Genomic DNA, 61573 nt, shown 5'->3' on the forward strand with positions numbered 1-61573 from the left:
TTGTTGCTCTCTCAACAACAGAATCAGAGTATATAGCTCTCACTGCAGCTGTACAGGAGAGTTTTTGGATTCAGGGAGTGATTTCTGACTTTGGTTTTGACCAAAAGACAATGGTGATTCATTGTGACAGCAGCTCAGCTATGTGCTTGGCTAAACATCCGGGTTTTCATGAAAGGAGCAAGCACATAGACATAAAGTTGCATTTCATTAGAGATGAGATTGAAAAGGGGAGAGTGAAGGTGATTAAGATTAACACCTTGCACAATCCGGCTGACATGCTAACAAAGTCTCTAGGTAGAGACAAGTTTGATCATTGCAAGAAATGGATCAATGTTTGTGCAAGAACTGAGATGAGCCCTCAGGTGGAGAATTGTAATAATGGAGTGCTCATTTCAGTTGGAAGAAGCTCGGCTAGAAAGGAGTTCGGTAAGCTCGGCTTACCGAGCTGGAACTAGCCTGGTACTAGCCGAGAAGAAGAAGAAGAAGAAGGCAGAAGTCGGTAAGCTCAGCGGTAAGGAAGCTCGGTATGGAAGCTCGGTATGGAAGCTCGGTATGGAAGCTCGGCGTTGAGCTGGAATGAGCCGAGAAGGAAGAGCTCGGTTGTAAGCCGAGAAGGAAGAGCTCGGTTGTAAGCCGAGAATGAGTTCGGTCTTGAACCGAGGAAGGAGTTCGGACTTGAACCGAGAAGGTAGAAGCAACCTAGCCGAACTAGCCGTTGGAGCAGCAGTTAGTTAGCTGAGATATAGCGGTTATTCTTCTTGCTTTCTTGATTCTTCTTGTAGTTGGTTAGTAGCAGTTGCTACGTGATTATAGAGCTTTAAATAGCTCACCATGTATGTAGTTTAGAATAGAGTTTAATCAATAAAGAGTTTTCCAGTTTTCTCTCCAAGATTATCATCTTCAATACTCAAAGTGTGAGTGTGTGTGTTTCCTGCATTGTGTGATCTCATACAACAGTGAGTGTGTGTGTGATCTTATTGAGTGTGTGAAAGCCTTGTGTACGTAAATCCCAACAGAAATCATCCCTTAACGGAGGGAGTATTGGTTAGTACTTAGTAGATTGGGTCGTGAGTCGTGACAGGTCTTACATTTACTAGCGATCGTCTTAGAAATGTTGAAAATTAGCTAAATACTATTGAAATAAAAAGTTAATACTCCGATGAGATAGACTTAGTATATGAAGTGAAGTACCCCACCCACGTTTTTGTTTACCAAATGAAGTGAAAGTTGAAAAGTAGAAGAAACGGGTAAGAGTGAAAATATGTTGTAATAAAAATCCGATTATTATGTTGAATTGTCCCATTTTGAGCTCCTAAATTTTCTCCACGATTTCTTTTAATTTATTGCTATTTGGTAGCTAGGGTTTTCCATAATTCTGGTGTCACCGTCTATCTGCTAAACAAATTATTCCAAACCCAAATCTTTTGCTGATCTATCTCAGGTACTTCCTCTATTTTCACGCACTTTGATGTGTGCTGAGTTTTCCCTAAATCATGCATTCTTTTTGTAGCTTTATGCTTCTGCATTCCGCATAAGCAATCCAAGTTTTTCGAGTTTTTGAGAATTCTTCTTATTTGTGCGTGTGAGGGGAGAGAAAGGAACTCGATTTTTGTTTAATTTGCTGTCCGTGCATTTTTTTCAGCTTGCTCGATCTCATTAACTTTTGTTTTGCTTGCATTTACGAAGTGGTGAGCTGTTTTTGTTTTTGTGTTGATTTCTCAATCATCTTAATTTACATCGGGGAGAATTGAGTTTAAAAATTTCGATGTGTGAGGTTGATTTGGTTGTAATAAGACTGAGCTTTTAGAATGTGATACCGGAAAGTTGGGATTTTTATTTACTTAGTTTTTTTTGTATTAGCTGGGAACATATTTTTGCAGAATTGCTGGGAAAAATGAGGTCTTCATGGGCAGATGCTGTTGAGAACTCAGCTGGTGGATCTTTGGACAATGCTGGGACAAGTGGTGGGAATGAACGACCATCTGCTGCAGCTAGGTCTGCTTATGTTCCACCACACCTTAGGAACAGACCTCCAGCGTCCGAGCCACCTGCTCCATCTGTTGGTGGGCCGCAGTCTTTTAACGATAGGCCTGGTTCTGGTGGACCCACTAGTGGATCCCGGTGGGGTGGTAGCAGGACTGAGTATGGAAGACAAGGGTATGGTGGTGGGGGTCGTGGAAGTGGGGGTTGGGGAGGGAGAGGGGGTTGGGGTGGCAGGGATAGGGAGGTCAATCCCTTTGGTAATGATGATGCGGATGCTGACGCAGATCCTGCTTTTAATGAGCAGGAGAATTCTGGCATTAACTTTGATGCCTATGAGGATATCCCTGTTGAGACGAGTGGGGGTAACGTGCCGCCACCTGTGAATACATTTGCGGAGATTGATTTGGGGGATGCACTTAATTTGAACATTCGCAGGTGTAAATACGTTAAACCAACTCCTGTTCAGCGACATGCAATACCCATTTCGCTAGCTGGACGGGATTTAATGGCTTGTGCTCAGACAGGGTCTGGCAAGACAGCTGCTTTTTGCTTCCCAATTATATCTGGTATTATTAAGGGAAACTTCCCCCAGAGACCACGTGGAGTTCGTACTGTTTTTCCTCTTGCTCTTATCCTCTCACCTACAAGAGAACTCTCGGTGCAGGTTGGCATCTTTATTGAAATATTGTTGTTTTTGTGTTTGTTACTTTTATATATATTCTTTGAACTTCTAGATGAGAAGGAATGTTGATGGCTGTGTTGCATTTAAACTGCAGATACACGAGGAAGCTAGAAAGTTTTCATATCAAACGGGTGTTAGAGTAGTTGTTGCTTATGGTGGAGCACCAATAAATCAGCAGGTTTGTAAATATAATTTCTTATTGTTGATTAAAACGTTTCCTTTCTTTCCCAGGGAAAAAAGTTGCATGTTGTGAATGCATGATAGGTTAATAATTCATGTCACGTGCTTACTTAAAAAAAATTAATTTCACATGCTAGGATGAAATATGGGAACATATAGATTGCTCGAGTGATTTTGTGGTTTGCCTTTTTCTTGAGCTTCATGATGTGATTTTACTTGTGCAATTATACTACGAATTAACAAATTTTGAAGTAAGACACATTTCAACTATCTTCATCCGCACACACATGTGTGCACCCATTTTCATTTTGTCTTATTAGGCTGGTGATTCATTCATTCATTTGAGACCATCCCCATATTTAACCACTGTCAACCATTTTTCTTAAAACAAAGTCATCAAAAAGACAGAGTGAGCCACCAGACTCTGACCTTTGCTCTGAGATTTTTCTTGCCAGCCAATTAAGATTTGAGGCATAACAAAGATCCCTAAATCAAAGCGTGGACCGTTTAAATTTTCACATGAGCACACTCTTTCATGATTTTGTTTTAGGCTTATAAATGACAGTCTACTACACTGACCAAAATCTAGCCTCGTTTAATTTTTGTCGGATTTGGTTCCAAAATCTATATATGAGGGGGATGCGTTGTGCAGCATGCATGTATTGCTGTCTTATTATACATAAAACACAGAGTACTATATATTCCATTTCGGCTATCCCTTAAATAAAAATCTATAAACTCATGAAAATATATGACATGCCACGGTGTATAAGAGAAACTTGTATATGTATTTCACGTTCTCCCTGGGACACTTGCATCCAACTTTTGTTATACTCATGATTTAAGATGTACAAAAAATTGCTGATTTGTTTTGGGTTCAAATGTTCTCTAGATGTTGTAAAGATTTGTCCCTTATAATTTAGTAAAACGCGAGGTTTCCTTTCATGGTAGATGTCCTATTACTTGCTCTCAGCTTCAATATCTTTGCTACAATTGTTACAACATAAAGGTGACCCAAAGTAATTCATTTGTCTAGCTACGTGAACTTGAGAGGGGAGTAGACATTCTGGTTGCAACTCCTGGGAGATTGGTTGATTTGCTCGAGAGAGCCAAAGTTTCTTTACAAATGATAAGATACTTGGCTCTTGACGAGGCAGACAGAATGCTGGATATGGGTTTCGAGCCTCAGATCAGAAAGATAGTGGAGCAGATGGATATGCCACCACCTGGTGAAAGACAAACAATGCTATTTAGTGCAACCTTTCCAAAAGAGATCCAGGTCAAAGTCGTAACTCGTAAACCAATCTTATATTGTGTAGTGTTCACTTGATTCTTGCTACTTTCCACCTAATTGTCTATGAAATTATCTGCAAAGCACAAGCATTAAAGATTTGATTTTTTTTTAATAAAAAGAATCACAAGCTAGGAAATTCTTGACGCCAATTGGTTATCCAGTAACAGATTTCGAATTTACCATTGATTCTTGCAACAAGGATCCATGTCGAATTCTGTTTCTGACTTGGTCAATGATAAGTGATGAAAAAAGAGACCTTGAGCATCATTTTGGGCTTATGTACCAAGTGCATATATAACAATTTATTTGATAGGCTACTAATTTGTGAATGGCGACTATGACATTGGGTTTTCTTCCAATTACATGTGATATTCTCAAATTTCTTCTTAATGTTTGGAATGCAGAGAATGGCATCAGATTTCCTTTCAAATTACATATTTTTGGCAGTTGGAAGGGTTGGTTCTAGTACAGACTTAATTGTTCAGCGAGTTGAATATGTTCATGAGAATGATAAGAGAAGCCATTTGATGGATCTTATTCATGCACAAAGAGCAAATGGAGTTCAAGGGAAGGTATGCTTTTCTAGTGAATAGTGAATACATAGTATAATATTTACTCCTTTTAGATCTTTTGTTTTTTTAATTCTACATCTGATCAAAGTATTACATTGTTAATGTAGATTATCAACAAGAAGAGTTTTAAGTGCAAATTGGAAAACTTATTTTGGCCCTTAAATATTCAATTTTTTGAAGTAGGGGTTATGCATACAGATGGAGTCCTAAACTTCATTTGTACTCTCATCTTTTACTTTTATTTGTTGAATTAGGTTCAGGCGCACTGATTTGTATAAATTATAGGCTATAACCAGGTGATTTAGACTACAGTCTACAAGTTAATAAAAGAACCATTGGCCAAAAATAGGACTAATTTTCCTATGCAAGTTGCTAATATTCAAATCAATGAAGACACGGATGGCTGTGTGTCATTGGCTGGAATCAAATCTCTAAAATCTCATTATTTGCATACACATGGTTTACCTAGTATACACTAGATAATTCTACCTTCAAAATTCCCACAAATGTATGGACCGTACAACACAACACTAGAACATGAATGAATTAGATTTTGTGACCCCCAAATTTCATCATGAACATGTTGCAAATGGGACATGCGATGCATTGTTTCGAGTCTAGGCGACTGCGGATGATATATCTTAGTAAGTGTGCTCTTCCCCATGTCCATAACAAGAAATTACCTAAAGTTATATGGTAACACTGCCAATACTAAGTATGCAACTTTCAACTTTCCCCATAAATAGCTGCAGTTCCATATCTGGTATGCCACTGCATTTGGTTACTAAGGATCTTCATATTTTCCCCATGATATACCAGCATATATTCGTAAATCACTTTTTTACTAAAATCCTCTGTTGATAATAACATTTCTGTTTCCTGGTGTTTGACAGCACGCTCTTACTTTAGTATTTGTGGAGACAAAAAAAGGTGCTGATTCTTTGGAACACTGGTTATGTATGAACGGATTTCCTGCTACTACAATTCATGGAGATAGAACGCAACAGGTCAGAAAATAATGTAGTTTAGAATACTCATTACATCTCTTTCTATCGTGGTTTTTTACTTCTGAGTTCATGGGAATAGTTTGATTATACTTGACTTGATATTTTGAAAATTCTGTATATCTACTTGGCAGTGATCGAGCTGATTTCTTTTGCCTTCCTTTGGAGATTCTGATGGACCTAGTCCATTTTCTGTGCAATTAGTCATTAGATTTTTAATCACCAACTTTTTATGTTATTCACTACTTTGTGGCTGCGAGATTTTTGTGAGGTGATTCTCAGTGTTCTGTTTTAAAATTTTCACTGCAAGCAACTAAGATATACCGCACCTTAACTCAACATGATGTTATGAAGTTGGAGAAGGCACACCTTGATGTATAGTGTCGTGGACTTCGAAAGCTGCTATATCTGATACCAGAAACCTAACTATATCCAGTGTTCACAATTTTCATTGAGCACATGTACTTTGCTCTTCTATGTTGTATGTTCTTAGCTCTTAGCCCCGAGAGTCACTTCAGCAGTTCAGCTACAACTGCAGCTGGATCCTCAGATATTCACTATTTCTCTCTCTCCACCATACCAACCCATTTGTTTCACTACATTGTTTAATTTGTGATTTCAGGAGCGAGAGACGGCATTAAGATCATTCAAGAGCGGAAATACGCCAATACTAGTCGCAACTGATGTGGCAGCTCGCGGTCTTGATATCCCGCATGTTGCGCATGTTATCAACTTCGACCTTCCTAATGACATTGATGACTATGTTCACCGCATCGGGCGTACAGGTCGTGCTGGCAAATCAGGACTGGCGACAGCATTCTTCAATGAGAACAACATGTCATTGGCAAAATCGCTAGCTGAGTTGATGAAGGAAGCGAATCAGGAGGTGCCCGATTGGTTGACTCGGTTTGCAGGCCGGGCTTCATTTGGAAACAAAGGTAGACGCGGAGGTGGGCGCTTTGGAGGTCGTGATTTTAGAAGAGATTCTTCTTACAATAGAGGCAACAACAGCGGCGACTACCATGAAGGAGGAGGCAGTGGCTATGGTGGCGGTGGCTATGGCGGAGGATACCCCAGTGCCTGGGATTAGTGCTTTTAACTGTATGCTTAAATATTATGATGATGAAAGAGTACATATGTTTCTGAGTCAAATTTGATGATTATGATATGATTCCTCAATGATAAACAAAAATCACTCTTTTTGACCTTATTTGCCTTTTCATAACTACTGACTTGTGTAATCCATATTGGGATTACGGCAGAGATTTTATATGCCGAGTTCGAGTACATACTTGTTCACTGTTTAAATGCAAATGTTGGTGGGAGTTGAATCTGTATTGATGTATCTTGTTTCTTGCTTGTATAAGCAAGATTTGATCTTTTTTTTACTGAATTCATAAATTCTTGAAGATCTTAATCACTCTGTTATACAAGTGAAGGCAAATCCTTCTCGTGGTTCTTCACCAACCAATAGGTTGGAGGATCGTCTAACCTAGTTAGATTAAAGCTATATACTCCCTTCGTTACTTGTTAATTTAGTAACTTCTTTTTTAACACTCTTTGAAAAAATGAAAATGGAGAAAATGTCAAATAAGAAAGACAATAATTTTACTTTTTCTCCATTTTAACCACTACTATTTATTACTCTCATTTTCGTAAGATGGAGTGCAATAAAGAAGTGATTCAATTAACAAGGAATGATCGGAGTACATATACTCTTTAAGGCATTTCATTTTTGACAAACATATAATGCCAATGGCACAAACACATCTTCATCTAAAAAACATCAATGTGCCAGGAATCGGTAACATACACTAGTACTACTCGGGAAAAGACATTGGAACAAGCAAATAAAAACAATCAATGTATAATGTAATAAAAAAACCCTAAAATTTTGCAGGGAAGGATTATTGTTTACACAGCACTCAAAACTCAAACCTCCATCACCCACTCAGGTTTCCTTGTATCACAAAACCACAACAAATTAAAAAATAGGAAACTTTATGCCATTACTGGCAGCAAACAAATTGTATTCTTCTATGGACTCTTTTGTATTGCAGGAATGAGGACTCTTTTCCGACAAATCACACCCTTGTCCTCCTTCCAAAGTGACAGCTTCCCCAGGTTTGAATCCTACAGGGCCACCAAAATGGAAGAGAGAGAAATCATCATTCCCCTTCTCACACTTGCTATCCTCTGCAACTGTTGAATCTGTACTGTGATCCTTTGAACTGACTACATTAGCTGCACTGGGGAAGAGAGGCATATGAACATGAGTGATCAGTGGTGGAGGGAGATGCTGTAAGCCCCCATACTGCATCAACTGTGCATTTGTCTTCAATTCATATCCGAACCCATTGGCATATAAGTAATGGTTGGGGTAGTGAAAGGACGTAAATCCATTAGTAGGACCGGCTGGCCATGAAACCGGAGCTTGATGGTAATAAGCCATTGTTGTGGCCTGATAGGTGAGATACTGTATGCTCTGATTCTGCATCATAGTGGGAAGCACACTTTGAGACTGAATATCTATACCTGCATTTGCTTTCACATTCTCACAATATGTGGCTGCTTCTGCAGGCAAACTGCTCAATGAAGCTAGTTCCTGGCTGTTTGCTCTTGTTGTCATTCGATCATCCACAACTTTGTGACACTCGCAAAAACTACTTTCAAGACAATGCAACATATCTCTTCCCTCAGAGGTTTGGCTAGACTCTTTTGAATCTGATGTGGACGTTGATTCCAGATTTTGGCAGTTTGAGGAGTCACCTTCACTTAGGCATGAAGAGCAGCTGTCAGAGTTGGAAGATCTGCTTAGCAATGACCCTACTGTCCTGAGTGGAGTTTTAGCCATGAAACTTAATTCGCCATCCTCTGCTTCTTCCACCTTTATGTAATTCTCTGCCTTTTCAATTGAACGATATCCATTATCCCTGTCTCTGCAAGTACCATTTCCAGACTTTGCCAAGTCCCCCAGTTCATTGTCCTCGCTATTAGTTTCGATTGAAAAAATTGTTGATTCACCAGAAATAGCAGTACCAGATGATTCAGGAACTCGATCAGACTCAGTAGTTTCAACTTTGGGCTTAAAGGCAACATCAGTTCCTGAGTTGCTTTGAGCACGTTTTTTTTGTGAATTGGAAGGTTCCCAGACTTTCTTTCTAACAGGTAAGTTACCACAGTTGGCGTTGGACTTAACTCGCCCATTAAACTCACGTGCACACTCAGCTTGAGTGCAGTCCTCTCGATAATATGATTTTGAAATATCAAATGATGACTCCAAGTTCTTCACATATTTAGGCTCTCCAGTTGATCTTAACATATGTGACTCATGCCTTGCTCGATAGTCGTTAGGATGGTTACAACTACAATCTTGGTAATCGCATCTGCCACCTTCTCTGTTATTGGTACACTGATGTTTTTCACTCAACTTTGGACCATTTCTTGGGTTGAACTTTGCAGCATTCGTTCTTAACGGCTTATTGAAGCAATGATTGGTCCTTGTAGATTCAAAGCGATTAGCATGAAATCTTGATTCATACTTGCCAGTAGTGACTTCACTCTCTGATATTGCTGCACCCTTTCTCCTATCGGACCACTTTGAGGTGAAATCCTGCTCGATATCTTTATGTAACCTAGGTGTCCTGCGAGAATACCTATAGTGATTATAAGGAAAAGAGTTGTTTAAATCTCTGGTGTTGCCTGATTCCTCTTCCAAAATGTCTTCATGGCGATTTTCCATATTTGGAGAACTGTAACCCATCAAAAATTGGCCATCTTGAATATCTTGGGACAAAGGACTGGGTTGGGGGGTATCTGCCCCTGTTTCCATCTCACAATCATCGGTGCTCCCACTATTAACACTCTCATCAGCGCAAAATTCTGCCTCATCTCGAGTATCAAGAACCACAGCATTTGTATTCGATTCAGTACATCTGTTTTCTTTCTCCCTTAACCTTTCTTTCCTGCGCAGCTTTTTTCCCCTTTCTTTTGTTCTCCTACGCTCCCTGCGCTCTTCATCTTCACGCTTCTCCTTTTCTTCTTCTTCAAGTAGTTTCATCTGTAAATACAGATTTGAATGGGAAAAGTGAGAGTCAGTCCAAGTTCAGGAAAAAATAGTATTGAAGTAGATTGATAGCTGCCCCTGACTAAATATTACACATGAAAGCACCTGTTTTTCTAATGTGATGATTTCTTTGCACGCCACATGCACGCGTTCTTCCAGCAATTTCAAAGCAAGACAGACAAAAATACTGCGTGCATTTTGTCGGGCAGTTCCCTCCCTAAAAGCCTTCTCAACCTGCAGGAACATCTGTCAAGTTAAGAAACTTCATAGTGCTAATAAGTAATAACAAACCTATTCACTAAAAAAAATCAAACTTTCGTGTTCCCTAACAATACAACTTGGGACTTGTGCAAGTTAAGGTAGTTCCCTAAGATTTCAAATGATCATTCGTGTTGGAAACCAGAAATAATTCCTAACTACATGTAAATTTCAAAACATAAATTTGAAGGAATGAGATATAAACATAATAAACATGCCTGTTCCTTGAAGATGACAATTGCAGCATCTAGGAGAAATTCTCGAGCAAGTTCAGGACTCTTTGCATGTTTCTGGGGACGAGAGCACTCGCCATCAAACTCATTTCCATCTGTATCCATGGATTCATCATCCTGAAAATAACATAGGTATTAATCATAATATCAGGGATTAAATAGGCTTAATAGAAAAGGACTAATTATGGAGAAGAAAACATAAAGCAAATTCTTCTTTTCAACAAGCTTACCTCTTCTTCCTCGGCATCCTCTGCATGCTCAAGGAATCTTCTGATATCTTCCTCTATTATAATTGTTACATATCCATCACCAACAGCTAGTTTGCAATGAACACATAGTTGCCCTCGCAATGCATGAGCTTTCACACACAGTTCATTGTATCGCCCATCCATTTTCCAAGCCCTCAGAGTTATGTAGCAAGCACCCAGACCACTTAGATCAAGACCATTCACTTGATCCCTTACATTCAGCCCAACATTTTTAAAATCCAAGATGTCAGATTTTCCTTCACCAGTTCCAACAGCCCATTCAAAGTGTTGATACGTTCCACAAGCATCTAAAAATGTTTGATGCCAATCAACTCGAACTGTATCATGAGAAACCTGAGAAATTGAAGTACAAGATGCATCATTATTCCAGTAATATTGTGTTAGAGGAAGTCTCCTGAATTCTAGAACATTATCTTTAGTTATTACTCCCTCCGTCTGCAATTAAATGGCTCAATTTGCCATTTTCGTCAGTCTGTGAAAATTTTTCTCATTTACTTGAAATTTTTTCTCATTTACTTTTTACTACTTCTCATAATGGACCCACATTCCACTAACTTTATCCCACTCACATTTTATTCCTACCTCCGTCTCAAAATAGGAGTCACATTTGACGTGTGCACAGGTTTTAAGAAATGTAAGGAATAGTGGGTTGGAAAAGTTAGTGGAATATGAGGCCCACTTTCTTTTATATTGGTTTTATAATAAAATGTGAGTGAAGAGAGTTAGTGGAATGTGAGACCTACTTACTATTTATGGTAAAAGTGAAATGTGACTCTTATTTAGGGGTGGGTCGATACGATATATCGTATCGAAAACGTTGTATCGTATATCGTATCGAAATATCGATATGAAAGAATTTCATATCGTTATCGTATCGAAAGTTTCGATATATCGAATTTCGATATATCGAACTTTCGATATGGAGGATATCTATATCGTTATCGTATCGATATTTCGATATATCGTACCGAAATTCGATATATCGAAAATATCGATATATATCGTATATTCGATATAAAACGATATATCGCGATATAAGGAAATTCATATCGTTATCGTATCGAAAACTTACGATACGGTATCGTTTCGTATCGAAAATTACGATATATCGAAAATCCGATAATTTTTCAATATTTTTCAATACGATACGAGCGATATATCATTTTTTCGATATTTTTCTCCAGCCCTACTCTTATTATGGGAAGGAAATGGAAAAATGTGACTATTATTGTGGGACGGAGCTAGTATAAAACTAATATTCCCTCCAACCTAAAAAAATAGACTAATTTTACCTTTTTAGGCCGTCCCCCAAAATTAGACCAAGTTTAAATATGAAAAGTTTTCAACAAATAATAATCATACACAGAGCCTTGTTTATCGGTATTTGTTTAGAGATAGATTTTATTTGATTTATGAATCTTTATTAAGTTAGGAGCCTTATTCAAAGTAGGAGTCTGTTATTAGTTATAGTAAATAACTTCTCAATGGAAGGTAGTTTAGCCGTAGGGCCTCGAAGGAGGATTATCTTTGTTTTTTTTCCTAAGTTTATGCTCTGTTAGTTCTCGTTTAGTGTCTGACTGCCTATTCTCTATCAATTAATGCAGTGACTCCTGCCTTGAGGACAAGGCTGTTTCAACAACAGAGTAAGTGTAAGAGGACTTTTAGTTATTATTTATCAGTTGTTGATAAGTCTTGTTTATCGGTAATGACTAATGAATTAGAGATAGATATTATAGAGTTAGAGTTGATTTAGGAGTCTTTATTTAGTCAGGAGCCTTAATCAAAGTATGAGTTTGCTGTAGTTATATAAAGAGCTCGTCAGTGGAAGTGTTATATGTCTTGGAAAATAGTTTAGGACAGTAGTAGCGTAGGACCTCGTTAGAGGATTCTTTGATTCAGATTTATATTTTAGTTTGTTCCTTAATTCCTTTGGTTCGATGTTTCTGTTCTTCCGCTTCTTCTCCAGCTGGCTGTTTCATTCATTTTTGCTCAAATGCATTCATCCACCGCCTTATCTCTATCATATTGTAGGACCAGGATATCATATTTCCAAAAGAATGACTAGATAATCCAGATTGTGCACCTCGCATTGGAAGATGGAATCAGCTACACAAAACCAGCTGGTACAGCGAGGATCCTTTCTCATACGCTTCAGCTCTTTCAGCTCCTTAAATTCGCATATCACATTTCTTCGACAATCTCTACAAAACCTTTTGCTGTCAAACCTGCAAACAAGGGATTTAGAAGTTTCTTTGCATTGAACTCAAATTGGATTGTCCTTGAACGAACATCGAATAAGAACTTCATTGACCTATTTCAAAGGATTTAACTCATAAGTTGCACAAACTTTTCAAGTATAAGGTAGATTGTACTATGTTTTAATGCTAAATTATATACATATCACATTAATTTGTTGTAAAAGTACAACAAATTCACTATTCCCTGTAATTCTGAAGATGACTACGGCAAATTTTAATCATGAGACAACTTTTTGATAGAAATGAAACTTCTTAACACCAATTTTTATATATAGGCTGAATCATATCAAGTAGCAATGATTTAGGAAATTTACTTCAGTAGTGTGATGATAGTACAATGCCTTGCTAAGTGGAAACCCAAACTAACTTCCAGTACTATAAGTTTGATAATGAAAAAGGTTGGAGCTAGGATATTTGCTGTCAAGCATCACATCTCCAACTAATATTTTGGTTGGAGTGTTGGACATTGAGTTGGATAAAATAAGACTACATCTTATACGAGAATCTGTACCATACCTTTAATTTAGGCTGATCATATGACACCCTAAGTTGATCTTTAAATTATTCTTTGAATGTTCTGGACTACCAAAAAGAATGGGTTAGCCTAGCTCTAAAGATCTTTATATTGTGCTAAGTGTAGCCAATTCATGAAGATCAATATATATTTATGAATAACCATTATAACATTTCTACTCCAGAAGCTGTATGCCACATCCTTGTCCAATGGAGACAAAGTATTAAATGGGAAACTGAAAACTAGAATAACACAATGTTTAGCAGAAAAAATTACTCCATCTGTCCGCCATAAGCGAGGCGGTTCTTTAGGGCACAAGATTTAGAAAGTAATGTTTAAGAAGTTAAGTGGAGAGAGAATAAAGTAAGAGAGAGAATAAAATAGAGAAGTGAAGAAAGAACAAAGTAAGAGAGAAGAAAAATATTATTTTTTGCCAAAAAAGGAAACGAATCAGTTTAGATGGGACGTCCCTAAAAGGAATACGAATCGCTTTTGATGGGATAGAGGAAACATATAATTACAGCATGAACACAGATTGGTGTCTTTACATTTGTTTGAACCTGTTAAAGTCATTGAAGGGGCAGTGAGTGGTGAACTAACAAGGAAAAAGAGGGAGGCACACCTATACATGAGTCTTTCAAGAAAGTCCTCTTCTTTCATCCTTAGAAGAGATTGCTGAGTCTCCTCTCCCAGGGCTGACCAAAAGTCGACCAATGTCACTACTGATAACCTAGCAGTGTGAAGAGCACAAGTTTCTCTTGTTCCATGCCCTCTACCATATCCTGTCATTCCTTGGCTTATCCATCTCCGGAAACCTCCTCCGCATGCATCAGGATAGAGCAAATTACGTTCTCTTTCCCTTGCACGTGCACTATCAAATACCTGATTCATATTAAAGGGAGTTAACCTAAGGTTTGCACAAAAGAAGACAAAACTACGTAGAGTTGACACTTACATTTTGGAGACCCTTCAAAGACTTTGAGTGAAGGTAACAGTCCAACAGCGTCAAAGTACCTTCCCTGGCAGTGGTTAATCCACCCCACGGATGTATAGACGGATCTATCATGTTATCTTGGCACTCATTGTCAATACACAAGTTGCCACAGTTCTGATTGTTTGTGGCTCGCCCATTGTAATGGCGCGTTACATCTTGCTGCAGAGACTTTCCATACATAACAATCTGTAAAGAAACTTCAAGAAGCAACCCGTTGCATCTAGGGCAGTACATGTTTTTACGAGCATGCTCAAATATTGTCTGTTTGTCAATCCTCATAAGTTTATGCCGAGCTTGTGTTGACAGCGCAGACCAAAACTGTATGAAACATAGAAAAAGAGAGGAAGAAGCTCAGATGACTGCGACATAAAATCTCATCTAAGGGCTTAAGAATAAGATGAGACACGAATGAAACAAGGAAATATCTGGCCTAAATGAAATATAGAAGGCTATACACGTGGAATTTGAGCATGAGAAATATAACCTAAATGGCATTACTTGAAAGAGCGCATGATCAAGCAACATACTAGGTCATTTGCATTAGTCACAATGCAACAAATGCATAAAAAAACACTATCAAACTTTTTTAAGTTTCAAGTTACCCACCAAAATCAGTACAACACAGTGGTATCAAGTAAGCATAAGCTCAACAACTTCTTTTCCCCCAAAAATAATTCAAACATAGAACAAAAGCAAGGAAAATTTGGAATTTACATCCATATAGCATTGTCAGCGTCACTCAATTTTCAACTTCTAGTATTCCAATTCAACCCTACAACCTTCCAAACAAATATATAAACCGAACTCACCCCATTCCATCAACAAAAACTGTCAAACACACACTACACCTTAATTCTTATCAAACTGACATGTAAATTAGCTGATAACATACTTTTTGCAGCTGATTGTAGCTAATATCATCACGATGCTGGGACCAGAATCCATTGGCGGAGACCGACGATCCATTAAAGGAGTGACCATTCCCTACCACTGAATTGTGATAAGCAGTCGGATTAGAATCGCCGCAAACATTAATCTTCTGCGCTATCCCGGGCATTCTGTCTCCTAATCTCGATTCCTTGTCCAAAAAGTCCTCCTCTCCCGGAGCCAGATCCCCTCCAAGCATCCAGATCAATTGACAAAAGCATAAATTACAGCGGCCGTAGAGACCGATACGCAAATGAAGTCTGTATCAGTAGAGAAGCTATGTAAACGACGTATCCATACACAATTAACGCATCTCTGTCTTCCTGATTGAGAAATGCAATGAAATTGATTATCAGACGATGAATTTCAATCGACCGAGATTGAGAATTAGGAAATTATTGAGCGGAGAGGGGTTTTCGGTGACGAGATTTGGTAATGTGTAATGTAGATTCGAAGAGGGTAGGAAGAACGAGAAAATTCGATGGTCTAGACAAACTTACCTATGGTGAGTCAGGTGACCTTAAGGTCACGGGTTCAAACCATCGCTGAAAAATTATTGACCTTAATCGTAAGTCCGATCGAGTAAAATTAGTCGAATTCCGCCAAAGATGGGTCGGTACACTTGTGGTTAAATAAAAAAAAATTGTGAAACATATTTTCACTTTATAAATTTGTCAATTTTTTTTCTCATGCTACGTCGACATTTTATCCTTGAAGGGGTTGGCAGCGGAAGCGTGCACGATATCCGATCACATAAATTTGATCTATTTAACAGATTATTTAGACAAATTCTATTCGCGTAATTATCACATGTATCATGCTCATAACTTGAATTAAAACATGCTTTAGCATATAAAATCCCTAAAACATACTCACTACAGAATTAGCCAATTTACCTCGTTGATTCAATCAAGAATCGATGATGGCTTGCTCCGTCTCCACGTGAAGATCTTCAGTGCTCGACCTCTGATCTTCTGACTGGTGTCCCGGACTGTATACTGATATTTGTGTGGGCAAATCTCACCAGAATACTAGGACTCGAATAATGAAGACAGAACTCAGCTCACGGAGGGAGCAATTTTCGAATGCTCTCTCTTTCTAGAGGGGGACGAAAATTCTAGCAATAATAATTATGTTTTCTTTCTCCTTTATTCTCCTATTTATATTAAGTCACATATTGGGCCCAATCAGGGATCTAAGGAAGAATTTGGACATGGTCTCACCCAATTAGCTTTTTACTAATTAAATTAAACCCACAATTTAATATAAGCTTATATTGGAATATTACAAGCAGCCACTACAGAAGTAATATTGCACTGCCTTTCCAAATCCGAAATTACAAGTATTCCGGGTTTCCTTTTATTTGTTTAATTCATTTATCGCGTTTAAGATAGAAACATCCATTAATTAATTAATGTCTACTATGGACTTAATTAATGAACATATTTTATTCTCCAAGAGTGGACTTAGCAAGAAACTCTTATTTATTATTCATAGAGTAATTAAACTCCAACTAGTTAGGTTCTGAATAATAAAACCTTGTTTCGAGCTCCTCTTGTGGATGTTATCAAACGAGACTCTCTTCGCGCACGATTCAACATAATAGCAATCCTAGCACCGCTAGATAATGATCACCACTACCCAATATACCTGGATCGTTGGGTGACGAAAAACTCGCACATTTGGTAAGTCAAAGTAGTAGATACTCAATATCGTATGCTCAATGCTAACGTACATTGATTAAGAAATTAATTATCAAGACCTCGTCTTTCAGTAGATAGCATAAAGACTCGTCTTGTTGTTAGATCCATTCAGTGCTATACCACACCAACGTCATCATATTTCAATAAGGCTTAGAAATAATCGGACTGACATTGCAACCTTTCACGATAGGTAGTCTAGGTCTATCTGGGTTGTGAAATTCTTATTTTTTTTTTTGTTCAGAACTGACCGCGTACCTTAAATTGAGCGCAACCCACAACCGGTCTACTAGAACAAAGATTTAGACTTATACATTTAAATATGCAATAAACATCCATTAAATGTAAAACATAACAACATTATGACAAAAATAATCTGTTGCATTCATTGGAAAATAATTATTAGAGTTTTACAGTATTCAATCACTCGAAAGGTGATTTCTAGTATACAAACCCTAACAATCTCCCACTTATACTCAAAACAGCTTTCGAGTATACAAAACAGTGTGCACACGTCAAATTTCTCCCACTTATACTGAATGCGAGTTGAGGTCTTGAATGAGTCGAACTCCCATCCCTTCAACGTGGCCCTCGAACGGTTTTACCGCCAATGCCTTTGTAAAAGGATCTGCCAGGTTGTTCTCTGATGCAATCTTGACCACTTGTATGTCTCCTCTCTGCACTATATCCCTTATGATATGATACTTCTGCTCTATGTGTTTGCTCGCTTTGTAAGCTCTCGGTTCCTTCGAATTTGCCACAGCACCAGAATTGTCATAATAAACCGTGATGCTCTTGGGCAGATTCGTAACCACGCCTAAATCCATAAGGAAGTTCTTGAACCATACTGCCTCCTTTGCAGCCTCCGAAGCGGCCACATACTCGGCTTCCATGGTCGAGTCCGTGATGCATTTCTGCTTCACACTCTTCCAAATTACGGCTTCACCTCCTAAGGTGAACACATATCCTGAAGTAGATTTTCTCGAGTCCTGATCAGCTTGAAAGTCTGAGTCAGTATATCCCAAAGGACAAAGCTGGACTGCATTGTAAACTAGAGCATAGTCCTTAGTCCGTTTAAGGTACTTGAGTATGTTCTTTACGGAAGTCCAGTGTCCTTAGCCCGGATTCGACTGATATCTTGCCACCATGCCAACAGCAAAGCAAATATCAGGCCTCGTACAAAGCATAGCATACATGAGACTTCCAACCGCTGAAGCATATGGAATCCTTCTCATTGCTTGTATCTCAGACGGCGTTTTGGGGCACATCTCTTGAGATAGATGGATGCCATGTCTAAAAGGTAAGAAACCTTTCTTGGCGTCCTGCATGCTAAAGCGACTAAGTACTGTTTCGATGTAAGGTTCTTGAGATAAACACAACATCTTCTTTTCTCGATTCCTAAGAACCTTGATCCTGAGGATGTGTCCCGCGTCTCCCATATCCTTCATCTCGAACTGGTTTGACAACCATGTTCGTACTGATGACAACATCTTTTTATTGTTTCCAATTAGAAGAATGTCATCTACATATAAAACTAAGAACACTATATTCCCCTTTTCAACCTTCTTGTACACACAACTTTCACTTGGGCATTTTTCGATTCCAAACTTGCGAACAGTTTGATCGAAACATTGGTTCCTTGATCTTGATGCTTGCTTAAGGCCATAAATGGCCTTCTTAAGCTTCCAAACCATGTGTTCCTTGCCCTTTATGGCATAACCTTCGGGTTGTTCCATGTAGATGGTCTCCTCAAGACCGCCGTTTAGAAACACAGTCTTAACGTCCATCTGCCATACATTCCAATCCATATAAGCTGCTATAGACAATAGTATCCGGATCGATTTGAGCATGACCACTGGGGAGAAAGTCTCGTCGTAATCGACACCTTCCTTTTGGGTATACCCCTTAGCCACTAGTCTTGCCTTGAAGACTTTAACTCGTCCATCGGCTCCACGTTTACGTTTATATATCCACTTGCTCCCAATGACAGTACAACCTTCGGGTAGGACGGACAAATCGTAGACGTCTTTGTTTATCATAGATTGTAGTTCTGAATCCATTGCTTTCACCTATTCGCAATGATCGACATCTGCTTGCGCTTCCGCAAAGTTCCAGGGATCTAATACATTGCTGTCTGAGGAGTGATCCATAGATTCCCCCAAACCAATGTATCTTTCGGGCTCATGTGAGACCCTCCCACTGCGGCGCAGCACTACAATTCTTGGAATAGAAGTTGAAGTTTTTGGAATTGTTTGTACACTTGGTACTCGTTCTTGGTTAATGGAATTTGTGACAGAAGTTAGCTCATCAAGAGCCATTTCACTGCTGGGTTTATGATTCATTACATAGTCTTCCTCTAAGAATGTGGCGTGAGTGCTCACAATAACTTTCTTATTTCGAAGACTAAAGAATTCATAAGCTTTCGTTCCTCTGGGGTACCCTATAAACAAACATACCTCCGTCCTTGATCCTAGCTTAGTTGGATCTTTTTCCAATACATGAGCAGGGCAACCCCAAATCTTGAGATGTGTTAGATTGGGCTTGCGCCCAGTCCACAACTCATAAGGAGTAGTAGGTACGGATTTTGAAGGTAAATTGTCTAAAATATGGCTTGCAGAAAGCAATGCATGTCCCCAAAACGAAGTAGGTAGCCGTGCATAACTCATCATCGATCGGACCATGTTCAATAAGGTCATGTTCCTTCTTTCAGGCACGCCGTTCTGCTGGGGCGTGCCCGGCGCAGTCAGTTGGGATTCAATTCTCGACTCCGACAAGTAGTCCAAAAACTCAGCACTGAGGTACTCGCCTCCACGATCAGATCGTAGGCTTTTGATACTCTTACCATGATACTTCTCCACAAGAGTCTTAAAGTCCTTGAACTTATCAAAAAACTCTGACTTGCGGCGCATCAAATAGACGTATCCAATTTTTGAGAAGTCATTAATAAATGTGATGAAGTATCGAAAACCACCTCTTGCCTCATTAGACATTGGACCACATACATCGGAATGAACGAGCTCAAGTACTTCCTTGGCCCTATTGCCCTTAGCCTGAAAATGCCTCTTGATCATCTTACCTTCTAAGCATTACTCACACTTATGAAAAGGTTCCTCCTCTAGATCTTTAATAAGATCTTGTTGAACAAGAGAATGGATCCTCCTTTCATTGGCATGACCAAGTCTAAAGTGCCATAAGTATGTTTCGTTCATTGAACTTGAAGGTTCCTTTCGTTTCTTTGAAATTTACGATGTTGTATTGAGGTCTGATTTGCGATTATTAAACTGTGTAGATGTGATTGTGTACAGATTGTTTTCCATGATACCACGACAGATATAAGAACCATCTTTCTTAATAACGCAATTGTCATTAAAAGAAATCGAATATCCATCAAAAACTAATTTAGAAACTGAAATTAAATTTCTTCTACAAGAAGGTATCAACAAAACATTCTTCAAAATAAAAAATCTATCACTACTAAAACGCAAATAAATATCTCCCACTGCTACGGTCGCCACTTTTGTAGCGTCGCCTAGCTGGACCTCGATCTCACGATCACGTAGCCGTCTTGTCACCTGCATTAAGTCAGGATCAAAACAAATATGATCAGTGGCTCTAGTGTGAATAACCCAAGTGCAAGTAGACTTCGAAGCCAAACATGACTCGACTACTAAAGCTTGGTGCATACATGTAGCCTTGCCCTTTTTAGGACAATCTGGCTTCCAATGCCCCTTCTCTCCGCACTTGAAACACTTCCCCGTGGGCTTCTTGTTTGCCCTCTTCTTTTTCTTTCCCTTAGCTATCTTGGCCGGTCCTGAGTTCGGTGCCTGCCTTTTTCCTGCGCTAGGCTTGAAGCCAGAGGAACGAGGCGCCGAAGTCATCATGGCCGCCTTAGCCTGGACCATAAGGTCCTCTGCCGATTGAAGTTCAGTCAACAGCTCAGCCAAGGTGTAGTTCCTTTTGTTCATCTCGAAGTTGAGCTTGAACTGCTGGAAGCTAGGGGGAAGACTTTGAAGGATAATAGTCACCTGGGACTTTGAAAATATCATTTTAGGTCCGTGAACTTTGAGTTAGTATCATTTGAGGTACTTTTTACTATTTCCAAGTTTTTTTGGACGAAAATACCCTCAATACCTTAAAGTGTATATATTTTTAATAAATTTATCATATACTCATAATTTTTTATAAATATTTTTACAATATATTTTTGACAATTTTTCTAAATATAATTTGACCTTAAATATTATCACTTAATTTTGTGACATGCCAGTAAAATTGCTTCTTCAATTTTTTATATTAATTTTTTTAAATTGAATAAAGAACTTTTCTTTAATAATAAAAAATTGAATAAAGATCTTTTCTTGCATGTCACAAAATTAAATGATAATATTGAAGGTCAAATTATATTTAGAAAATTTGTCAAAAATATATTGTAAAGATATTTATAAAAAGATCTTTATTCAATTTTTTATTATTAAAGAAAGTTCTTTATTCAATTTTTTTAAAAAGTTAATATAAAAAATTAAAGAAGCAATTTTACTTGCATGTCACAAAAGTAAGTGATAATATTTAGAAAATTTATCAAAAATATATTGTAAAGATATTTATAAAAAAATATGAGTATATGATAAATTTATTAAAAATATATACATTTTAAGGTATTGAGGGTATTTTCGTCCAAAAAAACTTGGAAATAGTAAAAAGTACCTCAAATGATACTAACTCAAAGTTCACGGACCTAAAATGATATTTTCAAAGTTCACGGACCTAAAATGATACTTTGGCAAAGTTCGTGCACAAAAAATGATGTTCCCTCTTTATATTAAGTCACATATTGGACCCAGTCAGGGATCTAAGGAAGAATTTGGACATGGTCTCACCCAATTAGCTTTTTACTAATTAAATTGAACCCACAATTTAATATAAGCTTATATTGGAATATTACAAGCAGCCACTACAAAAGTAATATTGCACTGCCTTTCCAAATCCGAAATTACAAGTATTCCGGGTTTCCTTTTATTTGTTTAATTCATTTCCCGCGCTTAAGATAGAAACATCCATTAACTAATTTATGTCTGCTATGGACTTAATTAATTAACATATTTTTTTCTCTAAGATGGGACTTAGCAAGAAACTCTTATTTATTATTCATAGAGTAATTAAACTCCAACTAGCTAGGTTCCGAATAATAAAACCTTGTTTCGAGCTCCTCTTGTGGATGTTATCAAACGAGACTCTCCTCGTGCACGATTCAACATAATAGCAATCCTAGCACCGCTAGATAATGATCACCACTACCCAATATACCTGGATCGTTGGGTGACGAAAAACCCGCACATTTGGTAAGTCAAAGTAGAAGATACTCAATATCGTATGCTCAATGCTAACGTACATTGATTAAGAAATTAATTATCAAGACCTCGTCTTTCAGTAGATAGCATAAAGACTCGTCTTGTTGTTAGATCCATTCAGTGCTATACCACACCAACGTCATCATATTTCAATAAGGCTTAGAAATAATCGGACTGACATTGCAACCTTTCACGATAGGTAGTCTAGGTCTATCTGGATTGTGAAATTCTTATTTTTTTTTGTTCAGAACTGACCGCGTACCTTAAATTGAGCGCAGCCCACAACCGGTCTACTAGAACAAAGACTTAGACTTATGTTATGTTCGCTTATACATTTAAATATGCAATAAACATCCATTAAATGTAAAACATAACAACATTATGACAAAAATAATCTGTTGCATTCATTGGAAAATAATTATTAGAGTTTTACAGTATTCAATCACTCGAAAGGTGATTTCTAGTATACAAACCCTAACAATCCTCCAACCTAAACATATGCAATAGCGCCCTAATGCAACTATCTCATTTTTCACGTCACCACTATTTTTTTATTTCTTGTAATTTTTGTTACGTTATCAAAATACCGAAAAAATACAACGAGAAATAAACTTAAAAAAGTACATATACACTTCAATGGTTACATGCCCAAATTTCTTCAATCATATCGCGTTGGAGGCAATCCTGGACTTCTTCCCTCGGGTAGTAACAAATGCACGAAGAATCGCATTGTAGTCGTGAGGTAAACCTCGATGTTGGGGCTCGTGAGCCACACTAGAGCTTGGTCAAGTGTTTTCATCACCCCAATCGGCGACTTCTCCCTCTCATCCTCAGCCATCACAATTTATGTCGACAATGTCTTGATGATCTCCAAAATCCTCTAGAAATCCTTTCAACCATATGACTTCCTTGACAACTCCTGTCATCGCCATGCACTTTGCCTCTGTAATGAAAAGAGCTGGGAGTGAGCAAAACAAACCGAAAACCAAATATTCGATTTGAACCAAACCAAAATATAAAATTCAGTTCGATTTTCTTTTTCAGTTTTTCGGTTCGGTTCGATTTAAACTTTTGGCTAATTTTGGTACGGATCGGGAAAAAAAATCCGAAAATCCAAAAAAACGAATTTCTTTTTAATATTATACTTCCTCCGTCCCGGCTAAGATGATACATTTCTAAGTCGGCATTAGATTTTAGAGTATCCCTGCATCCATGCTCTTGCCAAAGAGCATGTATGTGGGCCCGGACCCACTTTTATTTATTTTTTACTCCATGCTCTTACGCAAGAGCACAATACCCACATCCATGCTCTTTCGCAAGAGCATGCTTAAGGGTCCCACATTTCTATTATTCAATTTAAATAAAAAACATTTCCACAGTATTAAAATGCATTAAAAATACCTGAACTACTATTACAAATAACAAAAATAAAATAAAAATAAAAATAAAAATTACATAATTAAAATCCTAATTTTTTTTAAAGGAGGATCAACGATGGTTCCCCATATACCCCCGAAGTGACTCGGACCCCCGGCCTAACGGTCGGAGGTGAAGTGTAAGTATTAAACGGAGAGAGAAAAAAAGTTGAATATTTTAATTGGAAAGGAAAAAATAGTTGAATGTATTAATTGGAGAAAGAAAGTTTCTAAAAATATAAATGTGTCAACTTATTTGGGACAAACTAAAAAGAACAGTGTTTTATCTTAGCTAAGACAGAGGATGTATTACACCTAAAAATAAACTTTATTTGTGTTGATTTATATTAACAAATGTAATAACATTTAGATTTATAAAGACATTAATTGTTTGTATATGTGAATTGGTTGATATGATATATTTTTTGTGTTAATTATTGAAAATTAATTTTTGAATTTTTGAATTTTTTGGATATATTTATGAGATTTCATTTTTTTCGGTTCAGTTAGGTTTATATAGTTCGGATTTTGAATCAGTTTTTCAAATAATTCGGCATGCTCTTTATTTTCACAAAATTTCTATTTTTTGGTTAGGTTCGGTTTGAGCAACGAAAATGATTTGTTTTTAATATGCCGAGTTCGAGTACATACTTATTCACTACTTAAATGCACGTGTTGGTAGTTATTGCTGAATTTCAATATGTATTGGTGGGGGAGTGTTATATTGCTAACTCAATATTTAATTGCTAACTACAATTAAATAATAGTCATTAGATATTCAAATCAAGGGCCTAGATCATCAGCCTTGGAATGTCAATAAGATCAATAAAAACGTATTAAGGTCAATTTACAACAAATTAGTTGTAACTAACTTTTGAAAAATATATCTAAACTTTAAATGATTATAACTATCTCAATTTAAATTATTTTTTCACACAACATCTATCAAATTAAAGATAATTTAATAAGGATTCCAACGAAATCTCAATTGCATATGTTTCGAGAACAAAATCTGAATTTTTTTTAATGAATTTTCGTATTTTTTGTCAAGCAGATAATGTCAATATAACTACCAAAATACGTCAACTTAATACATGTAAATCTCAATATGAAACTGTATTGACATATTCAAAACATTGGTGTTTATATATTCAATTTATTGTGTTGACATTTTGATCTGAAACCCTAAATTTATAGTTTTTAACATTAAAAAAATAAAAAACTAATTTACATGTGGCAATTTATAGACCATTAGATCTTTCAAATCCCATGATGTTAAATTAGATGTAGTTAGCAATTAAGGGGTGAGTTAGCAATTGATCACACCAATATCTATTGGTGTATCTTGTTTATTGCTTGTATAAGCAAGATTTGAACTATTTTTACAGAATTTAATTCATGAAGATTATTATTTAGGGCGACAAAGTATAAATTGCACATATTAAATTAAATAAACACTGTTCTTGCACAATAGATTGTTTTATCACCATGTTTAGACAAGAAAGAAGGCATTTCATTTTAGACTAACACATCATGCCAATGGCAGAAACATATCTTCATCCAAAAAACCTCAAAGTGTTGGGAACTGGTAAAACATACTCCTAGTACTACTTCCTCAGAAAAATGACATGGCAACAAGCAAATGAAAACAATCAATGTTATAAAAAAAATCCTAAAAATTTGCAGGGGAGGATTATTGTTTACACAGCACTCAAACCTCCATCACCCACTCAGGATTCCTTGTGTCACAAATCCAAAATAAATTAGAAAATAGGAAACTTTATGCTATTACTGTCAGCAAACAAATTGTATTCTTCTATGGACTCTCTTGTATTGCAGGAATGAGGGCTCTTTTCTGACAAATCGCCCCCTCGTCCTCCTTTCAAGGTGACAGCTTCCTCAGGTTTGAATCCTACAGGGCCACCAAAATGGAAGAGAGAGAAATCATCATTCCCCTTCTCACACTTGTCATCCTCTGCAACTGTTGAATCTATACTGTGATTCTTTGAGCTGACTACATTAGCTGCACTGGGGAAGAGAGGCATATGAACATGGGTGATCAGCGGCGGAGGGAGATGCTGTAAGCCCCCATACTGCATCAACTGTGCATTTGTGTTCAATTCATATCCGAACCCATTGGCATATAAGTAATGGTTGGGGTAGTGAAAGGACGTAAATCCATTAGTAGGTCCGGCTGGCCATGAAACCGGAGCTTGATGGTAATAAGTCATTGTTGGGGCCTGATAGGTGGGATACTGTATGCTCTGATTCTGCATCATAGTGGGAAGCATGCTTTGAGACAGAACATCCACACCGGCATTTGCTTTCCCGCTCTCACAATACGTGGCTGTTTCTGCAGGCAAACTGCTGGATGAAGCTAGTTCCTGGCTGTTAGCATCTTGTGCTCTTGCTGTGATTAAATTATCCACAACTTTGTGACACTCGCGAAACCTACTTTCAAGACAATGCAACATATCTCTTCCCTCAGAGGTTTGGCTAGACTCTTCTGAATCTGATGTGGATGTTGATTCCAGATTTTGGTGGTTTGAGGAGTCACCTTCACTTAGGCATGAAGAGCAGCTGTCAGAGTTGGAAGATCTGCTGAGAAATGACCCTACTGTCCTGAGTGGAGTTTTAGTCATGAAACTTAACTCGCCATCTTCCGCTTCTTCCACCTTAATGTAATTCGCAAACTTTTCCATTGAATGAAATCCATTATCCCTGTCTTTGCAAGTACCATTTCCAGACTTTGCCATGTCCCCCAGTTCATTGTCCGCGCTATTACTTTCAATCGAAAAATTTGTCAATTCACCAGGAGCAGTACCAGATAATTCAGGATCTCGATCAGACTCAGTAGTTTCAACTTTGTTGGGCTTCAAGTCAACATCAGTTCCTGAGTTGCTTTGAGCATGTTTTTTCAGTGAATCCAAAGGTTCCCAGACTTTATTTCTAAAATGTAAGTTACCACAGTTACAGTTGGCATTAGCTTTAACTTGCCCATTAATCTCACGTGTGCACTCAGCTTCTGCAGTGCATTCCTCTGGATAATATGATTTTGAAATATCAAAAGATGATTCCAAGTTATTCACATATTTAGGCTCTCCAGTTGATCTTAACATATGTGACTCAGGCCTTGCTCGATAGTCGTTAGGATGGTTACAACTACAATCTTGGTAATCGCATCTGCCACCTTCTCTGTTATTGGTACACTGATGTTTTTCACTCAACTTTGGACCATTTCTTGGGTTGAACTTTGCAGCATTCGTTCTTAACGGCTTATTGAAGCAATGATTGGTCCTTGTAGATTCAAAGCGATTAGCATGAAATCTTGATTCATACTTGCCAGTAGTGACTTCACTCTCTGATATTGCTGCACCCTTTCTCCTATCGGACCACTTTGAGGTGAAATCCTGCTCGATATCTTTATGTAACCTAGGTGTCCTGCGAGAATAGCTATAGTGATTATAAGGAAAAGAGTTGTTTAAATCTCTGGTGTTGCCTGATTCCTCTTCCAAAATATCTTCATTGTGATTTCCCATATTTGGAGAACTATAACCCATCAATAATTGGTCATCTTGAATATCAGGAGACAAAGGACTGGGTTGGGGGGTAGCTGCCCCTGTTTCCATCTCACAATCTCTGGTGTTCCCACTATTAGCGCCCTCATCAGCGCAAGGTTCTGCCTCATCTCGAGTATCAAGAACCACAGCATTTTTATTGGATTCAGCACATTTGTTTTCTCTCTCTCTTAACCTTTCCTTTCTGCGCAGCTTTTTCCCCCTTTCTTTTGTTCTCTTACGCTCCTTGCGCTCTTCATCTTCACGCTTCTCCTTTTCTTCTTCTTCAAGAAGTTTCATCTGTAAATACAGATTTGAATGGGAAAAGTGAGAGTAGGTTCAAATTCACGAAAAATATTAAACTAGATAGATAGCTGCTGCCCCTGACTACACATTACACGTGTAAGTACCTGTTTCTCTAAAGTGACGATTTCTTTGCACGCCACATGCACGCGCTCTTCCAGCAATTTCAGAGCATGACATACAAAAATACTGCGTGCATTTTGACGGGCAGTTCCCTCCCTAAAAGCCTTCTCAACCTGCAGGAACATCTGTCAAGTTAAGAAACTTCATAGTGCTAATAACAAGTCCATTCACCAAAGAAAACATCAAACATTAAACAAGCTCATAAACATAAATTACTCCAAGATGGTACTTCACTCTAAAACAATACAACTTGGAAATTGGGCAAGTTAAGGTAGTAACTTAAGATTCAAATGATCATTCATGTTGGAAACCAGAAATAATTCTGACTGCATTTAAATTTCAAAACATAAAGTTGAAGTAATGAGAAATAAACATAATTAACATGCCTGCTCCTTGAAAATGACAGTTGCAGCATCTAAGAGAAATTCTTGGGCAAGTTCAGGACTCTTTGCATGTTTCTGGGGACGAGAGCACTCGCCATCAAACTCATTTCCATCCGTATCTATGGATTCATCATCCTGAAAATAACATTAGTATTAATCATAATATCAGGGATTAAATAGACATAACAGAAATGGACTAATTATGGATAAGAAAACATCAAGCAAATTCTTCTTTTCAACAAGCTTACCTCTTCTTCCTCGGCCTCCTCTGCATGCTCAAGGAATCTTCGGATATTTTCCTCTATTATAAGTGTTACATATCCATCACCAACAGCTAGCTTGCAATGAACACATTGTTGCCCTCGCAATGCATGAGCTTTCACATGCAGTTCATTGCATCGCCCATCCATTTTCCAAGCCCTCAGAGTTATGTAACAAGCACTCAGACCACTTAGATCTAGACCATTCACTTGATCCCTTACACTCATTCCAACATTTTTAAAATCCAAGATATCAGATTTTCCTTCTCCAGTTCCAATAGCCCATTCAAAGTGTTGATACGTTCCACAAGCATCTAAAAATGTTTGATGCCAATCAACTTTGACTGTATCATGAGAAACCTGAGAAATTGAAGTACAAGATGCATCATTAATCATTATTCCAGCAGTATTGCTTTAGAGGAAGTCCCCTGCATTCTGGAACATTATCTTTAGTTATTACTCCCCCCGTCCGCCATTAATTGGCTCAATTTGTCATTTTCATCCATATGCAAATAATTTTCTCACTTATTTTTTACAACTTTTGGTAAATAGAGTCCACATTCCGTTAACTTTTTTCCATCCACTTTCCATTACATTTCTTAAAACTCGAGCAGAGTCATACTGAGCCAATTGATTGCGGACGGAAGGAGTATTTATTAGTTTGTTCATAGAGTCTTGTTTATATCGGTATTTGTTTAGAGATAGATTTTATCTCTTAGAGTAGGGGTTAATTTATGAGTTTTTATATAGTTAGGAGCCTTATTCAAAGTAGGAGTCTGTTACTAGTTATTATAACTAGCTCCTCAATGGAAGCTACGTGTGGAGTTGAGAGTTAGGAAGGTAGTTTAGCCATGGGGGTGGAGGATTTATCCTTGATTTTTTTTTGAGTTTATGCTGTGTTAGTTATCGTTTTCTCTATCAATTGGTGCGGCGAACGATGGTTACCACACGAAGCACGGAGGCCCATATCGATGGATTAAAGAAGGCGTTGGAGGACTTGAAAGCCAAGTTCGACACCAAATTAGAGGAAATCAATGCAAACCCTTGCAACTTCAAAGGGTGTTGCACCCACATAACCAGAGATCGGCACCCAACCTACGCCCTGCTTCCATATGGTCACGTTTCCATCCCTGGCCCAAAGGGATTCTTGGCCACAGGCCCACAGACCTGCCCTCCGTTGCCAACAATATAGTTGACGATTCTACCACCTCCTGTTACTGTTACAGTTCCGCTATTCACCACACCTATCTCATGTTTTCATGGCAGTGCCTGCCTAACTATCGATCTACCAGTTGTGACAGAGTTTGCCGTAGCTGTTAGGGTGGAAGATCACACACCCCCAGGGGCGTAGCCAGAAGATAATTTCAGCAGGGGCAAATTTATATATTATAGTGTAATTTTGAGAATTTAATAAGGGGGAATTTAGTAAATAATTTGAGTTATATTAGAAATTAGTTAAAAATATAGGAGTGGGAGTGAGGGGCATTTGCACCACCCCTCCAAAGGTTGCTCCGCCCATGCGCACCCCAACTGCTCAATGGAATGCCGAAGATGCAGCCCTTGGGTAGATTAATGCACACAGATATTTGAATGAATAACGGAAAGAACTTTATTACATAAACTTAAAGGAACGACCCTCTTGCATGGACCTTGGTCAATGCCAATACTCAACTAAAATCCAAGCGAGGCTTCTCTCTTCAACATCAAGGGTATTTATAGCCATGACTCAATCCTAAAAGCATAAGGAAATCCTAAGATAAACATGACTCTGAATATAAACACAAGACTCAAAAGGAAAGGAAAGGAAATCCTAAGATTAACATGACTCTAAAGAAAACAAGACTCTTAAGATAATCCTATCTCCAGGACTCCAATTCTCCAAATATTCACTACGTATATATAACAATTAATAGAGATAAAGACAAGAAAGCAGGGAAACTCTCGATACTCATGTATCGCTATCAATACTACGTCTGTCGAAACAGACTTTCCCTCAAGGATGGAGTCGAGAGTGACCAAGGGGGCTCATACTCCTGCTTTAGGTAGGGTGACATCAGGCAAAACTGAAGACCAAGCAAAGATGAAGACAAATTGCAATCAGAGTGATGAGTTGCTAAAATAGTTTCTGGAACTCCGTACTCTTTGTACTAAATTTTATGGCCAGGAAGTACTGAGCAGGCCGATGGGTGGCGCTGGCGGACATTCGGGTTGGGATAAAGGCTGCTTTCAGGCGAGAAATAACAACAATAACCACAGTAGGGGCTGGCGCGGATTGTTGAACGAGTTCTAGGGTCGGCAGATTCTGCTGCTGCGCCCGGAGCAGGAGAAGGGGTTGTGATGACGGCACACGTGCTAGCACAACGGATAGTGGAGACAAAACAGTAGGTGGTACTGGTACTGATGACGGAGGTGGTGCGTTTGCAACTATTGGTGGTGGAGATTATAGCCAAGCCAAGGATGTTATACCATCAAAAGATGGATGGGACAAGGTGGGTTGAGAAGCAACCACATCGGTGTCAGGGACCGGTAAAGGCACCGGTGGAGTCTCCAGAGGGCCAGGACATCGAGTTTACCACCAACGTACTAATAAAGAACTCATATCGGCAGGATGGCGGTTGATATCAGTTGTGTCTCGTTCAAATTTGGCTGAGAACGCAGAAAGGGTAGCTCAAATTTCTGCAAAAGAGCGCTTTGTTGAATCAGCTGCATGCTCCAGAACCTCAAGCACGCTCTCGGACTCGGTCCATCTCGTATTCACAATTGGAGAAGGACGCTCACCGCACCAATTTTTAGGGTTGAAGATCGCGCACCCCATCTTCTTGCTGGAATGCCGAAGATGCTGCCCTTGGCAGAGTAATGCACACAGATATTTCAATGATAACAGAAAGAACTATATTGCATTAACTGAAAGGAATAACAAAGAATGACCCTCTTGCAAGGTCCTTGGCCAATGCCAATACTCAACCAAAATCCTAGATGAGGCTTCCCTCTTCAACATCAAGGGTATTTATAGCCATGAGTCATGACTCAATCCTAAAAGCAGAAGGAAATCCTAAGATAAACACAAGACTCAAAAGGAAAGGAAATCCTAAGATAAGCATGACTCTAAAGATAAACACAAGACTCCTAAGATAATGCTTTTTTTGGGGGACTCCACTAATTCACCACTAATAAATAACAATTAATAAAGATAAAGACAAGAAAGCAGGTAAACTCTTGATACTCATGTAACGATATCAGTTGTTGTGTCTGTTGCTACTCCATTGCTAACGACGGCACCCCTGCTTCCAGCCTGCCCGCCACCGCCACAATAATCTTCTCCTCCCCCCTCCCCCATACAGCAGCCTGCACCCACTTCCTTTTTCGTTCCTTCATTTTTTGGGTATTCAGTGGTTCTGCTCACCGCCTCATGTCGGCAAGATTGAGTATGGCCCCCCCATGGATAATTTTGAATCCAGCCTTGAGGACAAGGCTGTTTCAACAATAGAGTAAGTGTGAGAGGACATCTAGTTATTATTTATCAGTCGTTGATAAAGTCTTGCATATCAGTAATGACTAATGAATTAGAGATAGATATTATAGAGTTAGAGTTGATTTAGGAGTCCTTATTTAGTTAGGAGCCTTATTCAAATTATGAGTCTGCTATAGTTATAGAAATAGCTTGTCAGTGGAAGAGCTATATGTCTTAGAAAATAGTTTAGGACAGTAGTACCATAGGGCCTCGTAAGAGGATTCTTTTATTCAGATTTATATTTTAGATTGTTCCTTTTGTTCACTCTTTCTGTTCTTCCGTTTCTTCTCCAGCAGGCTGTTTCGTTCGTTTATGCACAAATTCATTCATCCTCCACCGCCTTATCTCTATCATATTGTAGGACCAGAATATCAAATTTCCATAAGAATGACTAGATAATCCAGATTGTGCACCTCGTATTGGAAGATGGAATCAGCTCCGCAAAACCAGCTGGTACTGCGAGGATCCTTTCTCATGTGCTTCAGCTCTTTCAGCTCCTTGAATTCACGCATCACATTTCGTCGACAGTCTCTACAAAACCTTTTGCTGTCAAACCTGCAAACAAGGAAATTATAAGTTTCTTTGCATTGAACTCAAATTGGATTACCCTAGAACCAACATTGAATAAGAACTTCATTGACCTTTTCCAAAGGATTTAACTCATAAGTTGCACAAACTTTTCGAGTATAAGGTAGATTTTATGTCTTAATGCTAAATTATATACCTATCCCATTCATTTGATTATAATTCAAGTCCTAAGCAAATTAATGTGTCACTCCAAGCTAATCAAAGTTAACACTAAAACGAGAAGAAACTAGTCACAGATGATAAAATTACAACAAACTCACCATTCCCAGTAATTCTGAAGATGACACAGCAAATTTTAATCATGAGACAACTTTTGATGGAAATGCCACTGCTTAACACCAATTTATACAGGCTGAAGCATCTCAAGTAGCAATGAAGGTTTACGAAACTTACTTCAGTAGTGTGATAATAGTATAAAACCTTGCTAAGTGGAAACCTAAACTTACTTCCAGTGCTATAAGTTTGATGATAAAAAAAGGTTGGAGCTAAGATATTTGCTGTCAAGCATGACATCTCCTACTAAATTTTTGGTTGGACATTAAGTTGGACAAAATAAGACTACATCTTATATAAGAATCTGTACCATATCTTTAATTAGGCTGATTATATGACACCCTAAGTTAATCCATAAAAATTTATACTTTAAATGTTCTGGACTACCAAATAGAATGAGTTCGCCCAGCTCTAAAGAACTTCATACTGTGCTAACTTTAGCCAAATCATGAAGATCAATATATATATTTATAAATAACCATTATGATGTCTGTGCACTAACATTTCTACTCCAGAAGCTGCATGCCACATCCTTGTCCAATGGAGACAAAGTATTAAATGGAAAACTGAAACCTAGAATAAGTCAATGTTTAACAGAAAAAATATACTCCTATATATTTACAACATGAACGCAGATTGGTGTCTTTACATTTCTTGAAACTGCTATAGTCATTAAAGAGCCAGTGAGTGGTGAACTAAGTCACTAACAAGGAAAAAGAGGATGGCACACCTATACATGAGTCTTTCAAGAAAGTCATTTTCTTTCATCCTTAAGAGAGATTTCTGAGTCTCCCCTCCAAGGGCTGACCAAAAGTCGACCAATGTCTCCACCGATAACCTAGCAGTGTGAAGAGCACAAGTTTCTCTTGTTCCATGCCCTCTACCAAATCCTGTCATTCCTTGACTCATCCATCCCCGGCCACTTCCTCCGCATGCATCAGGATACAGCAACTTGCGTTCTCTTTCCCTTGCACGTGCACTATCAAATACCTGATTCATATTAAAGGGAGTTAACCTAAGGTTTGCACAAAAGAAGACAAAACTACGTAGAGTTGACACTTACATTTTGGAGACCCTTCAAAGACTTTGAGTGAAGGTAACAGTCCAACAGCGTCAAAGTACCTTCCCTGGCAGTGGTTAATCCACCCCATGGATGTATAGACGGATCTATCATGTTATCTTGGCACTCATTGTCAATACACAAGTTGCCACAGTTCTGATTGTTTGTGGTTCGCCCATTGTAATGGCCATTCGTTGCATCTTGCTGTAGAGACTTTCCATACATAACAATCTGTAAAGAAACTTCAAGCAGCAACCCATTGCATCTAGGGCAGTACATGTTTTTACGAGCATGCTCAAATAGTGTCTGTTTGTCAATCCTCATAAGTTTCTGCCGAGCTTGTGTTGACAGCTCAGACCAAAACTGTATGAAACATAGAAAAGGAGAAAAAGATACTCAGATGACTGCGACATAAAATCTCATCTAACGGCTCAAGAATAAGATGACACACGAATGAAATAAGGAAATGTCTGCCCTAAATGAAATATAGAAGGCTATACTCGTGGAACTTGAGCATGATAAATTTTATCTAAAAGACATTACTTGAAAGAGCGCATGATCAAGCAACATACTAGGTCATTTGCATTAGTCAAAATGCAACAAATGCATAAGAAAAACACTACCAAGTATCAAACTTTTTTTAAAGTTTGAAGTTACCCACCAAAATCAGTACACCACAGTGGTATCAAGTAAGATTAAGCTCAACAACTTCTTTCCCCAAAAAATAAATTCAAACGTAGAGAAAATGTAAGAAAAAAACGGAATTCACATCCACACGGCATTCCCAAAGTCACTCAATTTTCAAATTCTAGTCTTCCAATTCAACCCTGTAACCTTCTAAACAAACATATAAACCAAACTCACCTCATTCCATAAACAAAAAAATGCCAAACACACTCTACACCTTAATTTTTTTTTATTTATCAAAACTGACATGTACATTAGCTGGTAACATACCTTCTGCAGCTGATTGTAGCTCAGATCATCGCAATTGCTAGACCAGAAGCCATTGGCGGAGACCGACGAACCGTTAAATGATTGACCATTCCCTACCAATGAATTGTGATAAACAGTGGCATTAGAATCGCCGCAGACATTAATCTTCTGCGCTATCCCAGGCATTCTATCTCCTAATCTCGATTCCTCCTGCAAACACTCCTCTTCTTCCAGGGCCAAATCCCCTCCAAGCACCCAGAGCAATCGCCCAAAGCATAAATTAGCGCGACCGATACGCAAATGAAGTCCGTATCAGTAGAGAAGCTATGTAAACGACGTATCCGTACACAATTAGCGCATCTCTGTCTTCCTGATTGAGAAATGCAATGAAATTGATTATCAGAAGATGAATTCCAATCGAGCGAGATTGAGAATTTAGGAATTTATAGAGCGGAGAGGGGTTTTCGGTGACGAGATTTGGTAGTGTTCAATGTAGATTCGAAGAGTGCACAAAAGGGTAGAATGACAACACTATTTCTCTCTTTCTATATAGGTACAATATTTATTTATTTTTGGTAATTTTTGTGAATTTTAAACAACATTATGCAGACATATTATGAACATTTAAAATCGTGGTTGGCTCATTTCAATTGACTTCTATATCTGCAGTGATGGATTCACATAGGGGTGTCGAAACGGGTAGCGGGTATTGGGTACCCGCACACCCGACCCGTTACCCGTCGGGTTTCGGGTACCCACTACCTGACATAAGCGGGAACGGGTTCGGGTTCGGGTACGGGTATTGAGTTTCAGGTTTTAGCGGGTATCGGGTATACCCGATACCCTATACCCGATACCCGCTTATATACCCGTTTAAATGATTGCAAAACACGTCAAAAATTAAATATCAACAAAAAAAGACATTAATCCAGCATAATAAAACACCAGATATAGACTTCCTATACAAAACCAACACATCTTTAAAAAAAATCAATATTTTAACAACCAGAATCAAATCAAATGTTGATAGGCACTACACATTTTGAATTAGTATAATTAAATTTGAGATACTATGATTTTACTAGATCGTGACGGTTGTAAGCCCGAAGGTATCGCTCTTCTGCGACGGACTCCGCCAGAATCCGGCGCCGTAGAACTTATCCATCATCTGCTTCTCGAGCTCAACGTGATGAATATATTTTAAACGGGTCGGGTACGGGTACCCACCTGTCGGGTACGGGATATCCGTACCCGACAAGGCGGGTACCCGTCACTGTGCGGGTCGGGTAACGGGACAAAGATTTTGGCTACAAATGGGTACGGGTACCCGGTTCTCCGGGTACAGGTACCCGCAGGTACCCGTTTCGACATTTACAAACAAAACAAAAAACTTAATTGAAGCATTATATAAGAGCATCAGCAGTGGAGCGGAATTCCCGGCAGAATTCCCCGCGGAATTCCCAAAAACACCTCCTGCCACGTCATACGGACTTCCCACCAGTGGCGGAGGGAGTAGGGACAAAGGGGGTACGAGTGTACCCCAAAAAAAAATTTAGTAGTATTATATATTTAAATACAAATTTTGAGTTTATATTAATAATATATGTATAATGTCCCCCTATTTGGCTACTCCAAAAACTACGCGGCCAAAAACTTATGTCCCCCTAATCCATATTTGGCTATTCCTCCAATAAATACTGGAAAAGAAATAAAATACATTTAATAAATCAAAAAGTGGTAAAACTCAATTTTAATTCAAAGCATTTTTTACATAACACAATAAAAATAACAAACCTATTGTCATCCCCAATTGAAAACAGCCGACTGCTTCTGCTTCATGCCTTCTTCCGCCGCCGACTACCGCTCTCCAACTCCGGTTTCTTGCCTTCTTCCGTGACTTGCCGCCTCAATTTTCATCATACACTTTGTTCTTTGTTGAAAAGGTGAGTGATTAGGAATTTAGGTGTAAAAGTTTAGTTCATTAAATAATTTAGGGATTTTGGCAGCTTGTGCAAAATAGAATAATGTTTTTCACTTTATGACTCTCTCTTATTGTCTTGGAATTGGGGTGAATTGAAAACAGTCATGCTTCCAATTATTTGTGGATGAGAAATTCTTAATTATGTATTATTTTAGGGATTATAGAGTATTAAATGCACAAGTATTTAATTTTAAATAGCTTAATTGTTGTTTTGGATTCTAAATTATTGTGTTTCAATTTTAAAATTTTGATCTTCTGACTTTTATGATAAGTTGTTTTTTATGTCTAGTTATAATTTTAAAAATTTGTGTCTTGCTTTGCAAAGAAGAGATCAAGACATCATTAATGCTATGAGGCTTGTCACTTTAACCAAAGATCAACTACAGAAAATGAGGGAGGATGGATGGGAGATTCACTTGAACAAAGTAATCTCAATTTGCAATAAACATGGCATTGTTGTTCCAGATATGAAAGCTCACTATAGCCCTCATGGAAGATCAAAACATTTTGTTCAACAAGTTTCATATCTTCATCATTTTCGTGTTGATGTGTTTATCAAAGTGATTGACTTATTACTTTAAGAACTTGATAATCGATTCGATGAAGTTAATATGGAGTTGCTCAGATGTATGGCTTGCTTCAATCCTAAAGATGGCTTCTCTTCTTTTGACAAGGAAAAGGTACTCAAACTTGCCACTTTTTATCCTTCCTTTTTCAAACATTGATTTGATGGACCTTGAGTGCCAACTTGGTATATTCATTGGAGATATGAGAAGTGATGAAGACTTTCAGAATTTGCGAGATATTAGTTCTCTTTTGGTGAAGCTTGTTGAAACAAAAAGAGATGTGGTTTATTCGCGTGTGGTTTTGCTTATCAAGTTGATTTTGATTCTTCCGGTTGCCACTGCAAGTGTAGAGAGAGTGTTTTCTGGAATGACGTTTGTGAAGAATAAGTTGAGAAATAGAATGGGTGATCAACCTTTGAACGATTGTTTGGTCACTTTCATTGAGAAAGATGTGTTTCTACAAGTGTCCGATGATGATATAGTGAATCGTTTTGAAGAAATGAAGACTCGTCGAAAAATAAATTAGATATAATGTAGTTTATTTTTGTATTTTGAAATGTATGACTCTAAAATTTGTATATTTCAAAATATATTGCTTTTAGTATTAGTTTTTATTTTTGGTATGTTATATAATGATTTATCATATGACTCGCACCCCCGAATATAAATTCCTGGATCCGCCACTGCTTCCCACTGCCCTGCCACGTCATACGGAATTCCCACTGCACAGTAGCGGAATTCTCTGCGGAATTCCCACATTAAAAAAAGTTCACAAATTCACAAATTAGACAATTTTCGGAATTAAACAATTTACGGAATTAAAATTTCGACGCGAATACGGAGAAAATGCAACCACTTTATTTATTAAAAAAACCATACTTTATTAAAAAAATACATAATTACTAAAAAAAAGTACATTATTATAAAAATAAAACCGGCTTCTCACTCCTCGTCGCCAGTCCTCTCGCCTTCGGCCCCGCCGCCGCCCTCGCCATCATCGTCCGACATCCCGTCGAACCCCAAATCGCGGCACATACTTTCGAGGAGGGGCTTAAGCTGGGGTCGGTCGCTTGGCGCCATTCAACCATCGCACGTAACAAGGTTTCATGTGCGGCGATGCGGGCGAATGAGGGGTTCTCGGGATCGTTTTGGGGGGGTGCTGCCGATTGAGCCTCGGCGGATCCGCTGGTGCTTTCCCTCGACATCCGCGCCGCGGACTTTTGCCCAACCGAGCGAAGGCGGCTGGCCGACGATGTGGGTGTGGGGAACTCTGCCTCGGTGGGGGGAGTTCCGCGGAACCAGCACTGCTACTGTACTATCCGGAGGAGCTGATCTTCGTCCTCTTCGGCCAGCCAGATTCAACACCCACAGTGAACTTGGGTGAAGACTGCACCACAAGAAACACCAGCCAATACTTGAATTCCCCGAAGCCCTTGTCAGCATCGGGGAACTGCTGATAAGCCAGCAGCTTCACATCCTCGGCAGACATGCCGCTGGTTGCCGAGCGGAGGTTGTTTGTGTAAATGCCGACAAATCGGCTGAGCTGCCTCTTCAACCGTTCCCACTATTTCCGGCATTGCTCCGCGTTGTGCGCCTTCCCCCCTTGCGGTTTGAACTGGAGGTAGCTTTGGCTAATGCGCCACCACATCTGGTCGATGTGCTGGTTCGCCCCGACGTATGGATCCTCCACTACACTGATCCACGCCTTCGCCAGCGCGACGCACTCGTCCATGCTCCAGACGGTCCTCTTGTTCCCGCTGGATCCCTTGTAACACCCCGACTTTTTCTACCTTTTTTATTTGTTCTTGTAGTGACATCGTTTGTGTACCTAAAATTTTTTTCCTTTTGTTTCGTTAGTCGAGAGAAGAATTTTACATTTGGACCTATTACAATTATTCTTTTACTAGTCAAATTATTTTTTTCCTTGAGTAAGCCCACTTAGTTTTTGAGCCCAAGTCAATTTTATTATTTCTACAAATCAGTTACCGAAGGGAGATTTAATAGTAGTATTTCAAGTGACAGATATATATGAAACCACAGCAGATAGTCTTTCCACCAACAATCAAGATCCACTCTTCCAAAAATATAGCAACAATCCACGTTCACACAATCAAAAAAACAGTTTTTACCCACTTTCTTTCAAAACCCTAAAGAATACCGAGAGTTAGAAAGGAGAGAAGGGGTGGTGCCGTCTTGAGAAGAAAGTTGCGCAAACTCCAGCAGCGAGGGCGGCGACATGGTTTCGAGTGGAGCAGCAGCAGCTGACCCGGCAGCGACGACATCGACTGCGCCGTGACAGCAGCAGCGCTGCGTTCTGACCAAGGGAAAATAGTAAGGAACGCGGGCTGCAAGTGATGGAGACCGATCAGCGGCGAAGCTGTCAGCATACAGTGACAGCAACGGTGCTGTTTTTCGGAGCTGCCGAACTGAGAAAAACGAGGAGCCTACCGACCTTTGCGGCGTCGACAAGTCCGAGAGAGAGATGGGAACAAGCAGCCACGAGAGAGAGCGAGGCAGTGGTGCGGCTGGACCAAGGGCGAGTGTAGCGGTGACAACAGTAGTGGCTGAAACGACGATGGCGCTGCATTGAGGTGAAGGCAACAATTGTATACATCTAACGACAGCAACAGAAAGGCGATGAGAAGGAGACGACGGCGCGACGGCGGACAACAGCTGCGTGGGCAACTGCCGACGGCGTGAGGGGAGAGAGTCAGGCGACGACGTCTCCGGGTAGGCACAACTCCGCCGCTGGTGATCCATCAATGAGATGGAGAGAATGAAGTTGGCCGATTGTTGTAGATGGAGAAGAGGAGATGTTGGCGGTGGACGAGAATGAGAGAGAGAAATTTGCTTTGGAGAAGAGAGAAGGGAGAAAGGTCTCCTCTCATTTTGAATTGGGCTGCCCCATTTTAAGTTTTGGACCAAGGAATAATATAAAGGTTGGACCATTTGTTATTTAATTAAGAAGTTGGCTATTTTTATTTTTAAATTGCTTGATTCGAGAATTCTAACTTTTTGGCTGGAATTAATATGAGAAGGATGAGAGCAATGTTCTAAAGTCACATAGAATTCGGATCGAACAGGTTATCTCTGCGAGCGAAGTGAGACCGAAGAGGAGAATTCAAGTTAAGAATTGTAAGAGAACGAGGTGGGCTTTCGAACTAAAGTGTTTTCAAGAGCTTTCAATTTAATATATCGGTTCGAGCATCATGTTATGTGTGATTGATTTATTATATTTATTCCAATGATGAGACGAGATATGTGATCAAAGTGAAAGTGTTGTTGCGCATGTTATGTGGTGCTATGTGTTGATTTATTAAGTGATATTATAAATTGCTTGGCATTGTTGATATGATGTGCATTGGTGTTCGACCTAGATAGAAAAGTGATTTGTGTTTCAAATACGTTTTTGAGGAAAATAAAGTTTGCAAAGGGAATATCATGCCATATTTTTATTTTGAGAAATGTCTATCTGTTTGTTTAGCAAGGGAGTTGTCCCTACTAGACATATTGAAATCGAATTCGGGTCTGACTAAAGAGTGAGTCCCTACTCAGGCTAGTGTACACCAATGGGGATCGTGAGCCGTCTTTTGGGTCGGCCGGTCGAGTGATTGAGTTTGCGGTCACATTCTCGTTTCACATTATGTTGTTGATGTTGATGAGATTGATGGTGATGTTGATGATTGCTTAGTGGGGAGTGAGTCCCTACTATGAGTTTAATCGAATTCGAGTCCTAGCAAGGGTGCGTCCCTACTCGGACTAGTGTACACGATGAGGACCGTGAGTCATCGAACGGGTTGGCCGTTTTTCGTGCTCGTGGAAAGTGGCCCCCTTATACGGCACCCTAAAGAACAGATATGACAGTTTCTTAAATAAATCAAGGAGAAATGGTTGTGTTTTGAAATGATGAGGAAAAAGGATTTGAGGATGAGTTGAAAGTTTGTGTTTGAGATATTTTTAGTGTCTCGGGCCTTTTCAAGTTAAAACCCTGAGGTCACTCAATGGTGGCATGATATAACTATTTTTATAAAATTGTTTTGGCATTTGTTCACTGAGTACATCAAGTACTCAGCCCTGCATGTGTTTTCCTTAAGTGCAGGTTGAGCGGTGACGAGCGCGGTGGGTGTTGAGCATAAAATTGAAGAATGTCTATCAAATGTCTAGAATATGTTGTGTCTTCATACATAGCATTATTCTACTCTCGAAGTGCTTCCGCTAAATATTGTTTCTTTTGAGTTCGTGTATTGTTGAGATATTTTCATTTGGAGTTGTTGATTGTTGAAATGATACTCTGATTTTATTCGAGCTATTCCCGTTTGTTTCGAGCTATGGTCGAGTTGTGTTGTTTTCCCATTTCTTCTCCGCTTCTTTAATCCTATCCTAGTCGCGATCAACCGTGTTTTCTATCCTTAGAAAATGCGGTCGTGACATCCCTCCCCCACCTCGCCTCCGTACACCGGGACGCCCCGTCCCCTGCCCCTCATTCGCCCGGTCCTCTCTGCCCTCCTCGTCGCCGATGGTGCGCTGGCGGGAGTATCCCGGACCGGAGAAAGCCCAAACTCCTCGAATGAGAACGTGTCGACGCCAGCAAACTGAGACTCGAGAGGAGAGCTTGTCGGGTTTTCCGTCGACAGTAAATCCATAAAGGGCCGATAGACGTTGTCCACCGGCGATTGGGGGACCCCCTGCCTACTCCCCCCGCAGCGACAGACGACCCATGCATCTGGGGCATAGTCCCCGGCATCTGGGGCATCATCCCCGTACTCGCCCCGGGCATCTAGGGCATCATCCCATACCACTGCGGGTACATGTTGTAGTACCCGAGCATCATTCCCGGTGGCATTTGAGACTGGGGCATCATCCCCGGCATTTGAGGCATCGCAGCGGACATCAGCGTACTCCCGCCGATGGGAAAATGGGGCGTCGTTGACTCACTCGAGGCGGGGGAATCGCTATCGTGGTGCTCCATTGTTGATTCGAAAGAAAGGTATTTTTAGAGAAAAAGAGAAACTTGTTAATACAAGTGGTGCAAATGAAATTAAGTTCAACGGGATGTATATATAGGAACCAAAAAACATTTAATGAAAAAAAAACGGAATTCCGCGGGCGTCAATGCAATGGCGGACGTTCGCACGGAATTCCCCGCGGAACGCCGCGGAACTGCGAATTCCTTCTCGGAATCTCGTATCCGTACCTGGGACGCGCAATGACGGACGTCCGCCACGGAATTCCCGCACGCCGGTGGGAATTCCACGTGGACGTCCGCCATTGCTGATGCTCTAAGGTTCTGTATTATAGAGAAGATAAGATAAAGCAAAATCAAAGTAAGATAAACCTTGAGATAAGAATAAAAATAATTGAATAGTATTATTTGGTTGTAGACAAAATTTGAGATGAATAGAGATGACAATTTAGTAGTGTTTATTTGGTTGGTTAGATAAAGACTCGATAAAAATAAGTGGATTATTTGATAAGTGGACTGTTTTAAAATTTAAAATTTATTTTATTTATTAATATTTATAAATTAAATGTTAAATGATAATTTATTTTAATTTTCCCAGCAAGATATAATTTAATGTTTGTAAATAGTGCTTAATAAATTAACTATTATTTAATGCATCAAAATTATTGATAAATTAATTAATGTTATGACATAATAATTTAGTTAGTGATTCGGGGACCTAAACTAATTAAGGTAACTGCTTAATGAATTAATTATTGTTAATTAAGAGTAATTTAATGTCAATATTAATCCACATGCTCATTAACTAGAATCTTGAAAACAATGAGAATGTTGAGTTTTTTCCTAAGTTTTTAAATTGATTGTATCATCAAAATGGTTTGGATTCCAAATTGTCATAGTATTCAGCAAAGTTTGAGCAGTAAAAATGCATTGATTCCTTTTCCACAGTCCAAGATATCTTCTTTTTTCTGTTCCTTTTCTTTTATCAAATTCTCAAGTATTGTTAGAAAATTGTGTTTTAAATTTTCAATCTCACAAACCTAAAATGTATTACTCCGTATAGTGAAATGTAGAAGGAAATTAATTATTTGGAATATTCTCGACAAAAGAAAAATACCATACTGCATATAACACCAATTCTATAACTAAGAAAATGGTATAAAATGATAAATTAATAAAATACTTAACGAAGAATAATACTCCAAATAGCAACATTGGGCTATGGGCTTTGAATCGGTAAATAACTGTGCCTACTGGGCCTAGTTGTGTGGGGAAACACTGGGCTAATTGAGTTCGGGCCTTGGATTTTCCTTGGCCTTTTTAGTAATGTTTATAATACGGAGTAATATTTTTGGGGAATAATGATCCTAAATTAAATTACACATGTTAAGTTTAATAAAGTACTAAAAATATTTGTTAAATTTAACTAAAACAAAATAATCGAATGATGGGTTGCTGCTTTGTTATTTTTCATAAAGAAAATACTAATAAGATGATAGTACTATATTTTATTGTACCAAGTACAAATTTGAAAAGTTTAATTTTAAGCTAAGAGTTGTGCGTCCATGCAATCAATAATGTTGCATGTGTTCCTTTGAAGGTTCACCAGTAACTTTATTCATTGACAAATATCGAGACAATTCAATAAACGAAGTCAGTTTAAATCATTTTAAATTTTACCCATAAAGTTAAGTAAAGCAATTTAATTTGATACTATATTAAATAAATAAACAGGAAAAGAGAAGACACCAACAATAAATAGAAATCAACATCAAAACCATATAATACCTTTTTGTAAGTGATTAAGGACTGTAGCATAATTGACCATTAAAGTGGAAAAAAGTAAAGATGGAAATGTTTGTTTGAAGAGGAAACTTATGGTATATTCCTATGTTTCCACAATTAGTTAGTACAACTAATATTAAAAAAAATATTGGGAATAGTCTAGGTTTCACAAGTACATCTAAATCCCTTTTTTAATTAGAACTATAATAAATTCCAAATGTGATAAAACATTACAAAAACTACCCAAAATTAGGCAATGACGATGATATGTCAACATCTTTAGGTAGATAGGAAGAAAAAAGAAAAAGAAAAAAGAGAGGAAAAAAAGACTATATAATGCAACAAACAAACTCATGGTCCCAACTTTTTCTTTTCTCACGGTAAGAAATTTATAGCCACACGAGAACTGGTAAATAAACAAGGTAAAAATATCAGTATATCACGGTGAATAATTTTTTGGATAGATTGCACTAAAAAAAGTTAAATAATTTGAATCCAAACTCATGAATGTTGGATTATAACTTCACCCACTTTACCTAAGTAGTAATATAATAGTAACCAAAAACATTGTTGGAATTCGAATTCATAAATGTTCAACTATAAAATCACTGACTTTACCAATGAATACAATATTCGAACGAAAACATTTTCCCCTATATACACTTGGCTAATTGGGGAAAGGGTTGAGTAATACATAGTATTTATGTAGTTGTGGGAGTGATGTGAGAGTAGTATAAGAAGATAGATTTTTTAAGACAATAGTTGTGGGTACATTGGTTTGGGACCATTTGAAGTAATGCCAAAAAAGAAGTGGTGTTTCATATATGAATAGGTCACACTAGTACTGATAAATGAAGCCCCACCACTCTCTCTCTTAATTTTATTTTGAGAGAGGGAAAACATGAATGCAAATGTAATGTCATAAATCATATTGCGATATTGGCCTTTGATAATGAAGGGGAGGCAGAAATGATTGGTGAATCTAGCAGGGAAAGATGGTAGATATTAAATGAACTAAATTGGTTGAAAATCAATTCATTTTTTAACTAGGGGAAAAATTAGGTATATGAGGATGCAAATAGTTTGTTGGTTTTGTTTTATGAAATAGTAATAATTATTGGAAACTCCAGATTTGGTCAAAGATTTGGTTATATATAATTATTGTAAATGGAAGCAGAAAACAAAAATTAAAGGTTTGTCAAGTGGTTAAATTAAATATGTATTATGTAGAGTCAACATCTAGATTGAGAAAGTGGACCAATTGATAGTAATAATGTAGTAAAATGGGAGACATTCATGTGAATGACACTGCCTTACAAGTACCAATAATTTATTTCAGCATTTATTCAATTAGTTACATTCAAACTGAATTAATTTTAGTTTCACTACCGGCAATTAATTAGCTGGTAACTTTAATTAGTTTTAGATTATGGTAACACATTCAGATAATTATTAATTTGTTGCTAATTCATTCCAGCGAATTATCGGCAGCGTAATCTATTAGTAAAAGTTAATCACATTTTATTGAATAATTTTTTAATTTGGCAATGGAGGTGCTGACATACGATAATATATCCATCAGTAATACTTTTACTCCTCCCCCGATCCCATTAAAGATGACTCACTTTCTTTTTTAGTTTATCCCAATCAAGATGACCCATAACTAAAATTGAAAACACATTTATCTCTACTCTATTCTCTCTCTCCTACTTTCCTCTCTCCACTTAACACACAAAATAAAGATGCATAAAATCCCGTGCTGCCCGAGGAAGAGGTCATCTTCTTTGGGACAGAGGGAGTACTTTCTGTACCGGCAATTCGCTGGTAATTTTAAGTTTAAGATTATGGTATCATTTTATTTGTTTCTGTACCCAATTATGTGTACTTGTTTTTATAAACCAATAGATAAATAAAATCAAATATTTTCATGCGAAAGATAAATGAATAATGTATTTTTCAAAAACACCAAGATCATTAATTATAAAACCTTTAGCAAAGAAGTTCAAGGGCTTTTCTTTTACAAAGTACAATAAGGTTTTATTGAAAATTTGGGTACAAAAATTAACTGAACTGTAAATAAATTGAACTACAGATACAAAAACTACACAAACCTTAATTTAAGCTAAGTTTTAGGAGTCCTGTTTCTGCAATAAGAGATAACCCAAGTAGTGTGCTCCGACGTAGTTAAAACAAATTCGTCTCGTTTGTAGCAACACTACCGACATCACAAGCTCCGACGAACTGAAAGAGGCGAGTGCAGAGCTTCGACAATGAAGGTTGCAGAGAGAGAGCGCGCGCTTTCGTACGCTAATTTAAGCAGTGAATTGTCGTGTAGAATGCATAAAATGACTACCATATTTATAGGCATTGAGGATCTTCTGAAGTCAGAACATATTCAAATATGCCACAATTGGCGCGAAACTGCATGCAATTACAAGCGCTACATGTGTCCATGTTCTACATCATATCATGTTTAATTTGGAAGATTCAAAACAAAGTGATTTTCCAATATTACTAACCCAATCGAGAAACCGAAAAGAAATGGACTTTGACGTCTAGTGTTAAAAACTCTAAATCTTATCTCACATCGACTTGGTGATGGTCCTATCTCATATATATAATAATGGACAGCCCTCTCTCCCCTCTTATGAGGTTTTTAATGGGGTGACTGGTTCATTGCTAATATTTTGGAACATGGATTAAAAATTGATATCCAAAACTTTAATTTTCTCCTTACCATATTGGTGAGAAACTGGGGAATTCTAGAGACTATGATGGAGGTTGGAAGTTGGAACCCCTTGAGCCAAAACTATTGATTCAGGTATGTTGTGTTTTGATTGGGGTGAGTTGCAGTTTTGCTTTTCCTGACATTTTAGTTTAAGGTGCTTTGAATGCGTTGTTGTGTATGTTGTGTTTTGATTGGGGTGAGTTGCAATTTTGCTTTTCTTGAGATTTTAGTTTAAGGTGCTTTGAATGCGTTGTTGTGTTTTGTGCTGCGGGTTGCTTAATCTTAATTTAATTTTTTGTTTGTGTTTTTTTTTTTAATTCTGTTGTCGGTAGTAATTATTTAGCCATCTATTTGTCTTGTGGGCAAGTGTTAAGGACGTCCTCCGTAACGTGACCGGATGGCGATCTTCGCGCGAGTTGCTGTGACCAAACCTTCGACGTGCTCGAAGGAAAGCTCACGATTTGCCGGTTCTCGGACGTTCTCCGATGAGTAGCAATAGGGAACGATAATATGCTCGTTGCACAAGTCAAATTTAGGGAAAATATTTCATTGATTCATTGATTCATTGATTACCATGATATAATCTCTCATATTTATAATACTAGAATACTACTACCCTAACTTAATGAATAAGAAACAAATATCTAAACAAATATGGGAAAGATATGGTGAATAAAGGAAAACTAAATAATTGGAAGATCATAAGAGATATGATCGTATCAACTCCCCCACGGTTGAAATCCACCTTGTCCTCAAGGTGAAAACCACAAAGCAACGACGAGAGTTGAAAGCAAAAGCTTTGGCGAGGCGTCTCCTCCCGGATCAAACACGTATCGAACAATTGAATATCTCCCTTTATCACCTTTGTCAAAAATCAACAAAGGAAACCCAATGTTGTTGGCAAAATTCCATGCCACAACGAAAAGCTTGTTCACACCTCTCAGAATGCTCAAATATGGAGCACCTTCTCTCTTAAACCAACAATTCTCAACATCCGTCGATAACATTTGAGCAACATTGAACGATGCGATTATCTTCTCCACTTCACCAATAGAACCATCCTCCTCTTTATCTTCTAGCAATGACTCCTCCTCTTCACTAATATCTGGGTTGTACAGCTGCAAAATTAGGACCGGTGGGGGCGGGTCATCGTGTAACAATTCACCCTCATCTCTACTAACGTCAGGGCAGCACGACGGTGCTGGTGGAGTTGAAGGCGGAACAACAGCGACAACAGGTAGCGAGGGGCTAGATGGATCGTGACAGAGATAAGGACGTGAGAGGCGTTGGGATTCCACGCCATGAGGATTTCGTGGGGGCACGTCCGACGAACAGGGTGGGTGCCTTAAAGTCGAGGTCGTGTATTGCCTCGGCTGCTCGTATGAAGAATCCAGGTCGGTGTAGGGCGACTTCCGGTATAGCGGTGGTTCTGGCAGCGGAGGAGCACGAGTTTCTCCAACACGGTGACTGGAAGTTTGGAAGGCCGGATCCCAGCCAGTTGGACGACGCCTAAGCGCTCCCGAATCGAAATTCGCATAGGGTTGTCGTCCATATGCTGCTTTTGACGCATGCAAATTTTTCACACGGCGATTGATTTCTTCACATCGTGATTCCAACCTGGACTCTAATTTGTCAAATCGGGCCATGATCTTCTCCAGCTCGGCGGAGAAAATCTCACTCGATCCCGAGAAGGCGCGCGAGGGATTGTTGCCTTCCGGATTATCGCGCAGGGACAGCACCGGTTGACCATCCCCGCGGCGGGTCAGCGTCGACAAGCGACGCGACGGATCGGGTGGATCCAAGTGGTGTGAGACGTAGGGTGATTCTGGATCAGGCCACGACGGCGGACGAAGTACTTCCACCGGGCTGCTCGGAGGGTCCCAACAGGTTACACGGCGAGGTTGGACCGGCTGGTAGGGACGGAATGGTTGTGTGGCCTGAGGGAAGTTGTATTGACGACGGCGGTAGCCGGCGTAGTCGTATGACATGTCGACGGACTGAAGCGTGGGTGTGGTAGAGATGGTGGTGATGCGGCTGACTTTTTTTTTGATATTGGTGATTTGTTTGGGGGATATGGATGAACGAAGACGGAGGATGAGCACGAGATGAAAGCACCAGTTGTTACGGACGTCCTCCGTAACGTGACCGGATGACGATCTTCGCGCGAGTTGCTGTGACCAAACCTTCGACGTGCTCGAAGGAAAGCTCACGATTTGCCGGTTCTCGGACGTTCTCCGATGAGTAGCAATAGGGAACGATAATATGCTCGTTGCACAAGTCAAATTTAGGGAAAATATTTCATTGATTCATTGATTACCATGATATAATCTCTCATATTTATAATACTAGAATACTACTACCCTAACTTAATGAACAAGAAACAAATATCTAAACAAATATGAGAAAGATATGGTGAATAAAGGAAAACTAAATAATTGAAAGATCATAAGAGATATGATCATATCAGCAAGTTTTGGTTGTGATGCCCTATTATTATTTGTTTTGGCTTACATTTTATGACTTGAGCATTTTCTATTTCGTCCAAAAATACATTTTATGACCTGAGCATTTTGTATTCCTTCCAAAAAATCGATAATTCATAGTAGTATAGATTACATCTAACTACTAAATATTTATACACAAGGGCCATTTTGTGCGGTGTGAAGTGACCGATCGCACGGGGCCCTGAAATATATTAGGATTCGTATATATAGTACTAGTACTTAAATAGTATAGTAATTAATATATGTCTTATATTCAAATGAGCATACGTTGTTAAAATTAATTGCATTTTATTTGTGTGGTTACGGGTTTAATTCATCGTATTTTTTCAAAGAACGCCCAAACTATGATCAGTAAATCAAACCTATGACATTTTATAAGGGCAATATCATAATTTTATAGCCATGTCCTTATTTCTATTGTTATCTTAAAAAATTTCACAGGCCCATTTTTGCCTTGCCTTGCCACTTTTATTGATACCTTATTTATACGTATATGATACAGGACATATTTTTTAGCTAGTAAAATGTTTGTATATATATATATATATATATAGTGTGCGTGTGTTAGGGTTTGGTAAAGAATTGACAGAGCTATCTATATATATATTGTTCTGAGATGAAAATGAATGCAAATCACAGTATGCAGGTAAACTGCAGTACGTATGTATAAAAATTGTCTCATATACGAGTTAGAAAAAGACAATAATATTAATTCTAAATTTCAACATCAAGATCCTCTCAAGATCTGAGGAAAATGATATTTTACCACCATTCTAGCTAGCTATATAATTGAATGAACTGGTAGGGCTCCATGCCACCGGTAACTACAAAGAGATAATTAGAGGATGAGTAATAGAAATTAAAAATATTTATTGACTCTCGTTAATCTACCCGACACTTTTCAGGCTAGTTTAATTTAATAATTTGAATTGTTAGGAACTCATGACTTCGCCACTGCACACAACCCTACTCCATAAAATTAATTCAACGCTACTTAATCATACATATAGTAATGTTAATAGTTTTTTCATATCATAGCTGTAACATCTTAATTATTTATGTATCAGACATGCGTGCATAATAATTATTGCTGAATCAATAATTTTGCAAGTTACTAGGAAAAAAGGATTTTGAATTAATTATAAATAAATCATGATTATAGGGTTGATGGACACATCTGATAAAGAAATATGTTGGGTGGTCCTAAAACATCAGTTTGCAGACAATTATACTGATGTATCATTGAGCATCAAGCTTTTAAAGATAGTTCAATGGCATGTTGTTTTCTGTTCATATATATAAATTGACATGTGTTGCAAAAAATAAATATTATACTTGAATTTATATTATATTACATTTTTGGAATATGTTGATCCCTTATAACTAAATAGTTTGTTGGATATTAGTGGGCTCCTATTTTATTTCATCCACTTGTATATTCTTCTTCTTATTTACTATGGTATCAATTAATAACCCCACCGAAATATCTACTTCCCATTTAATTTGCATATCCCTATATATATAGGAATTATCTCTTTACTGAATCATTTGTATAATTTACAGAATTGAAACGAGCAATTAAAAATCACACCTCTAATTTTCAAATTCATGTAAATCAATTTTTAATCTAAAAATAGGATTAACTGATGAATGCATAATTAGGTTAAATTAATAAAAAAAAAACATCACTGGTAAATTTGTACTTTGTCTTGACCAAATGATCGCCTTGAGATCATCAGTTAAGTATATTTATTCACAATAAATGCAAAATTTCCGCGAATCAAGGAGGCATGTTCTAAATTTTGAACCATTTAACTTTTAAGCCATCAACTCTTACTTAACTTGGACAGTGTGTGTGTGATATACCTATAAACTATATAAGTATATAACCTGTAAGCTGCTGATTATTAATGTCTGAATTTTGCATTATATGAAATTCTAATGCAATAAAAGAAATGGGGCCTAATTTAGGTGGAGATTATAAATACTCTGGTTAGCAACATTAATATATAGGAAAGGACAGAAACAATTGCATATGTTGGATGTTTGTCACGTCTGGTGTACTAACAGATGCGACTAACTATTTACTACTATTTCATCCAAGCCATACAAACGGTGCACTCCTATCTATTCAATCTGGCCTACGTGGCTACACTTTATGCGACTTGTTTCCTTGTCCGACCGACACCCTAATATCAACTCTAAATGCATTAGAGATGCCATGCCCATAACAAGGTTAACCGCCGATTCAAAATCCGAACCGTCCGCCATGTCATAAATCGTAACTATGATCCAGCAGGCCCAATTCACTCTTAAAAGTTTTGGAGTATTTTTTGGCATCAATATCATCGAAAATAGTTATGGTATTATGAGTAGTAAAGGAATGGAAGTGATAGAGTAGAGAAACAAGAGACAAATCATAACACATATCATCGTTGTCGTTAAAATTGCACGTTTGAAAGTTTTTCTTCAAAGTATGAGTAAAACGTGTGTGAAACAAAAAACAAAAAGCTAGTAGTAAATAAGGAAATAAAATTGAGAATAAAATAGAAAACAAGAGAAAAGATCATATATGTAAAATTTAATTGGAAGTAAATAGAAAAATAAAAGAGAAGTTGTGCATTTAAGTAAAATTGAAGTTAAATTTAAACAGAAAAAATAAGAGAAAAATAAAATCACATGGAAGTAAATTAGAAAAAAATAACTATAAGTAAATGAGAAAATAGGAAAAAATTCATAAATGTATATAAAAATCATTTAAAACGAAAAAAATAAATGTGAATATTAGAAGATAATTGAGAATAAATTAGAAAATAAGACCAAAAATCATGTAGTGTAGAATAAGTAAAATAATGATAGAAGTAAAATAAAAAAATAAAAGTGAAAATTGTATAATTAAATAAAATTAAAGTATGAGTAAAATAGAAAATAAGAGAAATTCATGTGCAAGTAACTTTGAAACCAAAAATGTAGGTAAATAAGAAAAAAAGGGCATATAGATAAAATAATAGCACAAGAGAAACAAACTAGTAGTGTGCAAGCAACATTTTAAAAGGAAAATCAAGTTGCTGGCGATAGGAATCAAATTAGGAACAGAATGACATAGTACTCGCTCTGTTTTTTTAAAAATAGAAATATTTTTTTTAAATCCATTTCCTAAAATAGTACTCCCTCCGTCCAGCAATAGGAGTCCCGTTTTTCTGTTTTGGGATGTCCGGGAATAGGAGTCCCGGTTCTACTTGCCATATTTGGACAATTTAATTACCCTCCCCTTCTTACTAATTTACACAATTGCCATAAAAAAAACACCCCTCCCCCTCATTCTCTCACCCTCACTCTCGGTCTCCCTCATTCTCTCACCCTCACTCTTGACACTCTCGGTCTCCCTCCTCCACTCACCTCTCCCAATCGCCGCCCCCCCTCCTCCTCTCCCAATCGCCGCCCTCCTCCTCCTCCTCTCCCAGTCGCCGCTCTCTGTGGAACCATAATCCACGCCTCCTCCTCTTCCTTCTCCAAATCGCCGCCTCCTCCTCCTCCAAATCGTCGCTCTCTGTGTTTAATTCTTCATTTTAATGTTTTAATTTGCTAATAAGTTTCGATTTTGGATTTTGATTTGGATTTTGATTTTGATTTGGATTTCGATTTTGATTTGGATTTCGATTTTGGATTTGGATTTCGATTTGGATTTTGGATTTTCATTTTGATTTTGGATTCTTCATTTTGATTTTGGATTCTTCATTTTGGATTTCGATTTCGATTTCGATTTGGATTTCGATTTTGGATTCTTCATTTTGGATTCTTCATTTTCATGTCCGATTTCAATTTTGGATTTGGATTTGGATTTCGATTTTGGATTTCGATTTGGATTTCGATTTGGATTACGATTTCGGATTTGGATTTGGATTTGGATTTCGATTTCGATTTTGGATTCTTCATTTTCGATTTTGGATTCTTCATTTTCATGTCTGATTTTGATTTGCTGATAAATTTGGTGATAAGTTTCGATTTTAGAGGCAGTAAATTTCGAATTTTTGGAAGCCAAAAATTTAACACACTTGAGGTGGGTCCCAAATTCCACTATCACACACCATTTATTACACACTCCAACAACTTTCTTAAAACCCGTGCCATGGAGAAATGGGACTCCAATTGCTGGACGGAGGGAGTAACTATCAATTTTATATAGACTCCACAATCCACTGACATCTCTACTACTTTTTCTATTACTCTATCTTACTTTTACCTATTTTTCTATTCATCTATCTTACTTTAAAACACGTGGCATTTTCAAAGTTCATACTTTTAGGAAATGAACGTAGAATTAATAGTGATGTTGGGGCTTGTGGGCTCCCCGGACCTCATAGTGGCTTCGTCCCCTGCATACACTATTATAAAGTTGAATACTAAAAATTCCGTACATATTTATGCCCTATCAAAAATTTATAGGGCTAATTCAATCAAGGAATTGTGATCAAAGCATAACTCAGTCTTAATGTCAAACCACAAAGCCAAATTACGGAAGGTCATTTTTAGATCATTTTGATTCATTTAAGAAAATCAGGATTTGAAAAAAAAAGTCATTTTTAAATCGTTTTAGGTTATTTTCATATTTTTGAAATTCGAATTTTCTAAAATGAACTATAAACAATTTGAAGATGATCTTCATATTTAGTTTGTAGTTAGGACATTAAAATTGAATTTCTCCTATATGAACCTTTCAGCCAAATACCTATGTATAGGTATGTATGTTAATGTATTTAATAAAAACCACTACTCCTTAAACAAAGCATATTACACATACATACACTTAACATATACTCCCTCCATCTCACTCTAAGTGGAACATTTTTAATTCGGCACAAGATTTTATGTAGTGTTGTTTTATTAGTAAAGAGGGGAGAATAAAGTAAAAGATGAAGAAAAAGTAAAAACATTGATGTTTCTATATTTAGAAATGTGTCATTTAAAATGAGACATCCTAAAGGGGAAAATGGTTCGCTTAGAGTGAGAGAGGGGGAGTACTACTAGAACTATATTTGTCAATAGCTAGGTCTTGGAGAGGGCAAAAGAGTCCTTAAACACACTGGTCCCCTTGTGAGGTGCAAAGAATGCAACTTTAGTGGTGAAAAGAAAGGGTTTTGCATGAATGAAGGTTGGCTAGCTATTGCATGACTAGAGAAAGGACCCCCCACCCCACCCCACCCCCACCCCCATGTAAGTTGAATCTGCAAATCCAAATGGGGACACTTGCATCACCCTTAAACCACACACAGTACATATATATATATATATTTTGTAATTAAAATCCTATGATAACCCAAAGCAATTTAGGACAACGACTTGTCTTCAAACTGCATACCAAAAAAGCTTGAATTATTAGTATGTTAGTGTGGTGTACAAACCAAGAATAATTGCCAAAAATATAATGGGTCAAGCACGCATCAACGACTCCACAAATTCATGAGAGAGAGAGAAAGAGAGAAAGCCCTTCTCTGAGCATAAACTTTTGCTCATCAAGTAGTTGCATATTGGAAGTAGTGAAAGTTAGAAAGCTGTAAAAATTCCTTGTGAAGATGACATTCAGAAACCTTTAGATCAAATCTGTAATTTTCTACAGTTTTTTTTCACACAAAAACAAGTACATCTAGAGGTAAAAACATTAGGTGAAATTCCCTAATATGTATACCATTTGATTTGAATTACAAATGACAACAAAAACTTCATATAACTATGCAATGATGAAACACCATAAAAACACCCTGACTTCACATGTCTTCTTCCTGTCAGAAACATTCAATTCTTCTCAATTATAACTTACATATATTACACTAAACTGTAGAATTGATTATAATGAAACTAAATTTATACTATTTGATCTAAGCATATGATACTAGAATTCAATAGAAAATCTCAATTAATTAATCACTAGGCAGATTAGGGTATTATAAATGATATTTCAACAAGAAACGTGGAAGAAGGTAGAGTTTTGATAGTTTAAATGGGAGGGTTTGACAGTAGAAAACATCATGGACCATTATTTATATATGAGAAGAAAAGACAAGAAAACCAAATACAAAACTAAATACTTTGCAAACTGCAAGTGATAGTGTGTGTGTGTGTGTGTGTGTGAGAGAGAGAGAGGAGGTGCAGGAGGAGAGAGATAATGATGAACTCCCATTAGGCATCTCTTTCATGGAAGTAATGTTTGCTAACATTTTTGGACCACTTTAAGGAAAGGTTCCAAGATATACTAGAAAAACACCCAACTTGATAATAAGAACTACCCAACAATGCCCTTTCTACATGGTCCTGCACATGAGAGAGAGAGAGAGAGAGAAGAGAGAGATGGCCGGTGAATATCATGTTTAAATTCAAGAAACAAACCCTACTAGTAATGCTTCGCTAATTAGTAGTACATCTTTAATGGACTAAAAATGCTAAAAAATAAAACTATTCCACATACTCCCATCTTTATAAATCAACGTGATTGATATTCAGACAAGAATCAATTTTTGGTGGTTGGCTTTGGCCGTTTTTTTCAGGAAAAAACAACAAATAAGGGCCCAATAATTAACCTACATTGATGACTTTTGCTAGTTCTTAGTACATAAATAATAGGGCTCGTGTTTAAGTAATCAATTATCACTACTGTATTGCACTCACCTACTACAGAAACACAATCAAGAAACTATTTACCAGTGTAGAAAAAACACCCCCCCCCCCTAAGAAAATAACCTAAACAAGTACTTACTTCTCTAGACTCCATATAATGTGTGTATAGTATTGATAATATCGTGTATTTTATACAGGCTAACGTGTATGAATGATACGAAAATAGAAGAATGTTTAAAGTAAAATTTATGCGGCCACTCCTTCTCCAGCCCCACCATATCCTCTTCTAACACCCCCATATACAACAACTCTACTCCTCTTTCACATTTTCTTTTCCCTTCCTCTTCCAAATTCTCTCCATTCCCACCCTTGCCTAAAACGAAAACTCCCACTTCCTCCATATGGATAAAGCATCTGAGAGAGAGACTCGAGACTTCATGAGCGTCGAGTCCTTCTCTCAGCTGCCCTTCATCCGCTCTGCGCCCCGCGACAAGGCCGCCGGTGGAATTAGACTATTCGGCCAAGAATTGGGCACCAAGAAAACTCCGAAGGACGATCCCTCAGACTCCAACGACGATGAAAACAACATCAACAGCACTGAAGACTCGGAGGCCAGCAACGGAGGCGGCAGCAGCAGCCGGAAATTCGAGTGCCACTACTGCTGCCGAAACTTTCCCACCTCTCAAGCCCTCGGCGGCCACCAAAACGCCCACAAGAGGGAGAGGCAGCAAGCCAAGAGAGCTCATCTGCAGTCAGCAATGCTGCATGGTAGCTTGGCTGATTCTCACGTCTACGGCCTAATGAACTACAGCCGCCTCGGCTCAGCACCGCCGCTGCCGGTGGCTTACCATTCTTGGGGCGGTGGAGGCGGCGCTGCATCCAGCAGCGCCTACACCGCCACCAGCAGGATCTACGGCAGCTACGCAAACACCGCCGCTCAGTCGCAGCAGCAGCCGATCACCTGCAGCCCCTTGGCCTTCTGGCGGGTCCCAGCTGCTGCTCCGGTTGCGTTTGCTGGCCGCAGCCAGCAAACACCGCAGACGCCACTGAAGATGAGGGCCTTGCCATCGTCGATCAGTAGCATTCCAGCCTCTCAGCTGCGGTTTGGATACGAATCAAAGGCTCAAATGCAAGAACATGTGAGTTTGGATTTGCATCTTTAGCTGGATTTTCTTGGAAAAAAAAGGGAGAAAATATAAATGAATTGCTTATTTCTCGAGAAATAACATCATCTCAGATTCTTGATTTTATTTACAAGAAATCATACTAGTGTGTAAATGAATTAACTTCCTCGGTGATTTACTTCGTTCATTTTTTTTATTATTATATTACTCTATTTTCAAGAATTCTTGTCTCAACTAAGTACTCCGTCACTAGTGATTCAAATACCTGTAAAGATTCAAAAGAAATTCAAATGTGTTAATTCTAGCCGGCCCCCTTTATGGTCGTTTCTTACAAAATTAATACAATCGTTAATGTGTTTAGATCAAATAAATTAGTATATATATATATATATGTAAATTTATGCCACGGCCTGTTTCGGAAATGACACGTGCCATGCGATTTAGGATTAATGTCATAAAAAGGTTTCATATTTGGAGCAAATAATATTAGTCTATGATTCGACTCTCACTTATTTTCACTTATCATTAGTACACTACAAGGGCCAAGTATTGATTTATCTATCGACCTAAAACCTCTATTATTTTGGTGCATATACATCTGAATTATTAGAAAACGGATATATGTCGATATGCTTATTAATTATTGAGAAAAGAACGACTCACATTAACCTACCAAATCATAAACCATTTCTAGTCATGCTGTAACGTTTTTAGATATATTTCTATTCCGAATTACGTGTAGTAGTACTAACCTAGTTTAATCCAATAAATGAATATTGACAAACGTTCCTAATAAATTGATTTTCTTCTCAAATCTAACTTGGGTCACTTTTTCGACACCTTGTTATCAAGCTAGCAGCCGAAATACCGTATTTTTATGACTGAAGTTAATTCAGATTATATTTGAGGTATATTTTTGTCCGTATTCGTTCATTGGGTAGAATTTGAAAACAAATGTGTTTTTTTGGTTAGATTAGTATATTTAGCCAAATACTTGAAGTAGAAGATAAAAAACCGTCGCATCGAGGTGTATGAGAGGGCTTGTGTTAAGGATGAAGTTCCTTAACGATATAAAATCGCGTCGAACGCCGCGGGAACTTTGCCCGTCGATCAATCCGGCGTCGAAATTTAGGGTCCGTGCTTTGTGCACGAGAGGAAAACGATAAATGGCATAAAAAGTATTTTATTTCTTGAATGCTTAAAATGAATAACAATGTCCACTATTTATAATAGTAGATATTAACTTAATGAGCAAGACAAAAGATATGAAAAAGATATGCAAATTCATAATTAATTAACTAAATAATAATAATAATAATAATAATAATAATAATAATAATAATAATAATAATAATAATAATAATAATAATAATAATAATAATATCAGCTTGCATAGTTGTATATGTAATTAGATTTTGAATTGGATGGACCTGACATAATTTCAATTATGGTACCTCTCTTTACCCCACTGCAGATACCCAAAAACAAAGAAGCACACAGTGCATAAGGGAATAATAATTCAAATAAGAAAGGGGTTTAATTTTACCAAATGAGAGAGGGAGAGATGAATCCAGGCCAATTATCTGAAGGCCCACGAATTAATAGTCTGGTGATGACAGAAAACCTACAGAAACACATGTAAGCGAAAAAGTTGACAAATAAAGAGGAGAACAAAGACATATGAAGAGTAGAATGCATTATGGAAGTTAGGACCACAGCACCTCTAACACAGACCACTGGGATTCAAGCAACAATTGGTTGGACCACAACCTTATAAACGAGGTTGACACCTTTAACACTGCTAACCTCCCAATGGATGGGTGGGAACATATCCACTCATCTTCAACACAACACACTATGTTATTTCTACGTCTACCATATCATATTCATAAAGCACTTACCCTAATAAATATTCAGTGCTCGTTTCATGGCAATGCTATATCACCAACACCAGCAGAATGCACATCATAAGCAGCGGAAACCTGAGATATTTTCTTTCAAACCATGACAAGAATCTTTACCACCAGACTTCTCATCAGGTCAGAACGGACGCGGTAAAAAACTCTGCTCACTGCATCTGTAGGAGACGCGCTTCAGAAGTCTCGCTACGAATACCGAGTGCATATACATATATTATGCAGGACACAAATGAGTTTTACAAATAACTATTCCATAAATGCAATTAATTTCTCTTACAGTCTATGCTAAAGAGGACAGCAGAAGTACACTAGTAAATACTAATCATATAGTTCAAGTTACAAAGCACGAAATTGAATGTATAACTTAGATTATAACTGCAGCACGGCTTGGAATTTAACCATGTAACTAACACTAACCTAGAACATGTAAACAATATCATTGATCACAGTAAATTTATAGCAATTCTACCTACCTCTTAATAGCCAAGCTTTGTGATATATCAAGATCAGTACCACCAATATTCAGTTCAAGACCTAATAAATATTTCCACAGTACCTACCTGACTGCACTTATTCTGCCAGAAAATAGCAAATTACTTCAACATTACTTGAAAATATATGTGGTCTAGTGTTACCATGTACCAACACACGCAAGAAATTGAAATGCAAAACAAGTCGATTGTATCACTGGAACAGCAGTAAAAGGCAATATATTACAGACAGAAAACTTAAAGGAAAAAGGCCGGTTCTTGTGCTAGTACAAGTCATGTTACAAATTATGTATAATGTTCAAAATAACCAAAGAGCAATGCGAAGCAGTATTTAATTTGTTACTACCCCCGTCCCTGAAAATTTGTCCCAGTTTACCATTTCGCTCTGTCCCTGAAAATTTGTCCCACTTCAAATTTACTAAATATGGACATTAAAAATGTCCCTCCATATTCATCGTATTTACACCTAATTGCCATTTCTCCTCCCATTCAGTTAAATTGATTTCTACTCCATCTTCTCGCCTCCCTCAACCTTACACTACCTCCCTCCATTAATTCCACCAACCCATCCGCCTTCTTCAATTCAATTCACCCACCCACCACAACCTCACTCCATTAAACTCTCCCACCCACCACCTTCCTCCATTTCACTGATTTAATCGGATGAAATCCATTCCCCCACTAACCCACTGCCTCCTTCATTCCACTGAAACCCTAGTTCGTGTAAAACGCCTCCCTCCATGAATTGATTTCAGCCAGCATCCACCTCCTTTATCACCTACCGAAAACCCTAATTTTGTCACCCCATCGCCTCCCTCCATTATTCTCACTGAAACCCTAACTTTGTGGGTTTGCGATGCCAGGAGATCCCGACTCCTGTCTTTGTTTTTCGTCCGACGATCTGGACGACCTCGTCTACCCAGACACGCCAGAGCATATATGGCCCTCATACCCCCCCCATCATCGCCCCCTATCATGTCAGAACCTTTACCGACACCGTTGTCCCCGAAAAGGACCCTAAATTCCTCGCCCCATCTGAGATGTTTGAGTACTTTGGCTCTGAAAGCCCATACTATGGTCCACCACCACCAGCCACCTCTGTCAACATACCTCAAGTTTCCCTCATCGTGTATTCGGATGTTGAGATGGAAATATTTACGATCTTGCTGCCTAGGTTTTTGGATCTAATCTAAGTATGTTGTCCCTCAAATTCCTATATTTCGGTTTGGATGATGTGGGTTTGGAGGTTGTGGTTGTTCGATAGATTGGAGGCTGTGGGTGTGGATGAGTTTGGAGGCTGGGGGTTTGGATTGATTTAGGGTTTCTGGTTGTTGTTTAATCTGGAGGCTGTGGGTGTGGATGGGTTTGGAGGCTGTGGGTTTGAATGCTATGGTTGTTGTTTGATCTGGAGGCTGTTGGTGTGGATGGGTTTGGCTGATGTGGGTTTGGAGGCTTTGGTTGTTGTTTTATCTGGATGTTGTGGTTTTGATAATTGCTGATGTTGAGTTGTTCCTTATGATGATTGTGTTGCTCATATTGATCTGTTCCCTGTGATGATTTTGTATGGTTTGCTGATACTGTTGTGTTCCCTGTGATGATTTTGTTTGTGTTGCTTGTTGTTGAGTTGTTCTGATTAATAAGCCACCCCTGTTCTTAGGTTAGGAGACTTATTTGTCCATGATTTAACCATGCTATTTGAGGGATTAGGCTTAAAAAACCATACAAATTCATGATAGAAATAGTTTCACAGTACAAGTCACCCATGTACATGGTTATGAGGCTGTTATGTGAGATAGTCACCCTTAGAGGCCACCCCTTACACAGGTTTGGAGGCTGCCCTATGATGAAATCTTTCTGAGGGATTAGGATTTTAGAAGCCACCCTTATGGAGGTTTGGAGGCTTTACAAAATGACAAAAAACAGTTGAACAACATAAGCCACACCTAATTCTGAGGCTTACACACCTAACTGATAAAAAGTATGATTCCTACATGCTGAACTAGAAGCCTACAACTTCAGTGACACCCGAGATGTCATAATTTGTACGCACATCATTTTCTAGCAGTTGGAGGTATGCCACAGCAGCCTTCACAATTCCTTCTTCAACCTCTAATGCATCTGGCAGTGTCCTCATCCTTGTTAACCTCTCTTTATTCATGTGTGGAGTTTTGTATCCATTTCCCCTTGCACCTTAAGTATCTCAGTTAGA

The 61573-nt window shown here is 38.1% G+C and overlaps 4 protein-coding genes and 1 long non-coding RNA gene across 7 annotated transcripts in view; 3 read left to right on the plus strand and 2 right to left on the minus strand.

Annotated features, from left to right (window-relative positions):
* The first annotated feature begins 1217 nt into the window (after nt 1–1217).
* LOC121748601 (DEAD-box ATP-dependent RNA helicase 37-like) lies at nt 1218–6925 on the plus strand. Of its 3 annotated transcripts, XM_042143068.1 has the most exons (8): nt 1218–1247; nt 1358–1441; nt 1861–2647; nt 2760–2843; nt 3882–4124; nt 4544–4711; nt 5605–5718; nt 6338–6925. In XM_042143068.1, the coding sequence occupies exons 3-8, from the start codon at nt 1895–1897 to the stop codon at nt 6803–6805; spliced, it is 1830 nt and encodes a 609-aa protein (XP_041999002.1). In that variant the 5' UTR covers nt 1218–1247; nt 1358–1441; nt 1861–1894; the 3' UTR covers nt 6806–6925. The 3 variants fall into 3 exon arrangements, with proteins under 3 accessions (XP_041999002.1, XP_041999000.1, XP_041999003.1); XM_042143066.1 differs by lacking the exon at nt 1218–1247 and having other exon boundaries at nt 1285–1441; XM_042143069.1 differs by lacking the exon at nt 1218–1247 and having other exon boundaries at nt 1298–1441; nt 1881–2647.
* A 641-nt stretch (nt 6926–7566) lies between these two features.
* LOC121748229 lies at nt 7567–15708 on the minus strand. The gene is made up of 8 exons (XM_042142459.1): nt 15200–15708; nt 14269–14625; nt 13936–14195; nt 12625–12766; nt 10503–10874; nt 10258–10389; nt 9887–10015; nt 7567–9775 (listed from the first exon to the last, which is right to left on the minus strand). The coding sequence occupies exons 1-8, from the start codon at nt 15431–15433 to the stop codon at nt 7700–7702; spliced, it is 3702 nt and encodes a 1233-aa protein (XP_041998393.1). The 5' UTR covers nt 15434–15708; the 3' UTR covers nt 7567–7699.
* A 9632-nt stretch (nt 15709–25340) lies between these two features.
* On the minus strand, nt 25341–35215 carry LOC121748413. The gene is made up of 8 exons (XM_042142759.1): nt 34713–35215; nt 33759–34118; nt 33426–33685; nt 32248–32389; nt 28312–28683; nt 28067–28198; nt 27665–27793; nt 25341–27554 (listed from the first exon to the last, which is right to left on the minus strand). The coding sequence occupies exons 1-8, from the start codon at nt 34875–34877 to the stop codon at nt 25461–25463; spliced, it is 3654 nt and encodes a 1217-aa protein (XP_041998693.1). The 5' UTR covers nt 34878–35215; the 3' UTR covers nt 25341–25460.
* A 20877-nt stretch (nt 35216–56092) lies between these two features.
* On the plus strand, nt 56093–57153 carry LOC121747207 (zinc finger protein 8-like). The gene has a single exon (XM_042141206.1). It carries the CDS (start codon nt 56232–56234, stop codon nt 56991–56993), a length of 762 nt encoding a protein of 253 aa, XP_041997140.1. The 5' UTR covers nt 56093–56231; the 3' UTR covers nt 56994–57153.
* A 2699-nt stretch (nt 57154–59852) lies between these two features.
* Nucleotides 59853–61573, plus strand: part of LOC121746909 — a 3134-nt gene continuing 1413 nt past the window's right edge. Inside the window, exon 1 of the long non-coding RNA XR_006039085.1 lies at nt 59853–61573. This exon is cut by the window's right edge and continues 646 nt beyond it. This is a non-coding gene — a long non-coding RNA (uncharacterized LOC121746909).

The sequence above is a fragment of the Salvia splendens genome, chromosome 9 (assembly GCF_004379255.2).
Source record: "Salvia splendens isolate huo1 chromosome 9, SspV2, whole genome shotgun sequence".
NCBI lineage: Eukaryota > Viridiplantae > Streptophyta > Magnoliopsida > Lamiales > Lamiaceae > Salvia > Salvia splendens.

Bases quoted from the DNA above. Each gene is read 5' to 3' on its own strand.
- LOC121747207 (XM_042141206.1), top strand. From the start codon at position 56,232: ATGGATAAAGCATCTGAGAGAGAGACTCGAGACTTCATGAGCGTCGAG.
- LOC121748229 (XM_042142459.1), bottom strand. From the start codon at position 15,433: ATGCTTGGAGGGGATCTGGCTCCGGGAGAGGAGGACTTTTTGGACAAG. The intron at 12,767-13,935 runs GTGTGCCTCCCT...CCTTGTTTGCAG, and splicing joins CTTGAAAGACTCATGTATAG to GTTTGACAGCAAAAGGTTTT. The intron at 10,390-10,502 runs GTAAGCTTGTTG...TGTTATTTTCAG, and splicing joins AGGATGCCGAGGAAGAAGAG to GATGATGAATCCATGGATAC.
- LOC121748413 (XM_042142759.1), bottom strand. From the start codon at position 34,877: ATGCCTGGGATAGCGCAGAAGATTAATGTCTGCGGCGATTCTAATGCC. The intron at 34,119-34,712 runs GTATGTTACCAG...TGTTTCATACAG, and splicing joins GCTACAATCAGCTGCAGAAG to TTTTGGTCTGAGCTGTCAAC. The intron at 32,390-33,425 runs GTGTGCCATCCT...CCTTGTTTGCAG, and splicing joins CTTGAAAGACTCATGTATAG to GTTTGACAGCAAAAGGTTTT.
- LOC121748601 (XM_042143068.1), top strand. From the start codon at position 1,895: ATGAGGTCTTCATGGGCAGATGCTGTTGAGAACTCAGCTGGTGGATCT. The intron at 4,125-4,543 runs GTCAAAGTCGTA...TTTGGAATGCAG, and splicing joins CCTTTCCAAAAGAGATCCAG to AGAATGGCATCAGATTTCCT. The intron at 5,719-6,337 runs GTCAGAAAATAA...TTGTGATTTCAG, and splicing joins ATGGAGATAGAACGCAACAG to GAGCGAGAGACGGCATTAAG.